This window comes from Xiphophorus couchianus, chromosome 10, assembly GCF_001444195.1.
Source record: "Xiphophorus couchianus chromosome 10, X_couchianus-1.0, whole genome shotgun sequence".
Lineage (NCBI taxonomy): Eukaryota > Metazoa > Chordata > Actinopteri > Cyprinodontiformes > Poeciliidae > Xiphophorus > Xiphophorus couchianus.
The window spans coordinates 11,328,570-11,398,772 of NC_040237.1; the positions used below are offsets into that span (position 1 = coordinate 11,328,570).

General features: G+C 39.8%; 5 protein-coding genes across 8 annotated transcripts; 2 read left to right on the plus strand and 3 right to left on the minus strand.

Moving 5' to 3' along the window:
- Window positions 1–2,093: 2,093 nt before the first annotated feature.
- Window positions 2,094–4,952, plus strand: armc7 (armadillo repeat containing 7). Of its 2 annotated transcripts, XM_028030137.1 has the most exons (4): window positions 2,094–2,550; window positions 3,044–3,187; window positions 4,062–4,336; window positions 4,470–4,952. In XM_028030137.1, the coding sequence occupies exons 1-4, from the start codon at window positions 2,472–2,474 to the stop codon at window positions 4,476–4,478; spliced, it is 507 nt and encodes a 168-aa protein (XP_027885938.1). In that variant the 5' UTR covers window positions 2,094–2,471; the 3' UTR covers window positions 4,479–4,952. The 2 variants fall into 2 exon arrangements, with proteins under 2 accessions (XP_027885938.1, XP_027885937.1); XM_028030136.1 differs by having other exon boundaries at window positions 4,062–4,952.
- A 1,187-nt stretch (window positions 4,953–6,139) lies between these two features.
- Window positions 6,140–39,307, minus strand: acsf2 (acyl-CoA synthetase family member 2). The gene is made up of 16 exons (XM_028030131.1): window positions 38,963–39,307; window positions 35,465–35,660; window positions 28,465–28,593; window positions 27,146–27,199; window positions 26,926–27,044; window positions 24,883–25,045; window positions 23,705–23,800; window positions 22,682–22,833; window positions 19,874–19,965; window positions 19,709–19,785; window positions 9,237–9,344; window positions 8,959–9,110; window positions 8,703–8,844; window positions 7,975–8,085; window positions 7,821–7,889; window positions 6,140–6,737 (listed from the first exon to the last, which is right to left on the minus strand). The coding sequence occupies exons 1-16, from the start codon at window positions 39,082–39,084 to the stop codon at window positions 6,690–6,692; spliced, it is 1,830 nt and encodes a 609-aa protein (XP_027885932.1). The 5' UTR covers window positions 39,085–39,307; the 3' UTR covers window positions 6,140–6,689.
- On the plus strand, window positions 10,902–17,293 carry chad (chondroadherin). The gene is made up of 4 exons (XM_028030132.1): window positions 10,902–12,059; window positions 13,903–14,066; window positions 16,166–16,344; window positions 16,868–17,293. Exons 1-3 carry the CDS (start codon window positions 11,091–11,093, stop codon window positions 16,326–16,328), a joined length of 1,296 nt encoding a protein of 431 aa, XP_027885933.1. The 5' UTR covers window positions 10,902–11,090; the 3' UTR covers window positions 16,329–16,344; window positions 16,868–17,293.
- Window positions 39,308–40,114: 807 nt separating the features above from the next.
- On the minus strand, window positions 40,115–48,614 carry tap2t (transporter associated with antigen processing, subunit type t, teleost specific). Of its 2 annotated transcripts, none has more exons than XM_028030129.1 (12): window positions 48,430–48,614; window positions 47,063–47,598; window positions 46,049–46,163; window positions 45,830–45,960; window positions 45,479–45,684; window positions 44,363–44,560; window positions 44,130–44,258; window positions 43,851–44,042; window positions 43,525–43,698; window positions 42,217–42,376; window positions 41,781–41,917; window positions 40,115–40,603 (listed from the first exon to the last, which is right to left on the minus strand). In XM_028030129.1, the coding sequence occupies exons 2-12, from the start codon at window positions 47,556–47,558 to the stop codon at window positions 40,397–40,399; spliced, it is 2,145 nt and encodes a 714-aa protein (XP_027885930.1). In that variant the 5' UTR covers window positions 47,559–47,598; window positions 48,430–48,614; the 3' UTR covers window positions 40,115–40,396. The 2 variants fall into 2 exon arrangements, with proteins under 2 accessions (XP_027885930.1, XP_027885929.1); XM_028030128.1 differs by lacking the exon at window positions 48,430–48,614 and adding an exon at window positions 48,090–48,383.
- A 2,538-nt stretch (window positions 48,615–51,152) lies between these two features.
- slc16a5a (solute carrier family 16 member 5a) lies at window positions 51,153–67,953 on the minus strand. Of its 2 annotated transcripts, XM_028029824.1 has the most exons (5): window positions 67,799–67,953; window positions 62,930–63,385; window positions 59,243–59,386; window positions 57,678–58,511; window positions 54,065–54,279 (listed from the first exon to the last, which is right to left on the minus strand). In XM_028029824.1, exons 2-5 carry the CDS (start codon window positions 63,282–63,284, stop codon window positions 54,065–54,067), a joined length of 1,548 nt encoding a protein of 515 aa, XP_027885625.1. In that variant the 5' UTR covers window positions 63,285–63,385; window positions 67,799–67,953. The 2 variants fall into 2 exon arrangements, with proteins under 2 accessions (XP_027885626.1, XP_027885625.1); XM_028029825.1 differs by lacking the exon at window positions 67,799–67,953 and having other exon boundaries at window positions 51,153–54,279; window positions 62,930–63,284.
- Window positions 67,954–70,203: the final 2,250 nt, after the last annotated feature.

Here is a 70,203-nt window from a genome sequence, read left to right on the forward strand (position 1 = left end):
CTAGTTTTTATAAGCATGTGTCATGCTAAAACCGGCCATTCTCCTTCTGTACTACAGCAGTCAGGATATAAAAACAGCATTAAATATATTTATCAAAGCTTCCTGCTGTGAGTGGTCATCATTTATCAATATTAGCAGCCGAGGTGATGTCACACCTCGTGAGAGAACAGAGTGGCAATGAAGCAGGGTTTTATACATATTTTTACGGGTAATATTTAAACTAGCTTCACAATATTTTGTGAATCTAGTTAACACAATTAAGCATTTAGCACTTAACTAACAGCAATCTCTGTTTTTTTCTAAAACTTTATTTTAACTCCACTTGTTGGAAAAATTACACTTTCCTTTTAAATGATTTCTTATGTCTCGGTGCTTCCTCTAAATCAATTTTAAACACATTACTGGCAGTACTAATAGCCCCCAATAACTATTTCCATATCATAGAGCTTGGTCAGTGTGTCCTGGTAGTGACTCGCAGGGTGAGTTCAGTGATCAGAAAAAGATTGGATTTTTAAGCTTTTGACCAGCCGGTCACCTGTCAGGACGATACAAGCTAGAATTCATCAGATGCAAGTCACTTGCTATTTTCCTTCTGAAAAGACTCCAAACCCAGCAAAAAACACACAGCACTGACAGATTTGAAAGGATCTAAACCAACACAGAGTCCCAGATTCACAGCTACAATTTAGTGTTTCACTGCCTAAGGTCTGATTTCTTCGCAGCGATTCATATTAAAAATACACTACACCTCTGAACATTTCTCTCTAAACTTTTACCAAACGGTGGAAGTTGATCGCAGTTTATTTAAAAAATGTTAGACAGTTTGTAATAAGTTAACTGATTAATTAAAGTGTAACACTTAGACCCCACCACCAGTAGGTGATTGTGCAAGAGCATCTGATTTGAATGCTATTTTTGCAATAAAGAAGAACAAACAAGCAGCATCAGTTATTATTCCTGAAGATAAGTTTAAACTGGGAGATGAATGCTGGAAATGTAACTTTAAGAAATGCTTAAGACTATTTCATCACAAATCTCCACTCTAAAGTTTCAAGTTAAGACATAGAAAACAATTTTCTTCTATGATTGTTTTTTGTGGTTAATTTCTACCTTGGTACTATCGTGATTCATGCAGTTAAAGCCGGAGAAAGATGCTGGTTCCTAGAAAGAAAAATCAAAACGTTTTGACCATGTGACTCAAATATTATTGTCCCAAAAAAGTTCAATAACTCTAAAAACGTTTTTCTGGTCAACTAAACAGTTTACTTAACATTAATAGTTTAGTGCTCTGCAGTTTGTACTTTTAACAATCTTACAACATGACAGCAGCAAAACCTGCAGAGACAAAACTGAGGAATTACATAAAACTGAAAAATGTCTCATGTCAAAGGAACTAATAAGTGTAAGTTGTTATTCACATTGAAGGCAAGTTAACAAATTTTGACAATAAAAATAAACAATGGACCAAAAAGTAAGCGAATAACAGAGAAGACTGCTGGTTGTTTATTTTGGTTGTTTTTTCCTCTCAAGCACAGATCTCTGCGAGATTAAATGTGATCAGAACTTCACTATTTATAAATTAAGTTACGGTGAATAAATATAATTTTAGCAATCACGACAGACCTTCAAATTTCGGAATTGAAGTAAATGGTAAATTCATTTAATATTACTAAAGGCGCAAATAATAAATTACCTGTTTATGAAAAGAGTAGCGAGTCCAATCAGCACACTCCCGAACAGAATCGGTTTGGTGAAACGTTTTCCGGCGGACAGCTTGTGTTGCGTCATCATGGCGTGTTTGTGTCATTAACGAGGCTTATTGCCTGAAAATAAAACTCAAATTTTAAATCTACATTAGGCAGTTTTTCCTGTAGATGACCTTCCGAGTGTGGGCTGACACAACAGCACAGACGTACACACCTCCTTAGGTCTGGCGACAACTTCCGGTGTTGTGTCGCACTTTGCGTCCCAATTGATTTTTCCCCTCGGTTTTCTTCACGGCGTGTTGAAGCTACTCGTAAATCGTAGCTGAAATTTCAGAATAATAAGAAAACAGAAACATTTTATCCTAGAAGAGGCAGTAATTAGTTTACAACTTTCACTTTGCTCTTAAGCTTTGAAACTATATTGGATTCTAAACTTAGAGCTATTCTGTAAAATCCGACTTTCCGAGGCAGAACTCTGTTCTCCGACACTGTTGCCAGATTCGAACTCTTATTTCCGATGTGCATAGAACGCAGCATTGAATTTGCTATTTGGGGCGCATTTTGGGGGGGGTGACCAGAATAGAAACAACACCTGGGAAACCCGGAACTGTTTTTCTACTTGTTCGTTTTGTCGGACACATTTCAGAGACGTACGACTGAAAACAACTCACATCAGTAAAGTAATGTGGTAAACCTGTGCTTGAAAACACATCAATCGGAGCCTGGCTTGCATAAAGCCACCAAAGTGGAGCCGGAAGCTGAAATATGAGCTCCACAGAAGCGCCGGAGCGGTTTGAATATTTACAATCTCTTGTCACTGAATTTCAGGACACGGACAGTGAAGGTGACGAATTTTAATTGATCCCTAATGACGTTTGTTTATGTAAAGCCTCTTCTTTTAGAGGGAAAATGTGTTATTTCTGGGGGAAAATACGTATTAATAGATAATTTTTACATTAATGGTTCCTGTTTGTGTGAGATTGGGTTGCAGAGGAAATAGATCTAGCAGGAAAACTCAGTAGACTGGGATAGTAATGGGATAGGTGGAACAATCTTGGACTAGAATTAAATTTATTATTATGACTCATTTTAATGCAGCAGCTTATTTTTTATTCATTAAAATAATCGTAATTTTTAAAAAATCATTGTTGACAGGAAATTTGTAGAAAATGTCTACACTGCTTTGTGATTCATATTTTAGGGGGATATTACCAACAATTTGTCAGAATCTCACCAAGCGCTATCAACAAACAGCGCCTCCTGGTGGTGTAAATTAGAACAACACAATACAATCAGTGGTATTGATTTCATTTTTTGCCTTATTTTTCCTTTATTAGAGGCCAAAGAGCAAGTTCTGGCCAACCTCGCCAACTTTGCGTACGACCCAAAGAACCTGGAGTATCTGCGGGAGCTGCAGGTGCCCGACCTCTTCCTGGACATGCTGACCGAGGAGAACGAGAACTTTGTGGAGTTTGGGATGGGTAAGTGTTTAAGTTCAGTAAAAAAAATTATCATGACAATCATATATTAATATCTCTTTTTGAGATAGTTCAGAAATAGTGAATTATTGCTCTGGACTTCTGCACAGATGCTTAAATAAAGTGAAACTAGTGAGCAGTAGAGAATATGAATATTTAATATCTATTCTTTAGTACTGCAATGCTTCCTAATGCTTTAGAAGAAATATTTTTAATCTCTCTTTTCCATCATTATGTGTTTTTACTTAATCAGTTTCAATTGATCCTTTTTATATCTCACATCTTTGCATGTTTATGTAGTCTTTCAGTTTCCAAATAAAGTAAAATAAATGCTGCAAATCATTTCCGGAGTAGAAAATATTAATATCATCAGCAAAAACATACCAGTTTCCTTAGGAGGAGAGATTGCGGTCAAATTAAAAGCTTCCTGGGGTTGACTTGGCATAGTTCTATGGATGCATTTTGATTAATCGTCACTATAACTGGAATTATACTATCCAGTATTCCATCTATGATAAGACTGGATTGTGACTTATTGATTGAAATAGGTCTGATTGACTCGTATTGGTATGAATCTGATTCCTTGAGCGCTTCTGTAAATAAATTGGAACATCTGAAATATTTGTCATAACTTGTTGCTACACAAACAAAATGAACTGAACTAAAATCCAAAGATAACCTTCGGTCCGAACACTCATCCCTGTGGGATGCCACCAATGTTCATATAAAGAACGCAGCAATCGTTCAATTCACAAGCTCATGGCTGTTTAATAAATAACTTTACAGCCAAATTAAAGCTGCCTTTTTTTTTATTATCAGTACATCTGAGTTTTCTTGAACCGTAAGATTCACCTCACTGCCTCCTCTGTGCTCTCAGGGGGGCTGTGTAACCTCAGCATGGACCCTGACTGTAGAGAGGTCATCCTGCAGAGCGGCGGCATCAGCCTGGTCACAAACTCCCTGTCCAACCGGCGGGAAGAGACCGTCCTGTCGGCCGTCACCACCCTCATGAACCTTGCCACGCCCGCGACCCGTTCCCAGATCTCCGAGCCGGGAATCCTGCAGTGCATGCTGCGCTTCTCCCTGGCAGAGAGCCCCCGCCTGCGCAACCTGGCGGCCGTCTTCCTGCAGGACTGCTGCAGCGAGGAGCAGGTGAGGCAGGCCCAGCAGCAGATGGAGGGACGGCAGACTGCCGTTGGGATCCCGCTGCCCAAAGCCTAAAACAAGCCTAAAACAAGCTTCCCTCTCTGAGGCGTTTCTGCGTGCTCGGGTTTTGTTTTTTTAGCCCCAGTGATGCAGTCCTGACGTGACGCTGTGGGAAAACGCTCCCTAGGCTTCTGGACGAGGGCGAGGTCAGGGTTGTCTCCCGGCCACTCTGGCTCCTTCACACCGACGTGGAAAAACCCCCAGAGAAACCCTGGTGTTTGTGTGCAGGGTGGAGCAGGAAAAGGACAAAAAGAGTTACCTCAAACTGCTGTGATCTGTCCACATGGTGTTTTCAGATTATTAATTTTCTAAGTGAAAGCCAAAATGAATGCTCTGGAGAAAGAATGACCTATAAAGACAGAAAAAAGTAGAGACGCACAAATCAGAGATCAGAATCATACAGTTGTGGTTTGATCAGTGGTCAAAGAGTGAAAAATGTTCTTTTCGTCCTTCTCGTTAAATGCATCAAATCTAACAATTCTCCGTTTATTAATGCGTCAGGGATCAGCATATGCGATGCTGTTTTGGGGGTTCAATAAAGATCAAGCAACAGGGTAAGTGATGCATTCTTTCATTTTGTGTTTTCCAAACAAACAACCTGCTGAAAATGTATTTTCATGTTGTTTTTGAAATTGGTTTTAGCCAGGAACAGCGTGAGTTTTGTTGGGTTCAAGGGTTAATGAGTGAAAGTTATACCGCTGGTCTACAGATCCATGAGGAAAACTGCTGACGGTTAATATTCACAAGTGGAGTCACAAAAGGTCAAAGAAGCACACATCTCACAAAATGAGGTAAAAAACTATAAATTAGAAAGTTGAGTGGAAGGAAATGGATGCACAAGCAACAAATTATGTGATTTATTAAGAAGCAGAAATATGTTCCAGACCAGCAAACTGATAAAATTACTGCTCTAATAAAGGTGATCGGTCACACTAATTATTTTAGTTTTTCCACACTCAGTTTGGGTATCACTTGTTTTTTAATAAGTAATGACAGCTTAAAATCTGTTGTGTGATTTTTATACACTTAAACTTAAGATTAAAATAATTTCAGAACATGATAAAAAACCATCTCAGCTATAAAACCTTAAATTTGAAAGCGGGTTAATGCATATTGCTGCAAAATTTAAATGAACTTATCAGCTGCGAAGAAGACAATTTTGTTATTGAGAAAAAGAAATGGACAAATAGTATTATATATATACTGTATATTTATATTAACATGCATCTTAGACAAAACTTAGGAAATAAGTTTCAACCATGAAATCTTGTCTGAACTGACTGGATGCTGGGATTTTACCTTCTATTTTCCAAGTGATATTAAAACCCTGCAAAAATCTTCGCTGGCCAGTTCAGCCAATCTTCTTTTCTCTTGGCTGTTTCTGTAAGAATAAAACATCCTGAAACATTTAATGAAACCTGAAATATGTCAAATAAAATAACAGAAAATAAAAGAAGGGAAACAGACCTTTTGGTTCCTTCTTAAAGAGCCAAAAGCCAACGTTTGTTTTAGGAGCTATTTCTGGGCCAAATCCTTCAGGCCTAGACAGCCGCCGACACCCGATCCTGCAGCCCGCACATGTCGTCCAGGCAGGAAATTCTTTACGGCTTTCAGCGTGTCTGCCATGTCGGCTCATTTTTTACATTTTTAATCAGAACGAACGGCATGTCGAGGGCCGGAGAGGCGTGCACCTGCCGCCGGGATGAAGAAAAACGCCTCCGTTCTTCCCGTAAAAGAGGAACACCCACGTCTGGCTTCAATAAAGTTTATTTCAAGTTGAGATTAAAAAAATAATAATGATAATAATAAATGTAAGTTTTGTAGCTGCTGGGTAAAAACTGAGCAGACCAACAAGTTGTCCGCATACATCAGCCTCACAGGACGGTCAGAGCCAAATTGTCACAAAGAAAATTAAATAACATTTTATGTTCCATCTCGATTCCTACGCTGCTTTCAACCTGGATCTGAGTCTGTACATCTTTGCAGAGTAAATTGTGTCCTTGTCGTAACGTTTTATAAAACGGATTAATGCCTTTTTCTTGTAAGAGCTTAAAGCACCTGGATGAAGTTATTCATTCCCGACCCACTAATCACAGTAAAGTTCCCTGCCCATCACTGGTCCGCTTTCGGATTACACTATCTGCCGGAGATGCTTCTCCAGACATTTTATCTTGTTCTGATGGCCGGTTGGCTTAATCCAAATTGTAGTTTATTCTATACGATTCATATACAGTTTATGAAGTTGAAACCGTAATTGAATTCTCTCCATTCACGACAGAAGTCTGTCATTTCCTCTGCTTCAGTTCAGCTGCTTCTCGACCTCCTCACGTAGCTTTTGCTTCTGGATCTGAGTAAAAAAATAAAAAACAGATAAATGAATAAATGAGGAAACGATTTTTAAATCTGCAAACTGCTCGAGAAATATGGCTGCAAAATGTGAAATTTCCCAGGTTTGCTCGACCTCTGGATCCCAGTAGAGGAGAATATCATCCCAAAGTTTTTTTCTTTCAAAAAGTAAAGATCACAGATTTATTTCACGCACAGCGATATGTTTTGAGTTTTACTTTCTACAATTATTGATGTTTCTGGCTCAAATCTTTCCTTTCATTGTCCTCTGTCACATTAAGCCTCAATCTGTGGTCTGTCCATCTCTTTCTAAAGAAGCTACGACTCAAAGATACTGACGGCTAAGAAAATTAGAATATTACATTGCAAACCCATTAGAAAAATAGATTTAGACAACACAAATATTATCTTACGTGGTACAATTCTGTATCCAATGACATTGACAAAGTTTAGTGGAAGAAAAAAGTGTAGTTGAAAAGATGTATAAACAACAGGGATGAGTTCAGAATCAAAATGATAAATATTAGTTATTTTTTGAAGAGCAGTCGTGTTTCACATTTTAAATAACGTTTTGAGAAACCCATGGAGTCCATTTAATTGAAAATAATATTTTGACACATCAATACAAGTATATATATAAAAAAATTGGGTGTATGTTTTCCAAAACTCCCTCTTTCAGAATAAAAACCTAGTGACTGATTTTTCCACTAAAGTGCATTTTTTAATTTGTCATCCAAAAATATATGTAAAAAAATTATACAATATATAGAAGCATACATAATAAAGACTGCAGGCATCTTTTCTAACTTCAGCTTCAGATGTGAGAACATGAAACCGTCACGTTGCCTTTTCTTCCCCGTGCGGTTGGACTTAATGGCTCTCAAAGGAGTCCTAAGTTTAGGGTTTGGATTAATCTGACTGTATAATGAGGCCAGAGGGACACTGAGTGCGTGCAGACAGGCTTCATGGCTGAGCTTCTAAATCTGGATCTGTTTTTACTCTGGCTGCAACATGTTTGTAATTAACCACAAAATGAAAGCTCTGGGTTTGGGAAAAGAAAAAAAAAATCCCATAAAAACATCACCTTTCCAGTAATGGTGAGTGGGAAGCTGGTCATAAAGAGGACGTAGCGAGGAATCTTGAAGTGGGCGATCTGGAAGAAGTAAAAACCAGGAGATGTTGAGCAGAGCAGCTCCGGCAGAGGAAGGAGAGCAGAAATGAAAACGAAATGAAGCCACCTGTCCTTTGCAGTACGCTTTGATCTCCTCTGCTGTGCACTCCTGGCCGTCCACCAGTTTGATGCAGGCACAGACCTCTTCACCCATTCGAGGATCTTTGACTCCAACCACCTAGCAGCCAGGAAACAAATTAAATAAATACTGAGCGTTATCATTCATCAGTGTGTGGAGTTCAATGTTGAAAATGAACGAGAATAGAAGCACAAAACTAAACTAAAGTTGTTAAAGTGGCTGATCTAGATTTGTAATATGAATTATCTTCATGTTATGGTTAAGAGAAATAAAAAGATATGGAAGTTTTGGAGTACGCTGCAAGTGTAAACATTAAAGTTCGTAATACAAATCCAGATTTAACAATGACTAAAGCAAACTATAATGAAACCAAGAAGAATTTTTAAAGAAAAGCAGATGGACAATAATTATAGGTTTTTGTTGGCAAAAAACTAAAATTATTGTTTATCTGCCTTTTTCTAGCAAGAAGATGTTATAAAGAGGAACAGCTCTGGAAAGAGCTTTGACAGATATACAAGTTTATATAAAAAAAACATTTTAACAATTTTTTTATGAATCAGAGACTGTCAAAGTATTGAACATTATTTTGTTTCAAGGAAAGAATAATAACAATGGTTTCCAGCATCATCCAAAATTCATTCTGATATCTACAGTATGTAGAATCTGTTCTGTAGTTGCTGTTTGTGGCCACAGATGGCGCCGTTACCCCCACACACCTGTGCTTCCTTCACTTTGGGATGCGTGTGGAGAAACTGTTCGATCTCTGCCGGGTAAATGTTCTCTCCTCCTCGGATGAGCATGTCTTTAATCCTGCCGTCGATCTTGCAGTAGCCGTAGGCGTCCAAGCTGCCGATGTCTCTGGAGGGAAGAACACCAAGGAAACCGACAAACAAAACATGCTTTTAATAAAAAGTTTAAAAATGATGGTTTGCATGTGATTAATTTGACACTGCCAGATATCTTAGCACTCACCCAGTTCTGTACCAGCCTTCTTTAGTAATGCACTCCTGTGTTTTAGCCTGTTCGGACCAGTACTCCAGCATCACACAGAATCCTCGGACCATTATCTCCCCTTTCATCCCCAGAGGCATAATCTGGCCAGTTGTAGGGTTTACTATTTTAGCCTGAGGGGAAACAGACACACACTCTTTGTTTTAAAAACCTCTACAATCTGGAAACAAATTCTCACCTCACAGAAAAATAACCACACGTGTGTTTGTTTAATTTATTTGAGAAGCGTGTTGGTGTACCTCAGTGTGGTCTATGATGTAGCCAACCGTCTCAGACTTCCTCTCCATGTTGTCCAGGGGACAGCCGAGGAACGTCACTGGGCTGTTCTCCGTGGTGCCGTATCCTATCTGTCAACGACAAAAACACCAGAAGAAGTAGAAAGATGAGTCAGTGGAGAAGGAGAGTTCAGGATTAAATAAAGCCATTTTTTTGTTTTTTTTTGTTTGTTTGTTTTTTTAAATCAGTGTCTATAAAGAGTTTCTGTTTTGATTGTCTGCAGAGTTTTGTTTGTTTCTCTCAGCCAACCAAACCAGAGATCCGTCCTTTCTGAGATAACAGGAAGCTGAAATACTTATTTTAAACTATTCTAGATCGTTCATTAGATTGAACTGGACTGACAGTTAATTTGTGCTGTACTAAATTTGAATTATTGAAACAGGATTTGGTTTAAAACAACTTAGTTGAATTGGTTCAAATATGGCCTAAAGTGTTGGGAATTGTAACTAGAATCCCAATAGGTTTGAATTTGATGGCATTTTGAATCTACGGGATTTATACCCGACTGCATTCAAAATGTTTAAAACGGACTGTTTTGGAATTATTACAATAAATTGCAATAAAAGGAGTGTTCTTTTCTCCTAGCTGAATATTTCAGACTACGGAAACATTATTTTCATGACAACTTGAAATGAAAATATTAGGTTAAGGATATTTGGCTATGTGTCCTTCTTTAAACTTCACTCCCGTTTGTTTATCGTTTCAGGACTTTCTGCACAACTTGCTGTTCTTTAACAAGGAGCACCAACAGAGGACAATTACAAACAGAAGATTGTCTTCTGCAGGAAGCTGTGGAAGATGCATATTTTTGCAAAACCTTGTTGTTTTTTTTTCCATCTTATAAAGAGTAATAAAGAATCTGGGTTGCAGATCCCTATTCTACTTGAATGCGTGTTTAAGCTCCTTTAATTTGCTACGTTCCATCCAGCCCGCCCTGTTTTATAGTGGGTAACTTGGCGTTTGCCTCCGGCAGGAATGTTTTCTTCTCCATTCAGCTGATTATCAAAAAAAGAAAGAAAAAGAAAATCACAGGAGAATCCTCCATCAGCAGCAGGAAAGTTTAAACTGAGCAATAAACGTCAGGCTCCCTCAGATGAGGCTGTGGTGAGAGTCTTCACCTGCCAAACCTCTAAAAAGAAAAATTAAGATTCACACTAAAATGTTAGATTTGTGAGGTAAACACTAGATTCCTTTTTTTTTTCTTCATTTTTTTTTAAATGGGTGGGACCATAAAATACAAGAAGCTGAAGCCAAACCATCCTCTGACCTGAGCCAGTCACATCCTGCCAGAAACGGCTCCAAATTACATAAACTGCTCCATCTTCTGCATTGAGGTTTAACAGGAAATCTCCATTACATAACCCCGCTCTCTGTTTTCAAGAGGAACAATGCACACAGGAATGCAAAGTGGCATTTAAAGTTTTCACGCCCGTGATGATGGAAGTATGCTTTTTTTCCCTCCCTTTCTTTTTTGCAGATGACTTGCATCTTGCTTCCATGCCAGCCATCTGGAGACTATTACAGGTTATAAAACAGCTGCGCAGGAGTGGCTCCTTTTTCCTGCCACCGCAGACTGAAAAACAATAGCAAAGTCTGGGAGCGTGCACAGAACCAAACTGACCTCATGCCACGTTGTCAAACATTCACCTGGAGCCTCTGAGGGGGAAAAAAACTACAATTGGTGCTTGTTGTGATTTGTTGGGACATGCGTCCGCTGTGGTGCGCTGGACGTCAGGTCGTCCCTGCAAACCTGCTGCAGAGAGAAGACGTTGACGGGCGCTCTGTGAGGGTTAAATTCTCACTGACACTTGACTTCCATGTGCAGACCTCTCACTTTAACCCTCCTCATTTTTTTCCCTCCTCAAGGAAATGTTATAAATAGCGCTGTGTGCTCACTCCTCCTCTCTGTTTTCCTCACAGCAAAACCACGCTCTGTTGTAGCTTCTCCTAACTGCTCCCGTCGAGGTTTGTCTTTTGTGAAAGTTGCTCTGACGGAAGCCATCAGAATGCGCTCTGCGTCCTGCGTGCTCTTGTTGGGAAGCTGCATCCTCCTGGGGCTCCTGGGAGTCCAGAGCCAATGCCCGAGCCCGTGCCATTGCCACGGAGACCTGCAGCACATCATCTGTGACGGCGTGGGGCTCAAGAAGATCCCCCAGGTCTCTGAGGCCACCCGTCTGCTGAACCTGCAGAGGAACAACCTGGGCACCGTCCCCTCAGGGGCCTTCAGCGAAAGCAAGGGTCTCGTTTCTCTGCACATGCAACATTGCCAGATAAGAGAGATTGAATCCCAGGCCTTCAAGGGACTGAAGAAGCTCGTCTACCTCTACTTGTCCAACAACAAGATCAGCAGCATCAAGTCGGGCGCCTTCGAGGATCTGACTATGCTCACCTACCTGTACATGGAGGGGAACCAGATGAGCGAGCTGTCCAAGGGGCTCTTCTCCCCCATGATCAACCTCTTCGTTCTGCAGCTCAACAACAACAGGCTGCGGGAACTCCAGCCAGGGACCTTCGCGGGTGCCAAGGACCTGCGCTGGCTGCACATGAGTGGGAATGAGCTGACGACGCTGCACCCGGGGTCTCTGGACGAAGTGGAGAACCTCGCTATCCTTCACCTGGACAGGAACAGGCTGTCCGCCTATCCCAGCGCCGCCATGGGCAAACTGCGAGTGGTGGAGGAGCTCACGTTGGGAAAGAACCCCATGAAGACGATCCCAGACAACGCCTTCCAGAGTTTTGGTCGCTACATGGAGAAACTACACCTGGACGATATGGGCTTGGAGAAGGTAAAACCTGTTTACTTCATGGTTGAGAGCATCGATCTGTGATCAAAAACTAAAGGGAAAGGATTTGGGTGAAAAGTAAAACTAAAAGTGTCTTCTTTTGTAATTTTACACTCATTTTGGCCTGTTTTAAATGCTTTAGAAGGAAGTTTGAAAGTTTAAGTTGGGAAAAATAAATCGGCAAGTTTCTATAAAAAGGCGACAAAAAATCTGAATAACAGATTTTGCTGAATATGCTAATATTTTTAATATTGGGCTCTTCACTGTCTTTTTTACCCCTACTTAATTAGTTGAAAATCGACTGTCGGTTTGGACTAGCTTTTGGTATCTACTTCCATTGAGCCCTTTAAACCTGGGGCGTCCACAGTACGGCGCCTCATTTTGTGTGCGTCAAGCCTACCGGCGCAGGTGTTTGATGCAGATGGAGACTTTTGTTTTTAGTTAGGGCAAAATTATTACGAACGAATTAAAATCTTAACAAACTGGAAAATATTTGATGTAACAGAAAATATTCATGTTTTAATAACCGCACTTTTACATTTGCTTTAATTTCATATTTAAATAGGAACACATATATTCAGTGACTTTTACTCTTTTACTCAGAAGTAGACTTTGAGGCACCCAAATTTGATATTTGAATTTGTTTAGTTTATAAAGATGAGAAAATAGAGCAAATATGATCCAAAAAGTGACTCAAATCCTGTTCTCGTAGTGTTTTTATTTTCCCCAAACAAGCCCTGCAAAAATGTGCAAATTGCAGGGCTTTCTTTTAACGTTTCTTTTTGAGTTTTGGGTATAATGTTATTTACATAACCCATTCTCACAAAAAATCTAACTACTTTGCTTGTTTCGTTACATTTTTGTAATGTAAGTTGAGCAGCTAAAAAGAAAAGAAAAAAAAAACATAATATAAGTTATTTGTGAATTTCAATTGTTTTAGAAATCATGATCTGATTGGGTCTCAAGTAATTCTGACTTGCCCCTGTTCACCAGGTTGCCAGTGTACAGTATGAGCTCTTATTCAGACACCCATTCATCTGATACTTGAGGTTAAGACAATATTTGAGCGTAACTGTGCCAGTGAAATGAGGCGCTCAAAGGGAGAACATCCGTAAAATAAGCTTTTTACGCTGGGACGGTGTGAAACCAGGTGGAAGCAGCGGGAGCTGGCAAGCAGATTCAGATACTTTTTTTAACCCAAATGTAGGTATTTTTAGAGTGTTTTTGTTTGCAGGATGTTGGCCAAGCATATCTGGATCTAATTATTACACAAGCGATATTTTCAGCAGCGTGTGTTTTGCACTCCGGCTGGAAGGGTCCTATAAACAGGTCAGGAGGGGCTGGATCACAGGTAAACAGAGGCAGGGTGCTCCACGGTGCATGAAGAAGAGTATTTTTAGCCTGCTGAATGGACAACAGTCTCTTTGGGAGCCATGCTGGCAGAGGAGTGGCCCAAAAATGGAGGCGGCAGAGGGAGGAAAACAGCTCTGCCATGATGGAAAATCCTCCATTTTTTTCCAAAACACCAGTGGAAATTTCCAAATAGCCTCATCTCTTTCAGCCCAAGATGAAACAAGCTTTTAAAGAGCGGCCTCATCTTCCTCCTTGTGGAGACGAACTTGACACAGGTCAGTTGAGCTCGCACCTCTCTGAAGGTTTTAGCACCTTCACACATGCCTATAAAGCTGAAGGTAAAAGGTAAAAGAAGGAGGCCAGTAAATGTCAGTGTTTACATATTGAAGAGTGCAGGAGAAAGGATGAGAAGAGGCTTTCATTCCAGAAAGATAAACAAGCCTGACATTTTGAGCTGAGAAAAACTGACCGATTGATTCTCCCTTTTTTCTAGCTATCTGCTGGTGCATTTAATGGCGTGACAGCACTTAAGTTTCTTTATCTAGACAACAACAACATCAAGTCTTTGCCCACCACTATGCAGCTAAGCGTCGACACCAACATGACCCTCTTCAACAACCCCTGGACCTGCTCATGCCAGCTAGCGCCACTACGCAAGTAAGAGACTTCCCTTACACAAAACACAAAGGCTGTTTCTAAGGTCCGATAAGTCCGCCTTAATGATTTAGATTCGCTATGTTATCCCAAGAAAAATAAGCTTATGAAACCTCGAGCCACTGGCTACATTTATGACATTTAAGTGGCATGGCATTGGCGAAAACATTCTCCCACCCAACTGTATTGCGTATGAGGAAGCTTATGTTTTATAGCTTCCGTTTCCCCTTAACCATGCTGATGCACAGGAAACTTACAAGTCTGCCTAAGAGTCAATAATTAATGCCAAACAGTAATGTACAGCATAAAGACACCAGCATCACATAAAATCTATGTTGACAGACTAAAAAAAAATTCCTTTCAATAACCTTAGAGGATGGGCCAAGCAAGAGTTACGAGAAGTTTTAACCTGAGGCATGTATTCGATAAATGGGTAACACTTTATTTGACGGGATGTGCATAAGACTGACATGACAGCGTCATAAACATGATATAACGCCTGATATGAACATGAAGGAATGAATGTTTACAACTGTTGTCATGAAGTGTCATTTGGTAAATAATGACACATTTAATGCAAGGTTGCTCTAAACGTTGCATTGAAAGTAAATTAATAGTGCCAACTTTCCATTAAAGTGTCAATATTTATAAAATAATACAAAGTTGGGACATCTAGTGGACTTTTAATGCACCTTTTAAAGCAACTTTGCGTTAAAAGTGTCATTATTTACTGAATGACACTTCAAGACAAGCGTCATAGACATTCATAAAGACTTGTTCATATTCATGACAGATGTTATATCATGTTTATGACAGTGTCGTGTCAGTCTTATGCACACCCTGTCAAACAAAGTGTTACCGATACATTTTTCTTAGCTTTTGGTGTCTGAAGTTATACCTGCAGAAATGAGCTTCAGGTAATTATAGCACTTGGAATGGTGATAATGACTAAAGCACAAGGTTAGATTCGAGCGTCTATAGCACTGGTTTAGCTTAAGGGGTAATCACAACTGTCACTTTTATAAACTATATGCACCTAATTTACTGACAAGCGCTGGTCTAAAGGAGGTTGGTGAAAACTAAAGGACCTGTTGGAGAAGGCCAGCAGTAACTGACCTCATACTTAAGGGGACGAATGAACCCAACTAGAAAGACTACAGCTTCTGTGGCTGTTTGAGGCAAAAAAGAAACAATTGATGACAGAAAGATAAAAAGTCCCCAAGCTGCTCCATCTAGGAAGGAAACAAACCTGGGCTGAAGATGAAGTTTGCTCTTAGAAAGAGAAATTTCAGGTTGCTCGAAGGACTTAAGGGAAGGTCTGAGTCCATTACCATGGTAGACATCTATGGCAGACCACCAGGATTGGACAAGATCCCTGATGTGCTAAAAGCTCTAGACATTTTGCTTTATGTACCTTTTTAATGCCATATGGAGGACTAAAACAGAGTTATAGACCAGGGTGGTGGTCCCAATCTTTAAGAAATGCAACAAGACAGCGTATCCCACCTACTAAGGGATTCTCAGTCTCAGATATCGCTCTTACGCATTGGAAAAGACCCGACTGATTCTCGAACGTCTCATTCAGAAAGTGTTAGTCAAACTCTTACAGGAAAGCCACTCATCTTCAGTCTTGTTTTCATGACTGAAGATAAAAACATGACTTCACTTTCTTGAGATGAAGTTGTGGAGAAGGGGATAACTCTCAGGAACTACTTTTTTTTTGTTTGTTTTACAAATGATGTGGTTCTATTAGCCTCTTCGTGTCAGGACCTTTAACATGACCTGGATTGGCTCACCAACAAAGATGAGACTCAGCTGTATTACACTTCATCCTTAAGTGGACCAACTTTCATGGTAGATCAAATTTCCCTCTCCAGTTCTGCTGGTACAAATTAAACACAAAAGGTATTTGGATTTTCCAATCTAAATACTACTCACAGAGTATATCCCTCTAAAACACGTCAGCCAGCAAGAAACACAAACTGTTTAAGTAATTTTAGTCTTCATAAAGCTCCTATCAAGACCAGAGTCTCAATTTCTGCTTGTAAAATAAAAAGTAAGTACTGTATATGCTTAATCTTTTTTTTTATTTCTGCTTTCAGGTGGATGGACTCCCGCCAAAATGAAACAGATGCAATTTGTGAGTCACCTCCTCCACAGAAAGGCATACAAATCAGAAAAAGCACCGTCTTCAAGCGCTGTAAGAGCGAAAAGAACAGTAAGAGCAAGAAGACAAAGAAATCTCGGACTGGTAGACGTCAGTAAAAAGTCAGCTGATCAGGTATTTAATAACTAACAAGCCGTATGTCTGGAAGAAGGCATAGGAAGGAATTGTTTTTTATTCATGCATCGTGAAAAAAAATACATTTAAAAATGTGTAACTCCACTTAGCATGTTGTTTACAGAACTTTATAAATGGTTCTGTTGCTTTTAAATGGGATGATTAAGTCGGTTAAGAGTAATAAAAACACTTTTATGCTGGAGAAATGGAGCTCACTGTGAAAAGAACAACCCAAACATTGAGTTGAACAGTAATTTCAATACATCCATCAAGAACTTGAGATGTATTTCTTTTTTTACCCTTCAAAATATCCAAATTACATTCCTGCAACGTGTCTGGATGTGGCTTTTGAGTAGCTCATATTTAGCTTCACACATTTGTGTTCTACACTTTTCTCTCCTGACTCCCTTCTGTCTATGTTGGCCCCAGGAGGCAGTAAACCGCGTCCAGGTCACAAGGTGTAAAACTGTTTAATTTAGCAGCAGATTTTTGATTTTTGTCATGTCTCTCTCTCCCTCTGCAGGAAACTCAGAGAAGGAGCCTGTCCAGGTGACCGGCTACAGCGAAAGCAACACTTACTGACTCTGCTTTGAGACTGTTGTAAAGGAAAAGCTTTACGCTCTACGGTACACAAAACCCATATGCTTTTCTTCATATCATTTATATCAAAGACTGAATAATAAAGTGGAAGCAGCAAACGAAGCAGCAGGAGGCAACCAGAACAGAAAAATGAGCTGTTTTTATTCTTCCTGATGCAGGTGGAGATCTTGGTTTGATTGAAGTAACTCTAAAGATTTAGTTCAGATCTACGACTGTTGATCAGGCTTCAGAAAAGACCCAGAACATCGTAATGTAGTGCCTTCCAAAAGCTATTCACGTCCCTTAAACCATAAACTACGATGTGGGATTTTATGTGATAAACTAACACAAAGGAGTGCGTAACTGTTAAGAGGAAGGAGAGTGTGCAAGTTTTGACTTTTTAAATCAAATCTGAAAAGTGTGGCATGGTATTCAGCCCCCATAAGTCAACACTTTCCAGAAAGTCTTTTGGGGTTTATCTTAATGTTTTTTTACATCCAGGGACTAAAGCTGTTGCCCATTCTTCTTTACAAAGCAGCTCAACGTCAGTCAGACTGGATGAAGAGCATCTGTGAACATCCGTTTTCAAGTGATGCCACAAATTCTCAATTTAACTTAGGTCTGGACTTTGACTAGGCCATTCTAACACATGGATATGCATTGATTTAAACAAATTCTGGTTGCATCAAAGATGCATGGGTTTGTTGTCCAGCAGCTGAACTTTTGCCTTTATTCCAAGTCTTTTACAGCCTCTTACAGGTATTTTTTCCAGGTTGGTCCTCTGACCAGCTTAAAACAAGTTGTGAATTCTACCCCTTCCTCTTCAAATGTATGAATCGCTTTATGTTGGTTTATTATCTAAAATCCCAGCTGAAATTTGTGGTTGCAATGTGACAAAATGTGTAGAAGTTTAAGCTTAAAGTGTATGAACACTTTTACAAGGCGTTGTATATAGAAAAACAACACAAGAACAGGGGCCTCATGCATAAGAGAGTGTGCAGTTTTCACACTAAAACTTGGCGTGTGGAAAAATTTAGAAAAGTGCAGCGTACAAAAAAATTCAGATGAACAAAGCCGTGCGCGCGCACGTGGTTGCACACCTTTCCTTTATAAATCCCAATTTGCGGGAAATTGAGCACAGCTGCTGGTCCGCCCTGTCGCCACCCATAAATACATATGTAAATTAGTAATATCAGGAAGTCTGCCACCATGACAAGCAATAACCATGGCAACGTCCTTGTTTGTAGCAGTATAAATATTAATAATAATAATAACTATACGTTTTATTTAAAAGGTACTTTCAGGACACATAAGGTCACCTCACAAAAATAAAAATAATACACTTTAGAGAGAGAAAAAAAATCCAAATAAATAAATAAATAAGGAGATCCTGCAAATGCCATTTTGAACAGTAGCGCTTTCAGGCGGGATTTAAAGACGGACAGCGAGTCAGAGAGTCCTTTGAGTGGGGAAAGTGGACGTTTATTCTAAATAGTAGAATCATGTGCATACGTTGTACATTTACAGAATAGAGATGCTTTCTGTCCATAAAGGCGCATTCCCAAAGCGGAAGGCTCCACTGAAGGATGACTGCAGCTGGACTGTTACCGGTACCGCACAGCTCTTTAAGTTTTGCTCAGAGCTCCAGGATGATCAGTCTGAGCAATCTAAACGCTTATACACCATCATCAACATTTCCCAGCAGATCAATATGATCTCTGAACAAACGCTCCCTCTGAATCCTTCCAGGATGGCGATGTTCTCCCTCAGAGCCAAAGCGTTCCACATTTATGCGGCTCACCTTCGCGCAGCTAGTTGAAAACGTTTGATTATACACACTGATCACCTTAAAAATAATCAAACCTGTCTGGAGTTAATCTGTTGATCCAACCCTGTTTTCTTTTTCAGTCAGAATGAAATTACCCCATAGATGCATGTCATGCGCTTCGGCGCACAGACCAATCTTTATGAGACAAAAACTGAGGAAAGTACCATTTACATTCGGGTGAAGTTTTCACATCCTTTCATTTTAAATTTTTTTATTTTGTGTGCGTGTTAGGTTATTGTCTGAGGAAAAATGCAGTTCAGTTTCATTGTTTTCGTTTAAACAATAAAATATTAAAATTATGAAAAGACATCGGGTTTGAAACGTCTTGGTCTAAATAACATTGAACGTAGTCAGATTCAGTGTATTTAGGTGAGTTTTGACGCTTTGTAGTTTGATATTGTCCACAGAAAAAGTTTGCGTGACTGCCGCACATTTTCACGCCAGCGAAAAAGTGTGCGTATATTTACGCACACTTTGACGCAAAGTTAATTTTTATACATGCCAACTTGTGCGTAAAATATGGCGCAGCACATTTTTTGTGCGCACGCACGCTTTATGCATGAGGCCCCTGGTAATCCAGAAATTATTTGTCTTTTCAGTGTCCTTCGTTACAAAAGTGGAACAGGGTATATTTTTCTTCCCACTGTGTGCAACAAGAGGGCAAATGTAAGATTTTTATGATTTTTTTTTCTTTCTACTAAAATATGTTTCCTCATTTATTGTATATTCTGTGTTTATATTTCACTTTTGGACGTGATAATAACTGTTCACATCCAATAAACCCTTTTTTAAAAAGTAAATATTGTTTTGTTTGTCCTCACCGCTCAAGTTTGTCATTTGTCTCCCTCTTGTGTTTGAAAGCTGAACTCCACTTGTAAGCCATTGGATTTGAAGGTTTTGCGATTCTATAGCTACATGTTTATGCTTATTAAGGATTGTTCGTGAAAATGTACTCACTGTCATTTCTTTGATGCCCATTTGAAGCACCACTTTCTTCACCAGCTCTGGGGGGCAGGGGGCGCCAGCCACGAGGCCTGCAGGGACAAATAAGGGAAAAACTAATCAATGCAAATCTGATAAAAAGCAAACAAAATCAAAAATGATATCCGCCTGTTTTCTTACCTCCCTCTACAGAAGACAAATCATATTTAGCCAAATCCGGCTGGTTAAGCATGTCAATATACATGGTGGGTGTCCCGTAGACGTATGTGCATCTAGCAGATAAAAACAACAAAACACCTTTTGAGAAACAAACATACTATTTGTTTGTTTCTTAAATGAGAATTCATTTCAATAAAAAACCTAATATTTTAACATGAAGTGTATTTGTGTGCAAACATATTGGGCTGCATCTATGGGGGAATTTTCCTGCCATAATTCGAGAGCACACGTTTTCACTTTGAACGCAGAACTTCATGTCTTTCTTCTCAAAACTTGCAATGCTTGTGCTCAAAACTTCTCTTCTCTTTCAAGTATTCACTGTGCTTTCTCAAACCTTTCTCCTTGCGCTCAAAACTTCTCTCTGCTCGTTTCCGAAACATTTTCTGCTCGCGCTTGGAACGGAAAAGTACCGTCGCCTGGCAACCTCTCAGCCAATAGAATGCAAGTGTTATACTGGGTGGGTGCGTTTGTTTCCTTCTAGTGGGTGTGCCTGCGCTCCCTCCCTCCCACCTCTGTTCCCCTGCCCGACCAATTGCGAGTCAGAATTTGAAGTAGCAAGGGTTGCCATGGCGACTGCCAAGCATTGAGACAGTAAAAGACAAGAAATCCTGCCTTCAGACAGAAATTGTAATCAACACTCCTGGAAGAGTACCCTGTGGTAATAAATTATCTTTTCAAAAGATAATTTTGAAAAGATATCTAGTCTATAGTGTTAAAAGTACGTCTGATACAACAAAGGAGCTGTTCGGTATATTCACATTCCACCAGCAAAATGTTGCTGGCTTTAGATGTATTTTCTTACATTTAAAGTCAATGTTTTCAGAATTACTTAATGATTTTTAGAGCTGTTTTGAAGCTGGACTCATCACAATCTTACGGGAGTTTTAGTTGTTTTATCGTCCTGCTTTGTGTGCATAAAATATATGCAGTTTGGTTGTTGGGAAATAGTTGAGCCTTTCTGTCTGAAATCTGCAGGTCTGGAAGCTATTACATGTTTAAACACGCAAGTCAAATTCCTGTGGAGAGATCGCTGAATGCACCATATTAAACAAAACCAGGTGGTAATAAAAACAAAAAAAGCTTTTCGGTGTGAATCCAGTAATTGAAGGAACTGAATGACAGCCATTTTTAGTATCTATGGGGTTTTTAAGACTTAAATCAGAACAAGCTCAAAGTGGTAAACTGATTAAAAGGATTCTATGTTTTCTGCAGCATGTCCAGATGTGGCTGCCGTTTACTCTCTAGATGCTGTGAAGGAGCGAGAGAGAGCAAGACTTCCAACAGAAAATAGGAAGACTGAACGGGTAACGACAGTTGCAGCATTTTATCTGTTCGAGCTTTTAATATCTGTTCTGATTTGGAAATGATGGCAGCCGTATAGAAAGTTCACAGTTAAGGTCAGGCTCTAGAGTCTGCAATGTTTGCGATGACACCTGTGTTTACTAATCGCTAACCTTTTATCCACCATCTTATTTCCCCCCCTTTCTTTACTGAAGTCTTATTTTACTGTTAGTTTTAAATAAGCTTCTTTGGTAACACTTATTAAACTTAAAAAATATGTAGCTTTATGTTATTAAAGCTAACGTTTAATCAGTAATACTTTTATAACAAATTTATGTCAGATCATGATTTCTTGGTTAATGTCAAGTTGTCATAAAGACATTTTGAATAATGTCAAGTTTGTATTAAAAGTGTCGTGATTTACCGAATGACACTTTATGACAACAGTCATAAATATTCATGAAGACTTACTCATGTTCATGACAGGTGTTATGTCATGTTTATGACGGTGTCATGACCGTCTTATTCACAACCCGTCAAATAAAGTGTTACTGCTTCTTTGAGTTACTAGTTTTAATTCTTAAAATATTAACAGGGACTGGACTTCTGTATGAGATATTAAAGGGCCTATAAAATTTACATTTCCTTTTGTTTAAGTGTGACAGGAACATTTTTCTTGTCTTTTCAAATTAATTTGAAATAAATAAACAACCCAAGATGTTAAGCACAGGTTAAAATGACATCTCAGCTACATTCAGGCTTGGTTTTAAAATAGTAAAATTCAGTTTTACTGCTACAGTTTTCACATTAACTATAATATAAATAATTAATTAGGAAGATGTGAATTTCTTTCTCACATGTACTTATTTTGCAGTTCTCAAAGTATGTAAAACTAAATCTTTTCCTCCTCTGAAGAAAAAATTAATCAGATTTACAGACAGGGCAAATACACAAGTTAAACACACATTTAAAAGGGTTGTTTATTCTCAACTTCCCGCTTGCAAAACAAAGCTGAACAAGTTTCTTAATCTTTTCTTAAATCTATGAAACCAGATTTCTCGTATCCAACTGGCTGTGCTAAAGGAAAACCAAAAGAGAATAAAGCTTACACATTATTAAGGTTTCAAAACCTAAAACCCGACACAAGCAGCAAGTCTGTTAAAACCGTTAATCGCTTGTAAATGTAGTAAATTTCCAGAGTGATTTATGTGTGGAAAGCTATCACTTTACTCTGTGTTGAGTAAATATGAGCCTCGCAAAAACCGGTTTGCTCACCTGTGAACAAATGTAGAGTGAGTGGTTTACTCCCAGGTATTTTCATTTCAACAGGATTAAAACCAAAGAAAGCTCTGAATAAATTTAACGGTGACCCACCAGTACAAGTTACTCAATTATTAGAAGTAATTAGATCCAAGCAGACCACTGATGCTATTCATGGTTCAGATCCGAAGCTTTGTGTGTAATTCAGTTGGTTGTTTCTGGAATTACCTCTCACTCTGCATTGCTTCGAGGTTGGCCTTTCCGCTGTACCCTGCAGAGGGAAACACCAGGCTGAGGCCGTGCACGGCCATAGCGATCCCTCCACCAACAGAGCCAAAACAGTGGTACAGAGGCACGGGCACGCAGACACGATGGTGGGGCTGCAGGTGCAAAATAAACAGGTAAATCCAGACTGTTGGAAGGTCTGGTTATTTTCCTCTAAATGGTTCCACATTTGTAAGGAAATGCAATTCTGGGTTGAGACAATAATCCCTATCCCAATAACGCAATCCTGGTACCGATTTTTGTTTAGTGTCATTTACTGGATCGGATGGTTGGTGTTTGTGGAAGCAAGAAATATTGCGAATTTAAAAAATATATTAATTTAACATTTAATATGCTAAAGGAGGTCAGTGGAGGCTGCTTTTGGATTTGCTGTTTCTTTGGGAATTGCTCAGTCTGACTTTGGGGGGAATTAACTGGGACTTTGCCTCCAGACAAGCAACGATAGCCGTTTTAAATGCTTACAACTCGAGATTGTGACAGACTTCAGATCATTTGGATATAACCCTTCCTACATTGATACATTAAACTTTCCATGTTATTGTTAATGGTTTTCCACCATAGCACTGTGTTAAACCACATCAGTTTCAACCTCTGCAAAAAATAAACTCCTGAACTTATAGAGGTGGACACACTGGTATAATCTGTTTGCTTTTGGTAAATAACACCTGACCTTCACTTTCCCTTTGAATCTGGGGGGTGTTTTTGTATGCATAAAATTATATTTAAGACTTTAGGAAAAGCTAAAGAGTTGATCATTCCTGTTATTTTCTGATAACAGGAAATTATGCAGGTAAAAGTAGTGTAATCTTTCCAACAATGTCTACCAAGACGACTTGTATTGTTTGTTATCTTTTTTAATTTGGTTTCCATGTTGAGTTCAAAAATTGAATAACTGAGTCATACTTGTGGATATAAAACTGTTTATAAAATGCTGGCCTGATTACATCCATGACGGCTCATTCTCACCTTCCAGGTGTACCCGACTCTTTTCCCAACAAAGTAGGCATTGTTGACGATGTTGTGATGTGAAAGCGTGGCACCTTTCGGAGCTCCTGTGGTACCCTGAAAACAGAAATGTCATTAGCAAAGTATTGCTTTTATAAGTTCAAGGAAGAGAAAACACACAAAGGTTTCTCTGATTGGTTGACAGATGCCTTGCTGCTATGGAAACATGAACCCAACAGACGTTTGGGCAACTGAATAAAAAATAATAATACATGAAGTCTTTGAAGCAAGGAATGATAAAATAAACATTTTGAGATTATAGAGAAAATTCACTCAGTAAGTTTCAAGGCCGATGATTCATTTAAGGATCTGTCTGATATAAGACAGATTCACTGCATTGTGATAAGAGAAGATTCTGCACTGTTGTTTGTGATGTCATTGATTGGCCCATCTCTGTTAAACAGGGGAGAGGCAGCGCTGGTTCATCATCGCTATCCCTCTTTACAAGCCACGGCTCCCGTCTGCTGCTTGATCCCCGCTGGACAAATCATCGTATAATCGGTTACCTATGAACTCGCTTGAATGTGAGGACCAGGATGAGGAAAGTGAACTACAGTATTTTCCGGACTATATAGCGCACCACGCTATAAGCCGCACTTATAATAAATAAAAAAAAAAAACAACTGGAAATGTACATATATAAGCCGCACCGGGCTATAAACCGCTGGTATCTCCGCCGCTCTCGGTTTTCCACAGCAGAGGGCAGCAAAGGGCTGCGTCCTTAATCCGTCTCCAACTCCGAACCATGGATTCGCAGCGGCTCCATTTCCCTCCTGTTCTGCCACACCGATAGCCCTCAACTTAAAAAGCTGCATCATATGAGTTTGAAAACATTTCTCCGTCATGCCTGCTGCTAGCATGTGCTTGTTCTGAATGAAAATTAGCGCTTTCTTCTTTGATTTCCAATTTTGACTTCCAATGATTCACTTCCTGCTAGGGAGCCCCCTGGTGGTTGAAGAAAAATCGACAGAAAAGCCGCACCAGGCGATAAGCCGCAAGGTTCAAAGCGTTGGGGAAAAGTAGCGGCTTATAGTCCGAAAAATACGGTATTAAAGTTTTCTTGTTTGAAGCTGAAGTATTAATTTCATCATTACTAGATGAATCTACTACCCGGTTACAAGGAATAGTTTGATAATTACTGAGGTGAACTGGATGTTTATCGGGTCGTCAAAAGAGAGCTTCTTCTGCAGATCCTGCAGCTGCTTCACATGGCGGCTGTCTCCCGCCTGCATCACGTCGTCAAAGTGAAACATTCCCGGCTGCCTGCTGTCCAGGAGGATCACGGAGCGAAGCTCTGGAAGTCTGATGAAGGGGAAACCAAACAAACACAAACGGTGTGGTTGCATTTTAAAAAGTCTGGGATTCCTGAAACACTTTAGGTGAAGCAGTTTGAAGTTTTAAGGTGAAAACTGCAGATATTGAACAGACTGAAAGGTTTGATAAATGCTTGAAAGCAGTTTATTTGCTTACCAGTTCTACGTTTTGATGGTTATTATCAATGTTCTGCCAATAATTAGTTTCTGCAAAAGTTAGTTACAACCAGCAATGCCAACAACAAACTGCTTTTAACAGCATGTGCATCTAATAAATTACAGTATTGTTGAAAAGATCATTTATTCCATCTATAATGTCATAATAATGTCAGCCTTTTACGTTTGCTTGATCAAAATTATACATCCAGGTATAAGTGTACACAAACACCACCACTAAAATTTAGGTTTAAAATTCCTTGCTTAGTTTCACCTCATCAACAAATTTCTGGCATAATTGTGGCTGAATATTTGACCTCCTTTCCAGATTAGTTGTTTCCTTCAGGAATATCTTGATATCAGTCTGATTTATCCATTTTAAATCAGTTTTGTTGTGTATTTGGGATGCTTTTGAAGCCAAATGTTACATTCCCAGTCTTTTTATTACACTATATGTTCTGCTGTAGGACCTTCACTCATAATTAGTTGCTGCTTCTGAAGATTTCTATAAACAAAACAAACAAAAAAACATTATAAAAATAATAAACTGTTATCCTGAATATTGTGATTGCAAAGAATCAAGGGCGGACCTATCTTGTGTTTATATATTTGTAAAAGAGGCTGTAAGGGAAGTGTTTAAGTAATTTTCCCTAATGCTTTTAGGACTCTACCAGATCTCATCTCTCAGAGAATGTTACCAAGACAATTCAGCCCCAGTGGGATATTTTCCTACACTGGACTGCATTCGTGTTGAGATGGTGGTAAATACAAAGCAACAAAATATATATGTATATATTTTGATTCATAACAGACTAAAGAAAATAAGTAAAACCTGTAAGTCTGTAAGAGCAAGCAAGCAGTTGAAACAGAATTAGCCCTACATTAACTTTCAGGATTATGTAGAAACATACGATAACCATCTGCCCAGTGTGTGTCCTTCTAAGAGTGTGCAGCTGTGATGGGGTGTTGAACAAATCAAAGCCTTATGTAAGAGGTCAAAGGGCAGCGCTTCATAAGGAGGAGGTTCTCTGTTCTTCTGGATTCTCCATATGTTGAGTTTTTAAGGTTTGACAACTGTAAGAGTCACCACAGAGATTGCTGGGTGTTCTTACAGTTAATGTGCTGATAACCTGGACAGATCACAACATAATCGGTCACTTTCAGTGACTACAGAACTATCAAAAATAACACAGGAGGTCATGTACTGTAGGATGTTTGCAGGTCACTTTGACATGACTAACTGGGCTAAAAATAGCCCAGTTAAACCTGAAGCAAGTGTGGCCTACATTTATATTCAGCCCTCCTGACTCAATACTTTGTTGAACCGCCTTTTTTTTTGCAGATGTCGTTTGCACTCTTGACTAAAAGTCTCTACAGTAACTTGATGTCTTGCCACAGAGGAGGCAGATTAGCCCTAAACTATGATCTGTGCGTCACAATATGGACTCATTTTCCACCAAAGACATAGCATGTGCTCAATTTGACACAAAACTCTTTTTGTGCTCTCAGCCGTGTGGAAACCACAGCTTAGGGCTCATCAAATCAAGTACAACACGAGATGAGTTGAGAAGAATATTTAGCTTATCTGAAACCTTAAACATTGTGACTAAGGAACAAATTCACATTTCTCATTGATGTTTTGCAACCATGTTTGAACATACTGCTCAGGAAAGCTCCAGAACGTTTTGAAAAGGGTGACCTGACGGTTCATACCTGGCGCTCTTGATGTCTCCTGGGCTGGACGACTCGATTTCAGGACAGATCTTCTTCAACATGTCGCTGTATTTCTGAGTCCTGAACTCTGTAGGGCACACAATGGCTTGACAGCCAACCTGCAAGAAGACAAAAACAGTATTCATCTCAAAGGAATCCTATTTCTGTTGGCGCAACGTAGGATTATTAATCTGGGTTGAAATAAAATTAAATCACTTACCTTCCGTAGGGCATGCTCCACTTCCATCTGTTGGTATGCTGGGTTTACAGACACCTGGACAAAATAAAGATAACTGAAGATGTGATTTAGTTCATTAGTTTTTCAGTAACATCACTCCCACCTGAACAGACATGAGAGAGCATTAATTAGAGGAGCAACCAAAGCTGACTGACTCACTTGTTAAGTGGTAAAAGGTACAAGGACAAGTTAAATATATGAATATCTTGGTAATTTCTTTCCTTAATTCATTAAATGTTAGTGAAATGGAGGCAACCAGTATTCTGTAGCTAAGCTAACAATGCTGAAAGGTTGATAATCTCACACAGTTTAGCCACCTCTTGGAGAAAAACTGGGTTATAAATTGACACTTTTACTTTTTTCTCTCTCTGTCTCTCTATTTTTTGAAAACTTGATTTTATTATTTTTCTTAGCAGCATAGTAACTAACAGTCGTTCTTGTCTTCCACTGACTGCTGCTGAACACGTCACCATCAAGCCCTCCAAGCAGGAACGAACAATTTCATGTAGATCCAGGGGGGTCAGAGCAAATGTGTGCTTTTTGGTCAGGGAGTGGTAACATTTTATTTTTACTGCTAAAAGCAATTTTAGAAAACACAATATAATTAATGGCTGCACAGTGGCGCAGTTGGTAGCACTGTTGCCTTGCAGCAAGAAGGTCCTGGGTTCGATTCCCGGCCGGGGTCTTTCTGCATGGAGTTTGCATGTTCTCCCTGTGCATGCGTGGGTTCTCTCCGGGTACTCCGGCTTCCTCCCACAGTCCAAAAACATGACTGTTAGGTTAATTGGTCTATCTAAATTCTCCCTAGGTGTGTGTTTGTGTGTGAATGGTTGTTTGTCCTGTATGTCTTTGTGTTGCCCTGCGACAGACTGGCGACCTGTCCAGGGTGTACCCCGCCTCCCGCCCGAAACGTAGCTGGAGATAGGCACCAGCAACCCTCCCGACCCCATTAGGGACAAGGGTGCACAGAAAATGGATGGATGGATGGACAATATAATTAATTTTGTAATTGACAGGACCCCTTTTTTTTTTTAAATTGTATGCACACAAAAAAAAAATGTGAAGGGCCCTCTGTCGGTCAGGGGCCCTTGGAATTGCCATAACTTTCCCCCCCCCATATGGCGCCCCTGTGAACAAGTGTTTACATCCTGCAAAGCTCCTGGCTAGTTAATGTAGAATCACAGAAACTTGTGTTGATGTAGATTTATTAAGCTGACAACTAAACATCCTTCTTCATCACAGAGAAACATGTTGGTGATTAGAATGGTTGGTTTTTGTTTCCCTCTGCAGCCTGGATTTACCTGAATAATCCCAGCTTTAGCGGTTGCAAACTGGGACAGGATCCATTCGTAAGTGTTCGGCCCCCACATGCCGAGCCGGTCTCCTTTCCTGAGCCCAAGAGCCAGAAGTCCTGCAGCAGCCCGGTCCACCTGCAGAGACACAGAAATGAGATCAACCTGGAATAATGCTCAATAAAGACAAAGGCCGGTCTCCTCCATTACCCACTGCATCGATACTGATTTTAAATGTAAAAAGAAATATATCAATATGTGTGTAATAAATTCAGATAATACACGAGTTTTAGTCTTTGAACTGAATTTAAGCTTTTGTTTTTATAATACATTCAGACTAATAAAGCAGCATGTAGCTTGGATGCCTTGAGTCAGGGTTCAAACATTTCCACCACTTTTACCAAACAATAAAGTTAAAAGATTTTAAAAAAGGTTTAACCTGCAGGATGCTGCACAAGGTTTGACATGAACTGTGCCACACGCTGAACAAAGTCTAGACACGTTCTGTTCTGTTGCTTTTGCCCACAGTTCATCATGTCGTCCTCCAGGGGTGCCCAAAGTCGGTCCTCAAGGGCCGGCATCCTGCACGTTTTAGTTCTCTTCCTGGTTGTACCAACAACCTTTTCAGCATGTCAGTGTTCTTCTGACGAGCCACCATTTGATCCAGGTGTGTTAAACCAGGGAGAGAACTAAAACATGCAGGATGCCGGCCCCTGAGGACCGACTTTGGGCACCTCTGTAAACAGACACAAAGACTTTGGATTCATTGGAGTTGTTTTACGATGGTTTATATCCTGCCTTTCAGAGAGATCCGTAAAATCTGCCTTAGTCAAATGATGTCTCCTGGTGTACCTCAAGGATCTGTTTTTGGCCCTATTCTGTTCACTGTTATAGGGTTAGGGTTAGTTATTTTAAACCTTCTGAGTTTTATTTTATTTTAAATGCCAACCAGTTGTTGGTTTTACAGAGGAGTTACATATAGGATATAATGCATAGAATCATATCTTTGAATATTTAATATTAATTTTTTTGATGATCTGAAACTCTTCACAATAAGCAGAAGAAATCTGGATGAAATAAATACTTTTTCACAGCACTGCATGTATCCAGTTGTAGATTTCTTTTCTTCCAAATAAATTACAAAAATTGCAGATTTTACTAAAATTCCCAGATCCATCTGAAAGCTGGATGACTGAAAGTTTTCAATTAAATGAAGTAAAAAACTGAGTTTTATTGGGGGGTTTTCACCAGAGAACATAACTGTAAAGATAAAGCAGATTCTTCAGACTGTTGGTTGTTTGGTTAAGTCTTCAGTTAAAAACAATAATATAACGTTCAAATCAATTTTACACTTGAGAATTATAAAAAATTGTTGGTTTGATTTTGCTTCTGCTACTCGAGAAATATTCCTGAACTTATTATTTCTTGTCTCGATATGTAATTTCTATCTGACTTCATTTCTAAGGCCAATTCATTGGTTTGATTACTGAGTGCATTTCAGGATCCTTGTTTTGCCCTGGAAAGCGCTACATGGACAGACTCAGGCTTACATCTCTAAACTACTACATGTCTACACCCCCATCAGGGCTCTGAGGTCCTGTGAGCAAAGCCTGCTGATTTTCCACCCTCCAAAACTGAAAGTGAAAGGAGACAGGCCTTTTCTTCTGTGGCTCCAAGACTTTGGAATTTCCGTCCTTTGTTTCTGAGATTAGCGAATTTAGTGGCTTCCTTAAAAGGTCAGCTAAAACTTCTCTAAAGCACTTTGTGATTTTTATCTTGAAAGATGCTATATAAATAAACTTCTATTTACTTACATGTAGGGTTAATTCATTCCTCTGTTGCACTTAAAGGAACAGTGTTAAGTATAATCGACTTTTTTGAGCTTTACATTATGATATAATGTAATTATATCATAAAATCTTCATATTGCTGCTGCTCGCGTTCTCACTAAAACCAGGAAGATAGAGCACATAACACCAGTTTTAAAGTCCCTCCACTGGCTCCCTGTAGCTCAAAGAATAGACTTTAAAATACTGTTGTTAGTTTATAAATCACTGAACGGCTCAGCACCACAATACATTAAAGATCTGCTGTTGTTGTATCAACCTTCCAGACTCCTCAGGTTCTGGTCTGCTCTGCATCCCCAGAACCAGAACCAAACGAGGAGAAGCAGCTTTCAGCATCTATGCACCACAAATTTGGAACAAACTTCCAGAAAACTGTAAAACAGCTGAAACACTGACTTCCTTTAAATCTCGACCAAAACCCCACCTGTTTAGGATTGTATTTGAAATGTAATCAATTACAAATTTAATGATGGAACTTGACTTAATGCTGTGTTTTGATTGTTGATTCTATGTTGAAATTGCACAAAAATCTGTGAGGGACAACGGAGTCCCAGAGCAAAATTCCATGATAGAGGTGTACGGAGTCTAGTGCCGGAAGAAAAACGGCGAGTGACTGAGGATCACTGCGCGTAACACAAACCCTGTAAATTCTAGACACTAACGGGTACCATAGAAATGCACAAAAATCCGTGAGGGACGACTGAGTCCCTGCTCGAAATTCAGTGAAAGAGGTGTACGGAGCCTGTTGAAAGGCTGTTCACATTGTTTCAAACTGTGTGATTGTGAGCGTGAGTGGGAATAAAAATAGCAAAAAAATAAAAATTTTGTTCCGTATAACACAGTAGGAGTGTAACAGGTAAACCTTTTATGGATGCAAAAGCAAGAACCCCCCACTTGATGACTTTGTGTTTCTGTGTTTGATATGATGTAAAGCAGTTTGAAATGCCTTGCTGCTGAAATGTGCTATACAAATAAAATTTGATTGATTGATTACTTCATCAAAAACATTCCTCGTTGCTCTGATTCTTAATGTATGTTTGAGAAATACTTGAATCTTCCGAGCTTCCGCCTCACAGAGCAGCTCTCCCCACTCAGCTCCTTCAGACTAGCCAGCAGCAATTAGCAAACACCTGGTGGAACTGCAGATCAGCTGGGCTCATTATGCGAGCTATTTCGCAATGAAGCGCTGGTAAAAATGTTGTTAAAGGGTTAATAGAGGCGCCATTTTGTGATGACTTCCTGAAGGAGAAGTTTCAGAAAAAGCAGGAGTCTTTAATGTCATGAAACGGTGCGGTGTTGAGGTGAGGCAGACGCTTGAGACCCAGGTAGAAATAAAAATGATGATTTTAATGACGGGAACACAGTCCAAACAACGAGCAGCAGGCACATGGACAAGACGACTAGACATTGACAACGACAAGGACCCGACGAGGAACAAGGAACACAGGTGGAGTTAAATACACGGGCGGGTAATCACAGAAACCAGACACACCTGGGAACAATCAAGGGGAGGACAGGACAAAGAAGAGACTCAAGGACACAGAAAACTCTAAATAAACACAGAAAAACACAGATCCTGACAGTACCCCCCCCTCAAGGGCGGCTACCAGACGCCCACAAAAAAAAAACACAACAAGGGTGGGCGGCGGGGCGCTGGACGGGGGGCCAGAGTCCAGAAAAACAAAAAACAACCCACCATCGTGGGCGGAAACACAAGAAGGGCCAAGAGTCCATAAACAAACAAAAAACTACCCACAGGGTGGGCGGAGGCAAAGGAGGCGGGAACCACAGAGGTGGTCTGGCGGTCGTCCGCGGCGGCGGGAACCACGGAGGCGGTCGTCCGCGGCGGCGGGAACCACGGAGGCGGTCCGGCGGCCGTCCGCGGCGCTGGAGGCGGGAACCACGGAGGCGGTCCGGCGGCCGTCCGCGGCGCTGGAGGCGGGAACCACGGAGGCGGTCCGGCGGCCGTCCGCGGCGCTGGAGGCGGGAACCACGGAGGCGGTCCGGTGGCCGTCCGCGGCGCTGGAGGTGGCCATGATGAGTCCCGGGGGCCGCCCACAGACGGCGACGACGAGCCCCCCGAGGCAGGGTCTCTGGTGAAGCACAGAGAGTCGGGGTCTCGGGTGGAACACTGGGGGTCTGAGTCTCGGGTGGAACACTGGGGGTCTGAGTCTCGGGTGGAACACTGGGGGACTGAGTCTCGGGTGGAACGGACGGGGACTGAGTCTCGGTCGGAACGCTGGGAGTCTCGGTCGGAACGCTGGGAGTCTCGGTCTCGGGTGGAACGCTGGGAGTCTCGGTCTCGGGTGGAACGCTGGGAGTCTCGGTCTCGGGTGGAACGCAGGGGGTCTCGGTCTCGGGAGGAACGCAGGGGGTCTGGGTCTCGGGAGGAACGGATAGAGTCGGCATCTCAGGTGGAACGCAGGGGGTCTCGGTAGGAACGCAGGGGGTCTGGGTCTCGGGAGGAACGGATAGAGTCGGGGTCTCAGGTGGAACGCAGGGGGTCTCGGTAGGAATGCAGGGGGTCTCGGTCGGAACACTGGGAGTCTCGGTCGGAACGCTGGCTGATTCGGCCTGGGGTGCGCCGACCGGAACGCCGGCTGACTTGGCCGGGGGTGCGCCGGCCTGAACGCCGGCTGATTCGGCCTGGGGTGCGCCGACCGGAACGCCGGCTGATTCGGCCTGGGGTGCGCCGGCCGGAACGCCGGCTGATTCGGCCTGGGGTGCGCCGGCCGGAACGCCGGCTGATTCGGCCTGGGGTGCGCCGACCGGAACGCCGGCTGATTCGGCCTGGGGTGCGCCGATCGGAACGCCGGCTGATTCGGCCTGGGGTGCGCCGGCCGGAACGCCGGCTGACTTGGCCGGGGGTGCGCCGACCGGAACGCCGGCTGATTCGGCCTGGGGTGCGCCGGCTGGAACGCTGGCTGGAGTTGCTGGTCCCGGAACTGGAGCGGGATCTGGGCTGGCGGAGAAACTGTGCGGCTTGGGAGGCAGAGGTTCGCCAGCCATGACGGCTAGGGCCGCCTTACGCTCCCACTCTGCCTCCCTCTGCAACTCCACAAACCCTGGGTGCGGAAAGCGAGGAACCCAGTAGTCCAGCAACAGTCCCAAGCGGATGGCGAAACCGAGGCGTCGGCCGGCAGCGTACGGCTTGGCCATAGCCTCCTCATACTCGCTGATCGTTTCTGTTAGCTCCTTTAACTCCTCTGGGTCCATGATGAAAAGTAAAAAATAGCGTGCCTCACCGTTCGGTCTGGTCGGGTCCTTCCGTCATGAAACGGTGCGGTGTTGAGGTGAGGCAGACGCTTGAGACCCAGGTAGAAATGAAAATGATGATTTTAATGACGGGAACACAGTCCAAACAACGAGCAGCAGGCAGATGGACACGACGACTAGACATTGACAACGACAAGGACCCGACGAGGAACAAGGAACACAGGTGGAGTTAAATACACGGGCGGGTAATCACAGAAACCAGACACACCTGGGAACAATCAAGGGGAGGACAGGACAACGAAGAGACTCAAGGACACAGAAAACTCTAAATAAACACAGAAAAACACAGATCCTGACATTTAAAGAGACAGAGGCCCAATTTTCAAGAGTTAAATTACTATGTCGCATTTTTTAAGTTATATTTGATATACACAGCCTGGCCAAAATAAAAGTCGCCACCTGGATTTAACTAAGCAAATAGGTACAAGCCTCCTATTGGATAAGTACTGCATAGGCGATTATCTTTCAGCTGGCAACAAGTTATTTAACCCCAGCTGATGCAATGAGTAACTCCTCATTTCTTAAACAACCATGGCAAAAGACACATCCTGTGGTCGTGGAAAAGACGTTAGTCTGTTTAAGAAGGGTCAAATCATTGGCATGCATCAAGCAGAGAAAACATCTAAGGAGATTGCAGAAACTACTAGAATTGGGTTAAGAACTGTCCAACGCATCATTAAAAACTGGAAGGATGGTGGGGAACCATCGTCTTCCAGGAAGAAAGGTGGTCGGAAAAAAATCCTGAATGATTGTGATCGGCGATTACTTAAACGTTTGGTCAAATCAAATCGAAGAAAAACAACAGCAGAACTCAGGAGTATGTTTAATTGTGAACGTAAAAGCATTTCCACACACACAATGCGAAGGGAACTCAAGGGGTTGGGATTGAACAGCTGTGTAGCTGTAAGAAAACCTCTAATCAGTAAGGCTAACCAGAAAAAAAGGCTTCAGTTTGCTAGGGAGCATAAAGATTGGACTCTGGAGGAATGGAAGAGGGTCATGTGGTCTGATGAGTCCAGATTTACCCTGTTCCAGAGTGATGGGCGCATCAGGGTAAGAAGAGAGGCAGGTGAAGTGATGCACCCATCATGCCTAGTGCCTACTGTACAAGCCTGTGGGGGCAGTGCTATGATCTGGGGTTGCTGCAGTTGGTCAGGTCTAGGTTCAGCAACATTGTGTGCCCAAAGAATGAGGTCAGCTGACTGCCTGAATATACTGAATGACCAGGTTATTCCATCAATGGATTTTGTCTTCCCAAATGGAACGGGCATATTCCAAGATGACAATGCCAGGATTCATGGGGCTCACATTGTGAAAGAGTGGTTCAGGGAGCATGAGACATCTTTTTCACACATGGATTGGCCATCACAGAGTCCAGACCTTAACCCCATTGAGAATCTTTGGGATGTGCTGGAGAAGGCTTTGCGCAGTGGTCAGACTCTCCCATCATCAATACAAGATCTTGGTGAAAGATTAATGCAACACTGGATGGAAATAAATCTTGTGACACTGCAGAAGCTTATTGAAACAATGCCACAGCGAATGCGGGCTGTAATCAAAGCTAAAGGCGGTCCAACAAAATATTAGAGAGTATGGCCATTTTTTGGTGGCGACTTTTTTTTTGGCCAGGCAGTGTATATTGCACTTTTATAACAACTGAAGGCAACATAGTTACTTGATTGTGCAATAAAATGTCACTATGCCTGGTAAATACATAATAGTGCCTCTTTAAAATAAATATTTTTCCATGCTGAGTTGACACAAGGAACAACGTTGTTGTTACCCAGAGATAAGCGTTTCTACAAACATCCAGTGTCTTTCTGTGGTATGTTTAACGTCTTTGGATGTGTTATGATCTGGAGTTTTGGAAACAAGGAGAGACTCACATCTTGTTGAAACTCTGCGTAGGTTTTGCGGACTCCGTCTTGCAGAAACACCATGGCCTCCCTGTCGGGCCAGCGCTCCACAGACTTCTGCAGGGCCTCTGCCACTGTGTCGTGGAGCAGCGGCGTGGACGACGTGCCGTGAACGTAGCTGGTGGTGAGAGTGGGGATGATGGGGGGAAACTCCACATGGAGGCTCCTGAGCCGGAGACAAGAGGCAGAAGATGCTTTAGACATTTTGGACCCTGATAGCGAAATACTTAGACTGTGTGATGCAGCAGGTGCAGATGAGCGAAGTCTAACAGGAGGTGAGTCAGTGGTTTAGATAAACACAACCAACTGGGTCAGACTGGACAGATAACTGGCCGGCTTATCTGCCTCTACACACCAGCAGGCACAGAGAGAAGATGGCACCTTCAGTCCATATTGTTCTGAACAGTGTCCAGTAGAGAGTCTACGTAGAATAACCAACAGTGATGTAACTATTTAAGGCAGGAAATATCTAGGAAATAGAAAATGTCTTTATCTCATTTGATGTCATTCTAAGGCATATAATCAAGATCTGGATGTTTGAACAGTCTGGAACTGATCATTGCTTGAACCCGGACCACCTGTCCTGATGTCCCCAACATCTGGACAGGAATCAGTCAACTCAGGTCTCCTCAATCAGAGCCAACACACAAAGTTTCTGAAACGTTGACATTTCCTATGGTAAAATGTCAAAGTTTGTCATTACAACTTTACATTTGGTCAAAGGTCTGGTAAACTTTGACCAAATGTAAAAGTTTATCAATTGGTCAAAGTGGTAAACCGCCCAACTCTGTAATAATAAACACACAATAAAACGATTTTTAAAAAGTACTAGAAACTCACCAAGAACTAAGTCAAATGTAAAAGTAACTTTTCCATTTTTGCTAAAGAAACATTTGACAAACACTCCAGCATCACATCATGGCCACTAAACTCATATGTTCCCCATCGTTCCTTAAACTCAGACCTTTGTGACTGGAAACTTTATAAATGTTAATTTCTTTTGACTTTTCTCAGGTTTAATGCAGATTAGTGTATTTCTTGTTATCCATTGTAGATCTTGTTATCTATTGTGTATCGCAATGTACAGATAATGTACATATACAACTAATGCAAATAGTCACTTTCACTTATTATCTCACCTCTTTGTGATCACTGTTTTTTCTTTTTTTTTTTTATAAATTGTGTGTCAATTATTGTGTTAAAGATTAGTGAGCCTTTAAGTAACATCTGAAAAACAACTGAAATTTTACTGAATTGAATAAATTGAAATGAAAACAAACCCTAGACAGAAAAACCTCCGTAATGATTAAAGATAAGGTTCAATAACTTACGTTCTGCTAACCGGGCTGAAAGCCTCTAATAGGATTTATTTAACTCTAACCATTAATTTGAGACTTAAACCTGAATAGAGCTCCAACAATAGAAATATAAAAGCTCAACACTGTTTGAGGAAATAGATAGAAAATATTTTTTTAAAAACCATCTAACTCATTGACCCTGAAATGTGACACAAAATTCAGGAGGTCCTACTTCGTGCACGCCAGGAGGAAGTACTTTCCTGCTGTCTCTGCAACTTTCAGCTGATTTGAAGTGACCCGCGTTGTTCCCAGCGTTTGATTCAGCAGACAGAGTGAAACTAGAACAATTATCTTCAGCTTAGTAAAAAGCCTGGAAAAAAATGGAGGTGAAAGGTCAACATCAAAGTCCAGTTGAACCTGATTCTGGGTGAACAAGGCAGGTTAAACAGTAGATTAGATAAACAGAATCCACAGAACTCAGTTGAAGGAAGTCAGAGACTTACAGTAAAGCAAACATCAAAGATTACAACGTAAAACTACAACTTAAATGAAGAAAACTTGGTACTGTAGTTTTAATAAATGTTATAATTTAGTATCTGTTTATGCTTCCTGACAGTTTTGGGTGCTGGTCATTTAAATTTAGTTCCTTTTAAATTTAGTTGGTGTACAGGTGAGTCCATTCAAATTAACATTGTGGAAAAAAAGTTTAATATGTTTATTCAATCACTCCAAAAAGTGAAACTCGTACTTCACGTGGAATCATCACAAAGAGTGGAACATGTCAACCCTTTACTTCTAGTAATGTTGACCATTATAGCTTGCACATAAAAGTGAAAAGTGTCTCAAAAATACTTTTTAGAAACTCTTGGTGTCACATTCTAATCAGCTAATTGACTCAAAAAAGCTGTAAAAGTTTCGTGGAGGAAGACTGCTGATTGGACAGATGTCCAGAAGACAGACATTGATTTGACACCCTCCACAAAGAGGTTAAAGCACAAAATGTCATTGCTGGAGAAGCTGGTTGTCCAAAGAGTTTTTTCTTCAAGCATAATTACGGAAAGTTGAGTGGAAGGAAAAGGTGTGGTAGAAAGAAAGTGCTGTTCCACTGTGTTTTCTCTGCAGTCCACCGTCAAAGCAGCAGTCTACCAGGAAAACTTTATGTTTCCTTCTGCTGGCAAGATTTATGGCTGATATCATTGCTTAGCAGGACCTGGGATCGGCCTGTAAAAAGTACCAAAGGTTGGTTCAATGATCAGACTCGCCTGACCTCAACCACATAAACAATCTATGGAGCTAATGTCAAGGACACCAGATCCAACAATCCAGATGACTAGAAAAGCACCGTTAAAGCAACTTGGGCTTTTATTTCACCCCAGCAGAACCACAAGCTGATCGCCTCCATGCCATTTCGCACTGATGCAGTAATTTATGCAAAAGGAGCAAAAACCATTCAAGTATTCAAGAGACAAGAGTTTAAAAAATGGAGCAGTTCATTCAGAAAGAAAGAGGAACTCTGCAGCTAAACGGTGTGACTTTTTAAACACTGAACATATTCCTTAACAGTCAACCGGGACAAGAGTTGGGTAAAAGAGATGATATAGGAGGAGCTTTAAATAAAGAGATCAAAAAAGAAGCTTATTTTATTTCTATAGATTTTTTTAAAAACAATATTCATCGCAAGTCGACCAAGACTTCTCACTTTTTAATGTTACTGATATGTTACATATAAACTGTTTTGTCTTGTATGTGGGGATCGCTTGGCGGGAGAAGTGCTGTATGAGCATGAATTCATAACCAGGATGATCCAGTTTAGTAAAATAAGAACCGACGCTGCAGCTTGCAACTAAAATAGTTTCATAGTTGTGTTTTTATCCTTTTCCGGGGGGAGTTTTGGTTGGTCGACCCGTCTCCGCCCTGTCTTTCTTGCTTGTAGTAGATTTTTTTTATACTATTGTAAAAAAAAAAAATAAAAATAAAAAAAGTTGTGCAATATGTAGGAAGACTGTTTATCCGATGCCAAAGCAGGGCTACTTCAGAAGCCCCAAAGTTCCGAGGCGATGTTACGTAAGAAGAAAGTAAACTAATATGACAACAAAGTAATTTCCCTGCTTTCTGCACATGAGCTCTGATTTTAAGCTGTAAACAAAACCCTGGATCTGGTTGTCCTCACCGAGCTGCAGCAGGTAATCCTGGCTGACGTGTCCACGGTGTTCGGAAAACCCTGAGAGGAGCGGACAAAGCAGCGGTCCTCTGAAGGAACTGGGAACAAAACCCAGCAGTGGGGATCACCATGGTGTGCAGCCGCGCCCAGACGCACGAAACCTCCGAACCTTCCGCGGGCCGAGAGAGCTGGAGACCCTGCAGACTGAGCCGAGCCGCCCGGGAAACTTCTGCTGCTTTCAGGCTGCAAGCTGTTTCCAGATGCTTTGCTCGAACCTTGATCTCTCAAGTCCGTCTACACGCCTCGATTAAGTTTTCATTTAATAGCCCTGACCAAGTGGGGGCGCTATACAAGCGCTGCAAAGAAACAAGAGACAGCAGCAACTGGCAAGAGATGAAGTGGATAAAAATACATCCGGGTTAGGTTTTAGAGTAATAACCCAGGCTTTGAACATCTCAAACATCCGCATGCGAATAGGTTCTGGTGGCTTACCTGCAAAACGTTATGATTGGAGGGAGACTAGTACTAGAGGGTGAAACATGATGGGAGCAACAGCAGACATATTGAAACTCTTTCCATAGTTGATAGACAAATGTATGAAACTATGTGTAAACACAAGAGAGTCATGAAATAAAAACAACAACCCAATCCAACAAGAGCTACCACTGAAGAGTTTAAATCAGAGCATAGTCATGGGTTAGTGTGGTCTAGTCAAAGCCCAGACGTATATCCAACTACAAACGTTGGACAAGATGATATTTTACAGATGTTCTCCATCCAATCTGACTGAGCTTGAGTTGTTTTAGAACGAAGAATGGAGATAAATTAGTTTGTAGACGTGTACAGAGTGTAGAGACATAAAACTTGCAGCTGGAACTGAAAGAACAAAGAGGTTCTAGAAAGTACTGACTCGGGAAGGCTGACGAAAAATGTGAACTTTCAGACTTTTATTTGTAAGAACTTCCATAAGGATGTTACCTCAACTTCACAGTGGTGCGTTACTTTGTGCCTCCTGATAAAATACATTGAGGATCATCGTTGTAATGGGATAAAATGTGAAAAAATGCAAGAGGCTCACAGAAACAACTAGTCATTATTAGATGTTTTTGCCTGAAATCATAATATTCTACAAAAATAATAAGTGGCAATTGGTTACCTAAATGTACATATTCACATCATTTATTTTACACTGATGACAAATCAGTAAACATCGCCTTGGGTGGTAAAGACAAGAAAACATCAAACATTTCAGCTTTTCTGTCAAATTATTTTAATGCAGCACATCAAACAATAAACATAAAAAACAATCATATCGAAACAGCCTGATGTCACTGTTCTGTGTTTATTAAATATACAACCTCAACCTACCCGTTATTTATAACAGAAGCTTTTTGGCAAAATACAATATGAAGAGTGCTTGTGAGTCATTTTTAAATTTTTGTTTTACAAGTTTTCTTCAGCAGCTTCAGAAAACAGCTCCTCCTTCAGACGGAAGTAGCATCCTTTTTTGTTCATGAGTTCCTCATGGGTCCCCTCCTCCCGGATCGACCCGTCCTCCATGAAAATGATGTGATCCGCTCTCTCCACAATGTTGAGCTGATGAGCCACGATCAGAACCGTCCGTCCGCGAGCCAGAACCTCGTTCAGAACCTGAGGAATGACACCAGGAAGGGCTGAGCGTCGCTGGATTAGTTCAGTTGTTACTGGGGATCCACAGCTTTAATGGGATTGGCTGACATTTAGCCAGCGAGTCTGTTTGTGTCGCGCTGACATTACTGGTGACTGATTAGATTTAAACTAATGTTTCACAAGAGATGAGGCAATTTAAGCCTCAAACAATCGTTGAACTTGTAATAGTTAAACACTTATTTAGAAATAATTATTTTTAAAACAGATTTTTTTTTTATGTGGTATTAATTGTGATTAATTTACTTGAATACAATTGAGTTAGAGTTAAAGTAGGATGGTTTCAAATCATTTAAAAGAGCTGCGATTTCTAAAGTGGTCAGTATTAGTAAGAGATTAGAAATTATAATCACGAGCTGCATTTCCACTGACCATAAAATTGAGCAAACTGGAATTACAAAAATAAATTAGCTTAAAAGAAACACAGCAGTTTTGAAAAAAACTCACATTAAAAAGTTTTTGCACCAAAAAGAAATGGTTTCTGTGGCTGAATCAAAATTAGTTTATTTCACAAAACTGCAATGGAAACACTTTTTCGAACCACACAAGTCATGTGATCAACAACCAGATGTTACCACTGGCGGAAAAGACAAAAATGACAACAGGAAGTGGTAGGAGGATTATGGCGCCAGCATGTTTCTTAATGAACATCCAAATATATTCACATTAAATTTTAAATGTGCTTCCTATTTAATGGGAATATACAGCAATGGAAAAGTGTGCTTGTTTTTACTTTAGTGGAATATAAAAAAAAATTTGCTCACATTTGAAATGGAAAAGCATCTACAGTAAGGTATTTAAGGATTTTCTATTTTTTACTTTTTTGTGATGAACATGCATCAATTCATTTTAACCTGGCTGAATTGAGTGTAAAACTAAGTCTTGTTAAGGATGAGCTACGTTCAGCTGGTAAGTGTGTAAAACACTTGGGTTGAACCAAATCTCATTCTTATCTTAGAAAAACAGGAAAAGGTCTGAAACACAATGAACTTCAGTCTTCTTTTTTCATGTTTTTCCAGGCCTGGAAACTACTGAAATTAAATTCCAGATTTCTTGTGCCTGCATTTTGACCTGGTCCCAATGAGACGATCTGATCTCCAGAAGCATCTGCATCGTTTCCAGAACCGTGTTTTGTACTCACCGCCTTCTCTGCATTTACATCCAGTTTGCTCGTGGCCTCGTCCAGGATGACGACCTGGGGATCTCGAACCAGAGCTCTGATGATGGCGAGGCTCTGCTTCTGTCCTTCTGACAGTTTGCCTCCACACTCTCCAATATCTGGACAAAGAAAAACATGTTAGCTACTCCTTTAGTCTCTATGAACAGTGCTTTGAACGTTTTACATTACAATCATAAACTTCATGAATCAATTTAAAATTTGTCATGATTGTCCATCTAAAGTAAAAGGCTAACTTCACCAACTGCTTGACCAACTTCAACCTCATTTAATGCTACAATAATAGAAAAATGTTGGAAAAGTAGCTTAAGACTATCATTTTGTCACTCTGATGATTTCTAAGACACAATAAAAGATGCAAACATTATCACAAAATGAGGTAAATGCAGCAGCTCTCTACCAGAGTCATAGCCATTCTCCATTTCAGAGATGAACTTGTGTATGTTGATCCTCTTTGCAACTTCTTCCATCTTCTCCAGAGGACGTTCCTCTAGACCATACTCTATGTTGTACTTCAGAGAACCAGAAAACAGCACAGGATTCTGGGAAACCAGTGCGACCTATGTAAACAACAAACAGCAGAAAACATAAGTGTCTGTGCATTTCTCACGAGTTGATTTATTTGTCCCATTCTGTCCTCTGATTCTGTAATTCTACCAAAGTCTCAGTCCAAACTGACGATACTTTTAGCATTGGGTATCCCTCTCTAAGCATTATGAGTTTTCTTCTTATTACTATAAAGAAAAGTAACTACATGAATCTACCAGTTTGTCTTCATAGAAAATCACCTTTATATTAACAATAATTTCTTTATAGCCTTAAATATCAGACAATATCATTACTTTAGTGTTCATAAGTATTACATAGTTGCAGATTATTTGTATATATTTGTATTCATGTTTATTGGCCCAGTCCAAGCTAAAAATGTAAGAAATCTGTTGATCACATTGGGATCATTTTCTGCTTGCGTGGCCCTAAATGTGAACAGGTGAGTCAATAAATCGCAAATCCAATATTTTCCGTGAAAACATAATTTCTAAGCTCTAAGAAGTACAAGAAGCTTTCTGAAAGGAAACATTATTTTCACTGAGAGATATCCTCTCTCTATTAGGGAACAGGCTGGATCTAGAAATGCTGAAATTATTCTGGAAATGTCACATTAAAGGTAAAGACCACTATTCTTTAAGAATCCACATAAAGTTTGGTATTTTAGTAATGCTAACCAAGCTAACGGTGCCTATCAATAATATGGGATGCTAAAATAAGCTTTAAACTCCCAGCTGTGTAATAATTTTCTTTGCTTTAAAATATTAATTTTAAATATTAATTAACTGTGACTTTTCTACCACATAATTGAGTAATTTCACCTCTAAACCTTCACATTTTAGATAAAATATTCAGACCCAGACTGCCAGAGCTCTCCAGCGTTTTGCAGTGTCATTTTAATAATCATGCTTTACACAAAAACCTCAAGAAACCTGCAAAACCAAAAAAATCTCAAACTCAAAGGAACATAAGTTGGATGGATGGATGGATAGATGGATGTTCAAACCATAAAAAAGGAAAAAAAATGTTTGCAAATACAAATATTTTCCACACTCTAGTTTGATTAAAGTCTACAAAATGATGCCCAATCAATGCTTTGTGTCATTCAGGTTGACTTCATTTTAGAATTTAAAAAATAAATGTTAAAGGTTACCAACTGTACCTTCTGATGGAAGTATTTTTTCTGGTAGCGGTGCAGCGGCTCCCCGTCCAGCAGGATCTGACCCTCCTGAGGCTCATACAGCCTCTTCAGGAGGCTGACGCAGGAACTCTTTCCGCCACCGGAGGGACCCACCAGAGCCGTGATCTTCCCTGGGCGGATTTCCAACGACACCGACTGAGAAGGGAAAATGACAACAGTGACGATCCGTTCTGTTTCTGGTGTTCAACGACGTTAAATCCCAGAGTTTCTGCAAGCTTCAGTAATGTAAACTTAAGATTTATTAGGACTTTTTAAGCCAAGCAGAAGCCTGAGCTTGAAAAAGTTACCTTTAGAGCTGGTTTACCCGAAGGAGCAGAAGGATAACTGAAACTGATATTTTGGAAAGCTATTCTCCCATCCAGCGTCTTAGGAGCCAAGTCTCCTTCCTTTTTGCTTTTTGGTGTCCTGTCCAGGTAACTCAGCACTTTGGAAATGACTCCCACCGTGGACATAGTCTCTCCGTAGCAATACATGATCTCCTGTGACAAGAAGAACTTCTTCATCAATAAAATCCAGAATAATTGACTCACATCTCAAACATATCGTGTATGTTTCACTGAGCTCACCCGTAGATTGACTGACATCGGCTTCTGGTACAAGAAAAAGGACACCAGACTACCGATGCTGAGCTGACCGGCAGAAATGAGGCTTCGGGCTTGAATCAGCATAAATATCTTTATACCCAGAGACACCAGCTGATTGCAAAAAGAACATAGAGGAATTACTCACACAGTTGTCAAAAAAACTTCAAATAAATATGTTTCACTCCTTGTGTTTGTTGGTAAAAAATAGACCTCACCCTTCGTGTTAGGAGATAAACGGCGCTGTATATGTCTGACTGTCTTTTGATGGCACACAGCTCTTCTAGAGCCACATGATATCGCCTCAGCTCCTCTTTCTCTGCGTTGAAGCTGCGGACTGTCCGGATCCCGCTGATCGTCTGGGAAGCCAGATCTTTGTTCTGAGCGAGGCATTCCTGGGTCCGATCTTTCAGGTCCTGTGTGACACACAGGAAACAGCCATCCATTTATTATATTGGAGTTTAGTCAATTCTATGAAAGCATTTTCTCACTTTCTTATCTGTGAGCCAACACAATGAAACCAAATGAAACATTTCCTGTAGTTTTACATTTTACGATCGCTGAGTTCAGGAACGAAATCCGACATTCCTCTTCTCGTCGACCCTCCATCTCATCACCTTAAAACTCCTTTTGCACTTTTCTCCTTTTACAACCACAAACTTCAATATATGTTAATATGATTTTGGTGAGAGACTGAAATAACACACTAGAAATAAAAAATAAAATAGTAGCATGCTGTGCATTTGCATTGAAGACCCTTTACTCTGACAGCCCTAAATAAAATTCAAAGCCATCAATTGCCTTCAAAACTCACCTAATTGGTAAATATTAATTAGATAGATATCTGGATTTAATGCATTGTAAGGAATTGCATAATTGTGAAGTAAAAGGATTTGCGTACACAGATATCAAACTTTTTACAATTAAAAACCTAAGAAGTTTGCACAGAATATGTATTCAAGATATAAAATCCAGTGTAGCCGGTTACCTTTAGAAAACGTCTGATTAGAGAATAGACTCCACCTGTGTGTGAAGTTGTGGAGAAGTTTAAATCAGCCAGGTTCAGTTATAAACCAATATTAAACAGAGATTTGTTCAATCTTGGGATGAAACAGATCCATTAGTTCCAGGGGCAACACCAAACATCAGACCAAAAGATCACAAACTATGGCATCAGCTTTTTCGTTACGGCAGAAGAACCCCAGATCTATCTACTCATCTCCTGGATGTAGGGCAAAAACATCCAGGGTTTGCAGGGTAACTAACAGAAAACCTTCCTACCAAAAGCCCCAAAAGGAATTGAAGTGAATCTGAGGTGTATGGCATAAACCCACCTTGGACAGCTTGATGTATTTATTTTGCAACGTGGCCAGGAGCGGCATCTCTATGCAAGTGAGCACGGTCAGCTCCCAGGACAGGCCCAACATCACTCTAAGCATGAGGAAAGTTTTGACTGTGCTGCGAACTGTTGCGTTGGCGTTCAGCGCCACGGTTCGTCCCATCCTGTCAACGTCACTGTGCAGCCGAGAGGACAGTCGTCCTGGACAGAAAAATGGTCTTGATGAATTACAAAGCCCTGCAAGGTTCCACTGTTAGTAAAATAAGTTCACAAGTTCTCAGTCCACGGTCTGTGAGTCTTCAACTAAAGCACTGAAACACTTTTACTACATTTAAAAATCTCTCACCAGGGTTGTTCTCCTCAAAGAAGTGCACCTCTTGCTTCAGGAGGTTGTGAAACAGCAGATGTTTCAGCCTCTTGTTCAGTCTGGCCAACGTAGCCATAAAAATGCCTCCTCTCATCCCAGAGAACAGCGCACTGTCAGTGCAGTTAGATAAATCAGTTCTCAACCCCTGAATGATCAAGTGGACTTCTTTTCACACAATGAATTATTGTATTTTATTACCTTCCAGAAGAAATAAGTACTAGATGCCCGATTGCATAACCAAAACCACTTTGAAGCTGTTGACCGCTGAGCATGTCAATCACTTTTCCCTGATATAAAGGGATGTAAGTATCACCTGTTGAAGAAAAGGAAAAGATAAACATTTACTGCAAGTTGGTTTACTCACTGTAAAAGCAATGAATGGCAGCAATGGTTCGTTAAAAGAAAAAGAAAAAAAGCATGGCACACCTGCTGGTATCAGAAGCGAAATGAAGATTTTTATAAGCTACGGTTTCAAAACCACAAACATGCTGTTCCTACGGTGTGAAGAGGCTTTACTGGGATTCTAGGAAAGGTGTTTAGTTTGCTGCTAGCATATCAGAAAACCTGTGTTGCATGACTGTAAGCAAAAAGTAATGAACCTTTGGTGGAACGTCAACCCCTGATATCCCTATGAATTGTTTGTCGGTTTTAATGTGTGTCCATTTCGTATGTATATTGGGATGAAGGGTGTAACATTCAGTGTTTAACTGTGTCCAGATAGTTAAACACTAAATGTTTAACTGTCCACCATCACCTCATGTGCCACACACATAAGGCATGCAATTCGCATAATTCCTTGTCATTTATTTTTTAAGGGTGAAATTGTATATCCAAAAACAAGAAATATAAATGAAAGCAATGTTGAAACACAACCAGCTAGCATCAGCTACATGTAACCATGTTCTTCTAGGAAGCTAATATACATTTAGTGGATGTTGCTTGCATATTTTTTCTATAGTCTATGTTTTAAACATCAAAACAAATGTTGTGTATTAATCGCTGAGTAATAAAACATCAGCAACAGTAGGAATAATTGTTGCTTTCTTACGTTTGTATCAAAATAAACTGCATTGCAAAGGTTTATTTGAACTGTTGTGTTTCTGATGGATAATCATGGTATTTAATCAAAGTCATCAAGCTGTCTGAATCTCTTATCAGTCAATGCATATTAATAAATGTTAGATAAGATTGATTATCAGAGGTTATACATACAGATGACTCCCATGATGAGGAAGCCAAAAGCTGCGACCAGATAAACAGTGTCTGGTTTGAAGTACGTCAGCACTCTCATGAGCAAACGTTTAGTGTCCAGATTGTCTTTTGTCTTCTGTCCATCTGGAGAAATCCATTTTTCCCACACCAAACAGGCCAACGATGAGGACGCAGCACCCAACAACAGCATGCTGAGATCAGGAGAAGGTTCTGTGGGCCGCTCCGAGGGAGGTGCGGTGAGGACCCGTCCAGTTTCAAACACAGGAGAAATAAGGCAGAGGAGCGCTGCTAACCTATGTAGTATTGCCCGCTGTTTCCCATCTGTTAGAGCTGAGATAAAAACATGGAGGAAAAGCCACTTTATCAGTCCAAAGGCCCACACTCCTGCCAGTCCGCCACAGCTGGAGCACTTCCACAGCACCAACCAAGCCCACTGTGCTGAACACAGCAATGCATCGAGGAGAATGATGCATAACGCCCATATTATCACCGCCATTAGTTTCTGTTGATGGCCGGTCCAACTCCAACGGCTCGAGCTGATCCAAAAGAGACAAGACATTACATGTACATCAGCTTTATTTCATGTAGGTTGTATGTAAATATTTTGACTAATCAAAAATGTGTAATATAAATACTGTCTTCAATATAACACCCATGTTTTCTTCCATACTCTATATGAGTACCTGTACAGTTTATAAGATGGAGGCTTCTGATGCAAGCACTTAAAATTACCCAGAATATTTAATTCCCAGCTTTGTTATTAAAGATGATTCAGCCTTTTGAAAAATGAAATATTATTTGTCAGAGGAATATAAATCAGTGCATTGGTTCAAATTTGAAGAAACAGATGCATCTTTAAAGTCACTGATGACTAACACAGTAGGTCCATGTTAATTTATAGAATGTACAAAACTCACAAACCAATATGAAATGACATAGGTCACAGTATGAAGATAAACACATTTTCCCCTAATATAACCTAGTTGTTCCCGAACAGAAAAATATGTAAACTAGATTGCATACTTACTTTTTTAACATGCAGCGCTTGTTTTTATGGTCATCATGTTAAAAACTTTGCACGCAGTCAGTTGTTAGGAGCACAGAAAGCAAATTTTACTCGCACCGTGTTAGCAAAGAAAACCCAGCATTCTTTTGAAATGTTTAAGGAGTAATTTGCTACCTTTTAAAACCCCATGCACTAAAAACCGAAGCCTAGCTAAAAGTACTGCAATGTTCAGCTTCCGTTTTAGCTAGAAAGCGCCAACTTTCAGCTACAAAATATTCACTATGTTCCATAAACCTGTTAGCTATTTAACATTTACCTGAAGCCCACGGTAGGATTTAAACACATAAATCGTGTAACTTACCGTTCTCCAATGCCTAGCCACAGGCTGCTAGCTGCTAGCTGCTAACTTACTTTCGGTTTCACTTTTACTTTCACTTGATTCATGGTTGTTTGCTAATTATCAGGGAACTTAAAACAACTCAAAACAACTGTTTATAAACCGGCGTCTTAATTTGACTCGGTTGTTTATTGCTCCTCAACAGTAATATGGTTTTAAATTAAAGTTTTGACAGTTGCAGCCGAGCAATGGAGTTATTCACAATTCAGCCACAAGATGGCAGCAGTGTATCGAGAAGAATATATTATACACTGTACAGTGCCTTCCCGATAATATACAAAAATTAAATTAAATTAAAATTTAACCATCTTCAGCCATATCTGCAGCTCTTCTGGAGTATGTCTCTGCCAGATTTGTATATTTAGACACTAACATTTCCTCGGTTCTTCTCGACAAAACAGCTCAAACTCAGTCAGACTGAATGGAAAACATCTGATCAGTAACTTTCAAGTCTGTTCACATTCTCAGGTGGTTTTAGGTTTGATCAATCAATCAATCAAATTTTATTTGTATAGCACGTTTCAGCAGCAAGGCATTTCAAAGTGCTTTACATCATTACAAACACAGAATCACAATGCAACATAGAATCAATCATTAAGTCAAGTTACATCAATAAATTTGTAATTGATTACATTTCAAATACAATTCTAAACAGGTGGGTTTTCAGTTGAGATTTAAAAGAAGTCAGTGTTTCAGCTGTTTTACAGTTTTCTGGAAGTTTGTTCCAAATTTGTGGTGCATAGATGCTGAAAGCTGCTTCTCCTCGTTTGGTTCTGGTTCTGGGGATGCAGAGCAGAACCAGAACCAGAAGACCTGAGAGGTCTGGAAGGTTGATACAACAACAGCAGATCTTTAATGTATTGTGGTGCTAAGCCGTTCAGTGATTTATAAACTAACAACAGTATTTTAAAGTCTATTCTTTGAGCTACAGGGAGCCAGTGGAGGGACTTTAAAACTGGTGTTATGTGCTCTATCTTCCTGGTTTTAGTGAGAACGCGAGCAGCAGCGTTCTGGATCAGCTGCAGCTGTTTGATTGATTTGTTGGACAGCCTGTGAAGACGCTGTTGCAATAATCAATACGACTGAAGATGAACGCATGGATGAGTTTCTCTAGATCTGGCTGAGACATCAGTCCTTTAATCCTGGAAATGTTCTTCAGGTGATAGAAGGCCGACTTTGTGACTGTCTTAATGTGGCTCTGAAGCTTCAGGTCAGAGTCCATCACTACTCCCAGGTTTGATGTGGTAACTAACTACATTTACTGAGTTACATTTGCTTGAGTAACTTTTTGGAAATATTGTACTTTTAAAACACTATTTTTACTTCTACCTGAGTAATATTACAAAGTATTCCTACTCTTACTTGAATGAAGTTTCTGGACATTGCATACTTGTCTGTGTGTAACTTCTCTGAAAAAGGACAAACATGTTTTAATTAAAATGTATGAGACACAGACACTGCGGTTTATGTTAAAGCTACACCCCTTGCTTGTATACAAGTTTTGTTCTGTTTAATGTGATTTTCTGTCTGTTGTGCCATTTGGAGATCAATTGAAGATACTTTAACCCTCTCATGCATGAATTATGATCCTTTGTGTCAGAATTTTTTTTCCATTTTTTAAAATTCTTTTCTTAAGGCATAAAAAAGGTAGGAACATTTTTTTGTAAAAATATTTTTATTTTATTTTTTATTTTTATGTGATCAATTGTAATTTTGTCCAAATACAAAGTTGTTATTTGAAAAATACATCAGTAGTATTGTTCCTTAGGGGTTATCTGATGTCACAATATTTTTTTTACTTGCACGAGTCGTCTACAGTAGAAGGAGGGACCGGGTCGGTTCTCATGCTTTTTTGTCTGTCGGCCATATTGTATTTAACAAAAATAATTTCTTGCATTTGCAGCTGATGGCCAGTAGTTGATGGTATATTTTATGATGCATTAATGTCCACTTCAGTGGTCTGTGTGCATTTATAACATAAAAATCCACAGGAAGCACAAGAAAATGGCTTTTAGATAGCTGTCCACTGTAGTGACCACTATGCATGAAAGGGATAATATCATATATTGTCATTGGAATTACTTTGCTCTGTTCAAACACACATTACTGTAAGCATAAGTTTCATATTTAAAAAAGATTATTTGGAAGTTTTTATTCTGCTCAAAATTTATTTTGTAATCATATTTTTTCCATATTAGTCTGAATTTGTACATTTCTTTATATTTTGTCTGACATTTTCAACATTGAATCAGACTTTACTAAGTAACTGATTGAATCAGTTATTGTCCTTGACTATTCTTTTCATAAAACACCTTTTGAAACACCTCTTGAGTGAAAAGGTGTTTGACTGTGGCACACATTAAATTGAATATCTTAAGATTTCTACTTTTTACTTATGGATTGCACAATAGAATTTAAAATGGCACAATTTAACTGATTCTCACACCTGAGTGGAGAATCTTTGTAGCTCCTCCAGAGTTACCATGAACGTCTTCGCTGCTTCTATTTTTAATGCTCTCCAACCAGCCTGTAAGCTTCGATGATCCACTCACTATATCTTAATAGCTTTGAAAAATGCTTTTCTTTTTAAATAAAACTAGAGCTTACAGTCTATCCAATAACCGGAAACTTTTACAGTTTTGTTATCTAAATTGAAGAACACACACATAAAAACTCACACAGGACAATTTCAAAATTCAACTATTTATTTCCCCTAAATCATAATGTATAAATAAAGAATTTATAAAGATATAATTTGGTAAACAGCAAGACTCCAAAATGTGCTAACAAATCCTCTGATAAGTAATAAACGTCTGGTTAAACAGTTCATTACAAGGACACATCTGATACCTGAAATATTCTGAAATATTTCTTTAATGCTCAACAGTTTCTCGCTCATTTTATTAGCTCTGAACATATATGGACGAAGTGATTGTTTCATTGTTAACTAAAACATGTAATTATTGAAAAGATAAACCACCATTTTGGAGATCGGTTCAGTAGAAACTGTGAAACACAAGGAATCATCTGTGAAAAGGGAGCAGCTGCAGACCATCTTTTCCTAATAAACCAGCTACGTAAAAAGGCACCGTTCCATGACAGAATGAGAGAGCAACAAACATGACCTGTTTCAGATTAAAACAATAAGTTATTTTTGATTTTCTGACACCTTCAGGGGTTTAAAATAGATTATATTTGAATTATTGGAAAATGTTAAACTTGATGTGTTTAAAAAGTCCAAAACAAACCCTGGTCAAACTGCTAGGTACTTTAAAGTGATGCTGATTCACATCAATGTTTATTTGAGTCCAATACTAGAGTTAAACTACAAATCAAAATATGTCCCTGTACTCAAATACAGATGCATCTCAATAAATTACATTAGCATCAAACAATTTATTTCACTAATTTTAGTTGCTTTTACTTTTGACATTGTCTAAATTGGTATGTATTGCATACCAATTCATTGGCCTTAAAGTGGCAGTGTAATAATCTCATCTCAGTAATAGTGTACTGTGGATCCATATGCTTACCGTAGCTTCATTTTTGCACTTTATTCTTAGAGGAATCTCTAAGCATGTAAGCGTTGGAGTAGGTCTCTACGATCAATAGATTTATCAGTCTCATAAGACAATTTAGTTCAAACAAACTTGGATTCATTTGTCTTGATCCTTTAGGCTTTGACACAGCTTAACTGAAAATTACAGGATATTCAAAAAGGAAAAACATAATTGTTTGGTCAGACAAAGAGAAATTTGGCCTCAGTATGATTGGATGAGTCAAGGTGGGACTTTCAAATCTTAAAATACTAAATTGTTAAGCGTGGTGGTGGCAGCATTATGCTGCTGAGCCACTTTGGTTCCAGAAATACTGGCCTCCATGTTCTTCAGTTCAAATTTGGACAAAGCTTGTTCCCAATCTCCCATCAGAACTGGAATCTGAATAAATTACGGCAGTCCTGTTCCTCCTCAAAGCCAGTGATGGGAAACAAAACAATTTAAATATATTTTTGATTCTGCTAAGGTGGTGAGTCAAATTCCAGACAGAATTTCCATAAAGCTTCACCAGGTGGGTCACTCAATTGGGCTCGTGGCAGCTTATTTTTGAACTTTAGGAGAGACCAAAGGATTTCAATGAAATAAGACAAAGCACAGATGCAAATCTAAGATGCAAATCTAAGTTTCAGTCAAGATATTTGGTCTGGTGGTTCCTAAGAAGTTATTGTTTTGTAAGCCAAACATTTGGATTACAGTTGGCTAGTTATGCACATCAAGTAAAGAGAAATCTCTGGACCTGGCGAATAAAAACAGATTGTGCAGAACAAAGGCACCTTTTCCAGAGAACAACCCGACACCAACAGTAAAACACGGTGGAAGTTTTATATGTGAAAAAAAAACAAATCCTGTCAGACAGCTGGAGTTGAAAGTTTAACAATTAGTTTGATTATGACGAAGAAATCATTTATTTATGCTACATCACACAAATTCAAGGTGCAGAAGGTTACAGTTTTTTTAGTGCCACGTTGGTGCATTTCCTAACTAGTTGCTTTTTTCTCCATTGTGCTTCAGTTTCAGTGAACACCTTTGAATTGCAGGCACCAAATCAAACAAAAACAAGATGTTTGTGCAAACATGGCAACGCACTTAACGTTTGTCCTTTAATGTGCTGAAATCTTAATGCAGAAGAAGTGAAAAATTCAAGAACGCTCTTCTGGGGTTATCTGAGTTTGGTCTTTGGACTTTTGCTTAAAAGTAAACAGGCGGGTGATCAGACGCCTCGGTGTGATTGGTTCCTACCTCAGTTGATTTTTGCCGTACACACCGATGCAAACTCAAAGACAAAAATAAAGATAAATCCAGCAAAGATTCAGAAATTAGTGTGAGTTTTGTTTTCTTATAAACGTCCTGGCATGATTAATAGTCTAGTGATACAGATGGCGTGGATAAGACCAGCAGCATTTTACAATAAACAGTACAATCACATTCATGTTGTAAGTGCACATTTGTTCATTTTGGTAAGCAACTTTAACCAACACTAGCTGTGTTTCCATTACAAATGTGCACAAACCTTTGTTGAAAAAACAGAATTTCACAACTGCAGTGTTTCTGTTAAATAAGAAACGCAATTAAGTTCACATGTGGATAAGTTTGTTCACGCCATAAATCATTCAAAAATAAAAAAAATTTAAAAAACATGCCACGGCATCATCATGCTACCACATCCTGTCGTTGTCTTCGTCTATTCCACCAGTAATGACATCTGTTGGTTGACCACATGACTCGTGTGATGCGAAAAAAGTTTTTCCTTTTCAGTTTTTCAAAATACACTAATTTTGATACGGCTGAAAAAGTAACCTCATCCTAGTGCAAAAGCTTTTTATCCAAAAATGTGAGCTTCTTTTCATATAAAGCAAATTTCCTTTTGCAATTCCAAATTGCACAATTTATACGGTCAATGGAAACGCAGCTAGTGAAAGTCATTCCAAGTATTTCACTGCTCCAAATATCAGGAATAATCTGCAAAACTGCATGGACACAGTGGCAGCAGGTTCACAGGCTGGTGATACGCTCCGTCCCCAGGCTGAGGCCTCGTCTCCCTGCTAGGGCCGGTCGCTGTACTCGCAGACAGGAGGGGCGTCGGCTGCAGGTTTCTCTGCTTCGGGCTGAGCAGAGAGCTGACCCTGCAGCGATGCCTTCCTCTCCTTTTTGTCCAGCCAGAGGAAGGACAGTATCAGGAACAGAGCGGAGGAGGCAACAACGGCACTGCAGGCGATAAAGACGTAGAAATATTGTTGCGTGGTGTCCACCAGGACCCCTGTAGCAAAGGAAACAGTGACAGTAAGTATTTTAACGCTACAGGTTGCTGCAGAACTGCTAACTTTAAGATGCCAAACATTTGCCATAAGGAGTAGTTTTAAGCTTTCCTTCCTTGGAGGGCTAAAATGATTAATCGTGATTAAATGATTATTGAATTAGTTAATAAACAATCTTTAACTTGAGTATACACAGTAAAATACCATTTGCTAAATAAACAGCATACTTAGAGCAGTAACTAAGCCAAAACTGTACAAAAAATTGTATTTGAGGTAAAAAAAAACAATTTGTCTGTAAATATGTGGCTTCACCTGGTTCAAATTCTGTAAAAAAAAATAACATAATTAAACCTCTTTTAAGCACTTTTTCCCAGACAATTATTAATCTGTTAATCCAGAAAATAGTCTACAGATTAGCCTTATAATCTACTGATGCTAAGTCCAGCAGAAATGGCTTTTCGCATGTTGATGTTAGTCCATCCTTTGCTGCAAGCGTACACTAAAGGGATTTTATGTTATTGCATTTTGGGCAAAATAAATGCTGTTTCATATTTTAAAAAAGGAACTGAATCATTTGTTTATTTGCATTTTTTGATGTCTTTCTAATATTGTATAATAAAACGGAGTAAGTGGTCAAATAAAAAAAATCTGCCGGACGTGCCAATTTTTTTTACCCGATTAATTGTCAAACTAACTGATAGGATAATAGTACAAAATTAACTGTTAGTTGCAGCCATATTTTCTTGTAGCCACATTCTTGCACAGGAAAGAAAGCAAGAAAGAAATAATCTTGAAAACACTTGTACAATTTAAGATCAACTAATTTAAAAATACTATATATTTAGCTGTACTTCCTGCCTGCTCCATCAGCCCTTCTCCTCCTCCTCTTATCTCAGCACTAATCACCCAGAGGGACAAATGCTTTTCATTCCACCTCCCATAACTTGTGCAACAAACCCAAACCTTTAGAGTTAATTTAAGCTCCATGTTCAGCCTCTGCATGTAAAACATCTGTTGGAATATTCCAAATCTCACAGATTTGTTTTCTGCATTTAAACGGCAACTAAATTGATTTTCAACAACTTTTACGTACTTTTATTGGAGAAATTGGGTAAAAGATATCAGGCAGACAACACTAGAAGACAAAATGAATTCTACTTGTGCAGGAATTCGTTCTCTGGCAGACTTTTTTGCGTCAGAGCCAAAATTATCACCAGTTTTCCCCCCATGTGATCTGTCTAACACGAGCAGCGCTAGTCTTTGAGAATCTGATGTTACTTGCTGAAAAGCAGTATTCTAATTTACATAAAGATGCAGAAGTATGGACTTTCCCTGAAGCCATGCATTACAGCTCATTTAAATGTGGGTAAACTGCGCTGACGAAGTGGGACGCCATGTACTCCGTGAACTACATTTGCATTTTGTTCCTAAACAATAGAGACGCACAAACTCAGGTTCACAAACATTTTGCACCGGCATCTACATGAGTAAATGTTTGATAAGTACATATTTACAGACTGTTTTGGATCTGAGAATGCTGTTTAAGCATCTTGGAGTTTCAGTGTTCATGTTTAGGATTAATTTCTGCTTTATATACAAACCTCAAACCTAATGCTGTGTTTATCCCGAGTGGCTTCCCAACCTCGTGGCAACATTAAGCATTTTCCTGTTTGGAAAACAAAGTTTGCCGGAAACGGAAAGATGTCTATCAGAAAGTGCAGCAACTTTATGCAGAAGGCAGTAATGAACGACATGAGGTCAGGCAGAATGTGCAGCATGAATATTTAGTGATTAATATGAGATTGTGCCACAAATTAAATTCATTTTCAAAAATATAAACAGAAAAAGAATGAAACTGAAAACAAAAAAGAAATTTAAAAAATATGCAATAATATATTCAGCAGTAAAGTTATAGACTAGAATTAGTTAATTTCAATCATTTATTTAATTTTGGCTGAGGCTGAATTACAATGAAAAAGATTTCTTTCACTTTAAATGCCTGAAAAACTGGTGTCTACACAAATGCACATCGTTTAGGCGGACAAGTAAAGCATTTATTTTAAATAAAGTAAAGAATGAAATTCAATAGTAGAAAACATTAAACGGTGACTGAATCATTTTTTTTAAAGTTACATGTTTTCTATGAATGTTTCCTAGAAATACTAGCATTTTCTAACTTGTTATTGTTGACTCGCGACTGTGAAGCGACTCGCGTGTTCTGCAGGCCTAAACCGATCCTGACTTGTTGCGTCATAGATCATCTAAATAGCAGCCTGCTAATAGTCATCCGAACCCTGAGCGACAGGAATCTTACGATCGTTTCCCCCTCTGCTGCTGCTCACACCCACTCCTCCATAATGTAGCATACAATAGGTTTCCAACTCTGTCTTAACATGCCTTTTTGACTGGAAACAAACTGCAGTTTGCCGATCACCCTTTAAGCAAACATGAGAACTTCCTCCTGAGGACGAGTGATTGTGACATCGTATTAAAATACTATATTATTTTGCTGATTATTTGTGTTCAAATAGGGAAACTAGAGTTTGTTCAGCTCATAAAAAGTGCTGAATAAACGATCCTCACAAATTTACTGGGACCAGCAAGAGTAAAACAGAAACTGGGGACATAAATGAGAAAAGAAAATGTTTTGCTGTTACAGTAAGCCATCATCCACTTTCATAAATACCAGTTCAGCCTTTTTCGATTCAAATGTTTCCACCATAAACAAAAAGACTGTTCCACAGTTGCAACATGCCACCATTTATCTACCAAAAACTAAGCAAAAATGCACAAACTGAAGGTGGAAACAAAGTTACTTCTTACTGTTTCTGTAGAAACTGTGAAGGTTTTTCCTTATTATGTGCAATGATTAATTGATCATCATTGCACATAATTCTTTAGACCATCGCTGGTCTAAAAAGAATAAGTCAGCATGACTTTTAGATTTGCAAAGTTGCAACTGAACCACAAGACTTCTGCAAAAAGATTCTTTCCACTAACACTTGTCAGCATTTCGACTTATTGGGTAAAACAGGTGACATGTTGCAAAAGGTCTTTACCAGGAGTGTCGCGATACAACTTTTTCACTTCCGATGCGTTGCAGCTTTGAGTTCTGGCTGATACCAATAATGACCAGACATGATGTCAGCACAAATTACACACGCTTTTACTTATTTTGTGGTGCAGAATGTTAGAAAAGGCTTGATCAAGGGATATTACTCAGACAGCAAGAATCATCAACAGTGGATAGAAATGCTGGGGTGGACTAAATACTGATATTTTAGATATAGGCCTATATGATCCGATACTTTTTGATTTCCAATATCAACATCTGATCGGGACACCCTCAGTCTTTACTTTGTGAGCTGGAGTTATCATTTTATGATATTTTGTGCGTTACCTGCCAGCGGAGGTCCAATAAGCAGCGTGATGCTCTCCATGACGGCGAGCAGCCCCAGCGCCGACGGGAAGCGCCTCATCTCCACTATATCCATCAGGACGGTGAACATCAGCGACCCGACCACGCTCATCGAAAGTCCGTACGTGACCACATACGCCACCAGCACGGGGAATCCGGCCCCGATGCAGCAGATGCAGTTACTGAGCCCGTTGAAGAGCAAGGCGGAGGCAAACACATAAACGTGGCGCCCTTTGAACCAGGGCATGTTGAACATGATGGCGAACGGCGGCCGCACCATGATGTTAACGATACCCAGGATGGAGAGCAGCAGCGCAGCCCGGCTCGGCTCCATGCCGTAGGCCGTGGCGTACGGAACCAGATATATCAGCGGCACCACGAAGCCCAGCATCATAAAAGTGATGCCTATGGCAAACACACGGTAATGCCGGTTGTTGAGGAACTGATCGAAGGCCATGTGTTCTTTGACGGAGGCCACCAAAGACCTCCATCTGGTCTCAAGCCTCAATTCCCGCTTAGTCTGCTTTTCTGACGGCGGAGGTGTGTGGTCCATCAGCGGCTGGCCGCGATGCTTTTTGGGCTGAAGGGGCCGCATCACAGCGCCACACACGCAGCAGTTCAGCAGGACGGCGCCCAGGATGAGAAAGCTCCCCCTCCAGCCGAACTCTGAGTGGAGGTAGTTTCCCAGGAAAGGCAGAGTGCAGAGTCCCAGGGCCGTTCCCGTGGAGGACATGGCGTTGGCAAACGCACGCCGACGCACAAAGTAGTGACCCAGGATGGTGACAGCCGGCTGGAAACTGAAGCAGAAGCCGAGTCCTGAAACAGAGTCGAGATGCTGTTTTTAATGTCTGGGAAATAAAAATTAAAGACTTGAGATCTTCTGCCGTAGTGATGCACCGATCAGAATTTTTTGGCTAATTCTCAATATCTGTGCTTTCATTTCCACACACATTTTATAAACCTGAAATTATCAATATTAAAAGCAGAGGCGATGTCACACTGTGTGAGTGAAAGAAAGGGTTTATTGTTTCCCAATAATAAACCCTAAGAAGGCCTCTGCCAGAAGATCTCAACTAGAGCTGCAACTAACCATTATTTTAGCAATCTGTTTATTATTCTGATGATTAATTGGATTGAAAAATCTGAACATTTTATTATTTAACCATAATGTATTAAAATATATGCATAGATGAAAAAAATAAATTCCCTTTTTAAATAAGAAAATAAACCTCATATTGCCTTGAATGCAGTAACAGAAATCCTTTAATACATGTATGATTATTTATAGTAAAGGATGCATCTGCAGCTAATCTGCTTCAACATTTAATAATTAAAATAAAAATCCTTCTAACATCAACATTTAAAAAGCTTGATCCTTTCTGCTTGACCCCACTTCCATGTAGGGCAAATCTGTTGAACTTTTTTTTAGAGCTTGTGTACTTCAATTACATCGATTACTAAATTAGTTAATTATTTCAATGACAAATTAATCGGATTAATTGTTTCATCTTTAACCTTGTGTCGTCAGTATAGATCACTTTGCTGACCTGTAATCACTCCAGCGGTGACGTAAAGCTCGGCGATGGAGTTGGTAAACGAGCTGGCGGCCATTCCGAGCCCACTCAGGACCCCACCCAACATGACGGTGGCCCTGCAGCCGAGCTTCCCCACCAGCACGCTGCAGAACGGACCTGTGGATCACATGAAATGCTCTTAGTTTAATGCACACTAGTAGAGGTAGAGGGTAGAGGCTTACGAGGCAGAGGCTGCTTTCCTAATCCTGCCTGCTTCACATAACCTGCTCAGCTGCAATCTGAGACAAGGAATGTTCTAAGAAATGAAGTGTTTGCTTTCTTGTATTTGCAATCAGCATGTGGAATTTTGTAAAGCTGTAAAACTGTTAGGCTGCAAGACATTTTACGTCACGTTCAAAAGATGTATAGAAAAGTTTCTCTGATCTTTAATGTGTTGCGTGTCTTTTACTGCAGCTCATAGATGATTTATGAGAGGGAAGCTTCACACTGTGAATCTGAAAGCCTGAATATTAAATACAGAGATCCCCTTGCTTAAATGTCAGAGGGTGGGGTATCAAGGTTAACACTGCTCAACTTTGTTTCTGAGCTACAGGCTGCTAGATATTTCCAGTGACAGCGTTTGACCTTGTTGAGTCAACAACAGCGGAAAAAAAACCTCAGAATGCCACAATTACAAGCTTTTTTTTAGCATTTAATGTCCATAATATGAACACTAACATTTGTAGATCCTTCAACTTATAAAACTGGAAAGGAAGTGGCAGCTTGGTGCAGCTTAATGAAGATAAATCTTCTTATCCCATTTCTTTGGGATTAAGAACATTTCAAAGCTCAAAGCATTCCTGCCCCTAAAATCCAATAAAACTGCCTGAAAACCTGACTGTAACTCTCAGTGCTGCAGTTCTAGCGCTTACTGTAGCCGATTTGATCAGAAAGCTGAACAGCAACGATATGATTTCAATTAGATTTGGTCTGCGGTGGATCCACAAAGCTCAGGCACCAAATCCAAGCCCATCTGACATGAACAGGAAGTTCACACCGTGACGTGAAGAGGTTCATAAAAGAGATCAATACACAGAAAAGCATCTTATCTCCACGCTGTTCTCGAGGATTTGCGTTATCAGCAGCAGAGGTGAAGCAGAGGGCAGCTGCCCGTCTCCACAGCACACCAGACACAGGCAGGGGGGAGGAACGTGTGAGAAACTTCAAACCCATCGTCAATGACTTTCCATTTACACATTAACTGAATCAAAAGGCTTCCTGTTCAACAAAATCAATCTGCGATGATGGTTTTACCCACATGTGCAGACAAGTTAGGCGGCCAAATATATTAGATTATATTAACTGAAGTGATTATAATAGATGCTCCTTTCAGACTGCGTTGCTTTAATCTCTTATAAGACTAAAGAAGTTGTAATTTCTACACCACCTTTCCATCTACTTGTGTAGCTGCATACATGTGAATGTTTTATTCCATGTGTTTCTGATGTAAACTATAATTGTTTCCACGTCACTCGCAGATTCCCAGTTTAGCGAGATCAGGTCAGCTAAATCAAAATGTGGCGTACAGTTCTCCAAGATAAGCTGCGCTGCTGAACCACAGCTAATTGGATACAGTAGCTTTTTTGCTGGATTTTATTTGATACATAAAATCCAGTGGAAAAAAAACAACAACTAATTACATGCTTAAAATGCAAAATAAATCTGGTGGCTACTTTCTTCTGCTTGGTGTAGATAAACCTGAACTTTGAACACACATCCGTCCCACCCTGTTTAATGTGTTACACTGGGCTTGAATAAAAGTCTGATAAAAAAAAAGAGGATGTTGACATTACTGCTGCACAGACCATTCTCTGAGTAGTCGTCAAATCCTGGTGGAGGACAGCAAAAAATAAATAAATTACAACATTTTTTTATTAAAGAGGCTTTAATAAAAGATTTTTGCCCTACTGCAACTCAGAAATAAAAATATGCTAAAATATTGGTGGCTTCAAACTGTGCCAGGCATGGTGGTGGCAGCATTACGCTGAGGGTCCGTTTTACTGCTCCTGTTACAGGTGGATGGAATATTAGACTAGGAGAACTACCTCCAAATTATTCAACTGCGCCTCAAATCTCCAAATAAATGGTAGAAACGTGAACACAACTGGTTGTTCCAACAGGACAAAGAACCCAAACTGGTTTTGGAATAGATCAAATTAGCCAACATTAAGCTTGTGGAATGGTCCAGATGAAAACCCTGTTGAAAATATATGAACTGAGCTTAAATGTCTGGTCTGGTGAGAGGAAAACACCAATTTGAAACAACTTAATTTTTCAAAATGACATTTTTCAAAGTCAGAAGTTAATTTATATGACTGGTTTCTCTGCTACATTCAAAACGAATATTAAACCAAATAAAGTTGAGAATTCAAGTTAATTTTTTTGTCTTAACAATTCACAATTAATTAAAACTTTCTCACCCATTTCTTGTTCTCAAAATTCATTGTAGTTTCTTGTTGTATATTCCTTTAAAGAGAATTGCTTAAATGAATCATTAAGGCCTGAAATTAGTATGAAACTCTTGCCAAGGATGAGTGGATGTAAATTACTGACCTAGAACCACATGCAGGCTCCAGCCCGTCTGGGTGTCTGAACATAATTAAGCAGGTAAAGTGAAAGGAATAGATGGATGGAGCAAAAAGCAGAACTCTGTGAAAACTAAAACGGTCAGTTTTGGCTTTGGGAAATAAGCCTACCACGGTTTCTCATGAAATAATCTCATCTAAACCAACACAAACACAGCAAGACTCGCAAATTCCTACTCTCACCTTTCACACGTTCCCCTGAACAATACAAGCATTTATCCCACCCTCTGTAGCGTATAAAAGGGCAACTTCTAAGGATATTACATTTGTGAATGTTAATATAACTGTAGTCGCAGTCATATTAATATCTACATTGTTATATTATTATTATTGTTGTCAAGAAGAATTCCAATGAATGTTTAAAAGCCCCAAAACCGTCCATATTGTTGGGATTGTTAGCTATTTTCTCAGCCGTTTGTTTAATGAGAGCATTAAGAAGTATCAATAAATGTGAAATTATGATAAACTCCAGTTACTGTGTGCAGTGTAGTGATACAAATTAGACTTCTTTATCTGACTGGTGTCCTGCAGAAGACAAATGGAGTCTTTTTCAAGAGCAGTCACAGACATACAGTCACCTAAAACAGAAGTAAAAAAATAAGCAATCGTCCCTTTTATCGTTATCACAACAGCACCACAAAATACTGTGAGAAAACTTTTTGTTGTGTTAAATATCTGAAATGCTGCCAAACTGCTGCCATGTTTTTTTTTATTTTTAAGAAGTTATGAGGCACAATGGTGAAACCTGAAGCTGCTGCTGTGCAAGTTACAGGATGTTGCTAGGTAACCACAAGTTACTCAACAGGTTGTTGGTAGGTAACCAAAGAGTGACTGAGTTTAGTTGATGCCACCAACCTTGCTAGCCATAAGAGACTGAGTGGCTAAAGTCTTTCCTCTGCCTGCATCCCCAAGAATGCTGCACGGTTCTGGATCGTATCCAGTGAAATTATTGAACGTTAAATCACGCATATTATTTATTGATATTGATCACGTGTCTCTATCGCAACATTGATTTATTGTCCAGTTCACATATTAGCGTTGGCCTTTAATGACAACCATGACTCAGCCGGTTTACCTCCTGCGTGAAGCGCCGACGTCATGATGGACGGCACCCAGGATGTTTCGCTGTTGGAGGCGTGGAACTCGTTCTGCAGGTCTGTGTAGAAGATCCCCACACAGGAGGGAAAGCCCAGGGTCATGGCCAGGACCAGGATGGTTGCAACCAGCACCGCCCAGCCCCAGCCGCCATCCGGAGCGGTGACAGCTCCTCCCGTTATAGCGACGGGGTCTCCGCTTTCACTCCCTCGCCCTCGCTCACAGTCAGCAGCCGCCTCCTGCCCCTCGTCGTGGTCCAAACCTTTGGCCAGGTCGAAGGTCTCCGAGTGGAGACTGAGATCACTCGAGCCCCTGATTCCATTCCGCTGAGTCATTTTCTGCTCGGCACTTGAGGCGGGACTCTGGCGTTAGTTCTGCAGGGTGTGAAGGAACGTTGGCTGTCCATGTCACTGCAACCGCTGGGTCCTCAGGAGACCTGGGATCACAATCACGTAAGGAGCAACGTCAGAGTGCACACTTCAATCCTTTTTATTTTTTATCTACTCTTCTTAGCAGATTAGCTCAGATTAGCTCAGGCTTTGACCAGCTTTCCTGCATCTGCTGAAGGAATGTTTCCTCACAGCATGACGCTGCCACCACCATGTTTCAATATGTGGGTTGTGGGGAGGGCGGTCATGTGTTCCACACAGAGCATGTAACATGTCCTAAAATTAACCCCGGTCTCATCTGACCTGAGTACTTTCTTCCACACCGATCTGTTCGTGTCTAAGTTTTAATATATAAATACACACATTGGCGTCGAATCAGCAGTGCAAGTTGAAGACCTGCACTAATATCATACAAAAAAAATCTCATTAAACTCATCTGAATGTACTCAATAGACTTCTTCAATTATTTAGGATATCCTGACATGTTTAATGTGATGTTTTAGAATTAATTTTTTTAAAAATAATTTCACAAACAAAAATAAAATCCTGCAATCTTCTATTATGTAAAAGACACAAAATCCTGCAATGCCGACGCACATGAATTTGCCATTTTACCACTGACAAAAATAAAAGATAAAAAATTCAACACCTGCATCTGTTTACCAGTGTGTGTGGTAGATTAGCTAGTTTAGTGTTTTTCCAATTTTTTTCCAGCTTTTCGTGCCGTTTAGATAAAAGTGTTTGCTTTTAGTTATGTCTGAGTCCAGGCTGAAGCACAGAGGAAGCCAAGCCTTCACAGCCCTACCTTATAAATAATGAAGTGGACCTGCACTTCCTTGCTAGGCAGCTGCCAAAACAACCTATTTTTAGGTCTCGTCTTATAACATTACTTTGGTTTAAATCCTTATAAATTCCTTTATAGTTAGCAGCCTTTACCGTTTTCTTTGTGAAGTACAAGACTTTTTAAAACTATTTCTTGAGCTAATTAAATCGATGAAAAACAACATCTACAAATAAATATTCAAGGCTTCCTTTAATCTCAGCTGAAAAGTGAGTGGTATTTGTAAAAAGACAGTTGATTATGTGATAACCTCACATAATTTTTTTGACCAAGTGGACAAAAAAAAGCAGAAGAAGCAAAACTTGGAGCTCTGATCTCGTCTAACATTGCAAAATTTCTACAGAGGTTTTCACAGAACCAATAAGAAAAGCTCCAAAGCTGGAAAATGGACAGAAGATCCTGCCTCATTAATTCATTTAGTCCTTTATTTAGTCGTTTTTGCACAATCAAAGCCTGCAGGGAGAGAAGCCTGTCGAACACATTTCCTGTGCGTATTCATTTGTCCGCATTTCATAATAAAACATGACCAGACATCCAGAACTTCACGCCTGCAGCTGCTCATTTAGCAAAACCTTGATAAGTTTAGGGAAGAACCGCCCTGCTCGGCGTCAGAGGGAGTCGAGCCAACGTGACACCAGCATGAGCTTGTAAAAACGACTGAATGAAAGGCCTTCTGTGAAAACGTTCCCCCAGCAGTTGGTCCAAAGACATTCAACACCGTTTCCACATGCAACTGCTGAGCAAATCTCCTGAGAATCTTTTCCCAAGAACAAATCTTTCAAGGACATGATACAGATTATCTGATCTTTACCAGGTTCACTCAAGCGTACAAAAACACAACAGGGATTCATTATTTATTTATATATATATTTTTAAGTACGCTATTTTTCAAATATCTTTATCTAATTTTTATTAGGAGTGCATTGATTTCACATTTCTGGCCAAATTCCAATTACCAATCTTTAAAAAGGATGGCCTGCCAATTCTGATTTTGGCCAAAACTTATTTTTTTGTCTACAGTGTCACTAAATATAGCAAAAAAGTCACTCAGTTGGCAGCAGTGGGGTGACTGTTGTTAACTGGTCCAATACTTCACATGGAAGTACTGGAAGATAATGATCTCCCAAAATTAAAGAAATCAGCGTTGATAAATCGGTTAGTTGATAAATCGGTTAGTTGATAAATCGGTTAGTTGATAAATCGGTTAGTTGATAGATCGGTTAATTGATAGATCGGTTAGTTGATAAATCGGTTAGTTGATAGATCAGTTAGTTGATAGATCAGTTAGTTGATAGATCAGTTAGTTGATAGATCAGTTAGTTGATAAATCGATTAGTTGATAAATCAGTTAGTTGATAAATCGGTTAGTTGATAAATCGGTTAATTGATAGATCGGTTAGTTGATAGATCAGTTAGTTGATAAATCGGTTAGTTGATAGATCGGTTAATTGATAGATCGGTTAGTTGATAAATCGGTTAGTTGATAGATCAGTTAGTTGATAGATCAGTTAGTTGATAGATCAGTTAGTTGATAAATCGATTAGTTGATAAATCAGTTAGTTGATAAATCGGTTAGTTGATAAATCGGTTAGTTGATAAATCGGTTAGTTGATAGATCGGTTAGTTGATAAATCGGTTAGTTGATAAATCAGTTAGTTGATAAATCGGTTAGTTGATAAATCGGTTAGTTGATAAATCAGTTAGTTGATAAATCGGTTAATTGATAAATCGGTTAGTTGATAGATCGGTTAGTTGATAGATCGGTTAGTTGATAGATCGGTTAGTTGATAAATTGGTTAGTTGATAAATCAGTTAGTTGATAGATCGGTTAGTTGATAGATCGGTTAGTTGATAGATCAGTTAGTTGATAAATCAGTGCCCCTCTAATTTTTACTAAACTCAAAATATAAAAGTGCAACTATATGTAGGCCTGTCACAATAAGCAAAAAATCAATTATTTGCATGATAAATTAAAACAACCTCAATAATTTTAATTTACAGGATTTATTGTTTTTCTCTTTTCCCTCTTTCTGCCAAAAACTGGACAACAAAAGTCTTGAGTCTGGTGTTTCGGTCTCAACTAGCTCTTTTTTTTGAAAGATATTTTTGTTTACAGAGACTTCATAATTCATTTTATTAGTTTTTTTCTGTTTTATTTATGTTTTATATTTAAAATGTCTTCCAGTTCCAGTTTTAAATGTTCATTAGAATTTAAGTTTATTTATTATTATTATTTATTATTATTTTATTAATCTTTGTGAATGTGTTTTTACATTATGCCATTACCATTAAATTGCTTAAAAATGCTCTCAAAACAACAATATTATGGTTTGTCGCAATAACTTCTGGGACAATTTATCGTCCAGCGAAATTTGTCATAGTGACAGGCCTAACTGTATTTTGACACATGTGCAAGACAAAAGAAAAGTGAAGAAAATGATCTCCCAAAATTAGTGGGAGTGTTGAATCATTTAATCAAAAGGAAAAAAAAGTTCAAAAAAAGTCTAATTCTGTCATTTAAGGAAGAAATAAAATGCAGATTTTGACTTATTCTAGGATCTCACGTAACTAAATAATACAGGTGTCCCATCTTCTTCTTTTACACACTACAACTTCTAGTGTAATCCCCATGTCTAGACATCATTACCGACTCACAGCTTAGAAATGTCAAAGTTAAAATATTAAATATAACACTTATTTATACTTTTTTTATACCCATTATTCAGTTTTTATAGAGTAACATCAATTAATAGGATGGTATTAGTGGTTAATTATATTGGGCCTGACAAATTAGCAAACATGCCTCTTGTAGCCTATAAAAACCCCAACCTTAATAGCAGTAATTTTTGGAACATGTTTCATTCATTTGTTTGGATTTAATCTACAAATAATTTATAACAAAATTCCTCAGATTGTCAGTAAATGCTGCTTGACTAGCATAAGTGGTACAACACTTTGGAAGAAGATCAGTTATCGCATCAACATCTTAGTTTATAATGTTGATTTGTTTGTTTTCCTCAAGAAGAGTGCTGTCGGCGGGGAGAGGTTGTGTGCCTGGTTTATTGTGGGGTGGCAGGAAAAACAAATTTGCCCCAGGCACTATTCCTCTTCCTGCCAGACAAGTGAAGAAATCCTCGTGGACCTCATTTATCTTTGGTGAAATAGTTTGATGGCAGCTGACCTTTCTGTGGGACGGGCCACCCTGACAGGATGGAGGAGCAGCTTTAATGTCACTGAATGAAGCCTCAGCTTTTAAACTCTCTCGTTGAACAGTTCTCTGTTTTTCCCTACATTCTCTCCCGACTCGTCTTTATTCTCCCTTGTTTACGTCTAAAAGTCACGCATGCAAAACCCGGGTTTCCAACCAAAACACAGTCCCAATACTTTCAGACCACCCTGGCTCCACTGCCACGAGATAAAAAAAATGTAAATATGTTTCTCAGTAGATCTAAATCTCGCTGTTTCTCACATCACCGTGAACTGTGAAGCTTCCTTCTGACGGATGAACGTCTTCAACATCAGTTCAGCAAAGAGGAGGAAGTGCTTTCACCAGCAGCCATCGCTTCCGTATTTTTATTTATTTATTTATTTATTTTTTTTAACAAACGCAGTTGCTCACCTTTCCAGTCGTGCAGCTCCTCTGTGTCTGCCGGAGGAAAAACTGTCGAGCTGATATTAGCTCGTAACGGACCACCGCGTCCGCCGCGTGGGCGGGGACTAGATGCGGATCCCGGAGACGACGGGAGCGGGCGGTGAGCAGGCCTCGATAAGCCCCGCCGCTGGCTGTCCCTGAGCGGATGTGGCAAGCGGATTTAACATTTAATAACTTTAAAAGCCAAAAGTTACCAGCAAGCACCAGGCTTACCGTTTTTACAAATGTTTAATATGGACCATATGGGCGTTTACCCAGCGTGACATTAGAAAGGAGGTGCACAGTCACCATATAAAGAAAATATTATTTATCTGCAGTCAATGGGATGTTGGTGCTCCAATCATGCTGCTGAAAATAGGATTATGATGACGTTTTTGCCCTCAATCAAACAATACCAACACTGGTTATTCTATTATGTATTCCTTCTGTTTAGCTATCGCAGATGGGGGTGAACTTTAGCAATGCTCAATGTGAAAATTTCAAGATAGACAGATGACTGAATAACAGAAACTAAATGCTGTTACCCATTGAATAACAACTTCTATATTATTTACATTGCTGTTACATGAATAGTGGATGTCTTCCTGCTGTTCCTGCCACTGCTGGTGAAATATATCAAACGTGTTTATTCTAATTTTGTGTTTATCAGCTGGTGTAACTTTCAAATAGTTACAATTATAACACTTGCATACCATGATGCATTTCAAAATGCACTTTTTTTTTTTAAAGTTTGCTACTCCTGGTATGATCTAAGCAAATTGCAAGTGACGCTAATGACAACATGTATGTCACGCACACACAGAGTAGCTTAGCAGGGATAAATCAGATCTGGTGTTGACAAAGTGTAGGGGCCCCCAAATGAAAATGTCCTTAGGGACCCAAAAAAGCTTGGACCGGCTCTGATGTCCAGCCCTGTTTCCTCTCCACCTGTGCAGCCACCCATACCTGTCTGTGAGGACGTGGCAGTCATGCTGCACGTCCTAGCAACTGGTTGGGCCAACTCTCAACCTTATCAGCTCCGTGGGTGAGGCGTTTAATCTCTACCAGCTGCTTTGCATTTTGCTGATTAAACCCACGTGATCATGGATCCACCAATCACCTGCCTGGCATTTATTAGCCTTTCAGTTTTAGATTATCCTCCCATATTCCAGCTTTTTTCACTGTTAACATTATTTTTGTTTTTGTACAATCTGTGTCAGTTTATTTCTTTTATTGTCTTTGCTTTCTTTTGTATGTAATCTGGACTCTGAGTCTGTAATAAAATCTATCTATCTATCTATCTATCTATCTATCTATCTATCTATCTATCTATCTATCTATCTATCTATCTATCTATCTATCTATCTATCTATCTATTGTGTTGTAAGTTTTCCTTCGTTTTGATTAAATGAACAAACAGCTTGCCATAAGCGTCTGCATGAAAAGCAGTGGAAGGTGGACACAATGTACAATTCATAGAGGGGGGAGAAGCTCACAGAATCAGCTGCTGCTTTAACCAACACGGTGCGGACTGAATCACTGGGCAACAGCAAGTAAAATCCCTGAGCCTTAAGACGTCATACATAAAATTTGTGTTTCAATTTGATACACTAAATCAGAGTTTTAAAGATTCTACTTATCAAAAATGTTCCTTCTAGAGAGGAAGAAAATATTTTTGGATATGGAGGTGAAACCAACAAAAAATAAAATTTGTGTGAAGAATTTTAAATTTGGGCTAGGATTTAAAACAATATCCAGCATCTTAAGGAGAAACAAGACAGTGTGACTCGACTACAAAAACCCACCTTAATGGAAAGGCGAGAGAATCTCATAATTCACAATCTCGCAGTTCTGGACTTTATAGTACAGAGGCAAGACAAAACACTTCAAGAGAAAGCCAGTAAAGTCGTTCCAGCAAATAGTGTATAAAAATGTCCAAATCTGTTGAGACTAAACTGAAACTTTTCGATCTGCATTCAAATTAACGCTGCATATCATCCCAACAAGCTTGTTGCCAAAGTGAAACGTGAAACGATCAGGGACGTAGAAGATGGTCAGAATAAATACAGGGAAAGAAAAACTGTTTTTGGCGGCAAAAGACTTGAGACTGGAGCCGAGGTTCAATTTAAACTCAAACCAGTAATCTGAAAATACTCGTGCAAAATTTATTACAGATTATCCTGAAAAGTATGAGGGAACATTGGACTGTTAAACTATTCCAATGTCGATTAAACTCTGAAAAATGTGCTTTGGGCGACCTCTGGTGGCCTCTTTGCTGCTGTGAAGTCGAGGCTTAATTACTGGAATGCCAAAACGATCTCAACATAATACATACATACATCATAAAGTTTTATATGTGTCTAACTAGAATAAAATTAGAAACTAAAAATGTT

Excerpts from the sequence above, each read along its gene's own strand:
- armc7 (XM_028030136.1), top strand. The coding sequence starts at position 2,472 with ATGAGCTCCACAGAAGCGCCGGAGCGGTTTGAATATTTACAATCTCTT. Across the intron at positions 2,551-3,043 it reads TCAGGACACGGACAGTGAAG|AGGCCAAAGAGCAAGTTCTG; the intron begins GTGACGAATTTT and ends TTCCTTTATTAG. Across the intron at positions 3,188-4,061 it reads CTTTGTGGAGTTTGGGATGG|GGGGGCTGTGTAACCTCAGC; the intron begins GTAAGTGTTTAA and ends CTGTGCTCTCAG.
- chad (XM_028030132.1), top strand. The coding sequence starts at position 11,091 with ATGTGCAGACCTCTCACTTTAACCCTCCTCATTTTTTTCCCTCCTCAA. Across the intron at positions 12,060-13,902 it reads ACGATATGGGCTTGGAGAAG|CTATCTGCTGGTGCATTTAA; the intron begins GTAAAACCTGTT and ends CCTTTTTTCTAG. Across the intron at positions 14,067-16,165 it reads CAGCTAGCGCCACTACGCAA|GTGGATGGACTCCCGCCAAA; the intron begins GTAAGAGACTTC and ends TTCTGCTTTCAG.
- acsf2 (XM_028030131.1), bottom strand. The coding sequence starts at position 39,084 with ATGGTGATCCCCACTGCTGGGTTTTGTTCCCAGTTCCTTCAGAGGACC. Across the intron at positions 27,045-27,145 it reads TGGAGCATGCCCTACGGAAG|GTTGGCTGTCAAGCCATTGT; the intron begins GTAAGTGATTTA and ends GTCTTCTTGCAG. Across the intron at positions 9,111-9,236 it reads ACATCATAGACCACACTGAG|GCTAAAATAGTAAACCCTAC; the intron begins GTACACCAACAC and ends GTTTCCCCTCAG.
- tap2t (XM_028030128.1), bottom strand. Across the intron at positions 43,699-43,850 it reads CGGGTAAACCAGCTCTAAAG|TCGGTGTCGTTGGAAATCCG; the intron begins GTAACTTTTTCA and ends TTCCCTTCTCAG. Across the intron at positions 40,604-41,780 it reads ATGTAAATGCAGAGAAGGCG|GTTCTGAACGAGGTTCTGGC; the intron begins GTGAGTACAAAA and ends GTCATTCCTCAG.
- slc16a5a (XM_028029825.1), bottom strand. The coding sequence starts at position 63,284 with ATGACTCAGCGGAATGGAATCAGGGGCTCGAGTGATCTCAGTCTCCAC. Across the intron at positions 59,387-62,929 it reads GTCGGCGCTTCACGCAGGAG|GTCCGTTCTGCAGCGTGCTG; the intron begins GTAAACCGGCTG and ends TGTGATCCACAG. Across the intron at positions 58,512-59,242 it reads CACCGCTGGAGTGATTACAG|GACTCGGCTTCTGCTTCAGT; the intron begins GTCAGCAAAGTG and ends ACTCTGTTTCAG.